This window comes from Coloeus monedula (genome assembly GCF_965178545.1).
Source record: "Coloeus monedula genome assembly, chromosome: 15".
Classification (NCBI taxonomy): Eukaryota; Metazoa; Chordata; class Aves; order Passeriformes; family Corvidae; genus Coloeus; species Coloeus monedula.
Window position 1 is genome coordinate 15,835,922 of NC_138795.1, and position 69,455 is coordinate 15,905,376.

A 69,455-nucleotide genomic window follows, 5' to 3' on the forward strand; every position below is an offset into this window, starting at 1 on the left:
GAGCAGCAGCTTGGGGTGAGCCAAAAATCTGCACGCACTGGGAAAACCCCGGTGTTAATGTGACCCAGGACCAGTGTCCCCCGCCTGGCCATGCACCACAGCATTTGCCTGTCCCTCTGTCCTCGCTGCGGCTTGGGCAACGCTTCGGTCACCCCCAGCAGCAGCCGTAGGCAGCAGGAGCCACGGGAAGGGAAGGGATGGGATGGGAGTGTGCCGACGGGCCCCAGCCCCGCGGCTGCCCGCCCTGCCTGCGCAGGCAGATGGCTTTTGCAGGGCGCTCCGGATGTTGGAGCCAGGCTATTTTGGACCACGTGGGCGTCTGAATTCCAGGCGAATCCCCGGCTCAAAAAAAAAAAAAAAAAAAAAAAAAAATTCCCAACGCCTGCCAGGGTCCCCGGAGGTGGAAACGCTGCAGCTCGAGTGTCCTCGTGGTTCTCCTGCTGCCTGGCACGTAGGCGGGACTCGGGCTACAGCCCACCCGCCCCTGTGGCACAGACCCCCTGTGCCCGCTCTCCCTCCTCCTGGCCAAGGCTGGGACACCCGGATGGCCGAGGTGTCCCTTGGCACGATGTGAGCAGCTCCTCAGCTCCCAGAAGGGCCCGTTTGGGTGGGGGTCTGGCCGCGCTTCCTTCCTGCAGCCTGCGGGGTGCCTGCCGGTCCCCGGGGCTCTCCTCAGCCCGCTCCCCCCTTGCTCCACTGTGCCTGGATGGGAGAGGGCAGAGCGAAACCGGCTTCCTGCCCTTCTCCCAGCCGCCGGCGCGGCGTCTGTTTGCTTTGAGGCCCGGGTCCCTCCTGCCAGGACATTCCCGGGCAGCGGCCACTGCCGTTTGCACAGGAGCCAGGGGGACATCCCGGACCCCCCCGGCCACAAAGGCCGGTGCCTCACGCCTGCCCCGCACCCGCGTCCCCCTCCTCGCGCACCCCAGGAACCCACGCCGGGCTCCCACGAGGCACAGGAACCATGCGGTGACCCGTGGGCAGCGGGGGCTCGCGTCGTCCCCCAGCCCCAGCCCGCTCAGGAAGGGGTGGCCGGTCCCTGCGTGGCTGTGGCTTGTCCCCGGCAAGCGGGGCCAGCGCGCCCAGCGTCCGCCATGTGGGAGACAGCTGGGGTTAAAAATTAACACACCAGAGCTCAGCTCAGGGGCAGCGGGGGCCGGCCGAGGGGTACGTGCTGCCCGGGGGACCCCCGTGCTGGGACTCGGGGTTGTGTAACTGGGAAGGTGGGGACTCCCACGGCCCTCCAGCGGGGGGGCGAGGGGCTGCGGTGTCCCCTGGGCTTGGCTGGACACAGACAGAGCCCTGTGCCACTGCAGCAGCCAGCTGAGCATGATGGCAGGTCACTGCGATCCCCGCTCTAGGAGGTTGGCACCCAAAAAACCACCAGCTGCTCCAGCTCTGCTTTCCAGCACCAGCAGGGCCAAGGGTTTTGTACCAGTCTGACCCCAGCATGCCAGGATGGGGGTGTCTCCCAGCACAGAACCTGGAGGAGCTGGGGTCCCTCATCCAGCCCCCTTCCCAAAATCAGGGCTGTCACCAAGGTCTGGGGCTCCTGACACAGCATCTGGCTGGATTTGGGTCCCCTCCACCAGGAGACACCCAGCACCCAGCACGGAGGAGGTGACAAGACAGTGCCAGCTCTGTAACCCACTTGGATGGCAGGGGCTGGCCTGGGGGAATTTGGGGTTGGGAATTTTGGAGGTGTGTTTGTGCTCTGGAGACTGTTGGGACACGTCTCCCACTCAGGCAGCCTTGGCAGCCCTCCAGCCACTCATGGAGTCCCACTGCCACCCGGGGGAGGGGGGCATGGACCTGCATGACCCCCCCTCACTGCTGCAGGGTCAGGCTGCTCTGTAATACCTCCATGTCCCACCCCCAGTTATTCCTGGCTCTTCTCCTGAAGCTGGACTGAGGTCCTGGATTTGTTCCCCAGCTGGGGAGAGGGCAGTGCAGACCCCACGGCCAGAGCCCAATGCCCAGCATTGGCAGGGGAGATTTTGGCCTTGGCTCCAGCAGGCAGCGAGCAGGGGCAGCGCTGCTGTTTGCTGACAGGTTTCTGCCCTGTCCCCTTGCCATCTGTCCCCATCCCCTGCCCCCTCTGTCCCTGTGCCCTGTGTCCTCCATCCCCGGCACCATCATTCTCCTGTCTCTCTGTCCCTTCATCCCTGTCCCATTTGCCCTTCATCCCTGTCCCTCTTCTGCTCACCCTTCAACCTTGTCCCACTCGCCTCCCAACCATGGCCCTGTCATTCTCCATCCCTGTCCTCTCACCCTTTCTTCCTGTCCCATTTGCTCTTCATCCTCATCCTCATCATCCTCCACCTCTGGCCCACTCACTCTCCACCAGTGTCCCCCTTGCCCTCCATCTCTGTCCCCTCTGCTCTCCATCCTCATCCTCCTGTCCCTCACAGCCCCCAGCATGCCATGGGAAAAGGCTCCAGTAGCAGATTGGAGGCTCAGGGACTGCCCTTGTCACATCCCTGTGCTCTGGGGATCTGCCTGTCTGGGAGCACTGGGGGACCCAAATCCTCTGGATTTGGGGGACTCCCTGTGACTGGAGTGCTGGGTAGTGGGAATGCTGGGGAGCCTGGAGGTTTGCTGGGGGACACTGGGCTGAAGCCGCAGCTTTGCTGCTGTCACTGTCAGCAAGTCCCAACTTGGCTTTGGGCCTCAGTTTCCCTTCTCTTTGAGGATTCCAGACCTCAGAAAAGGTGACTTGCCCACACCTAAGTCTTCCAAACAGGCTGAGAGGTGAAATGTTGCTGCATTTGGGGATCTTCAGTGGGTGGCAAACTCCCGGTGCTACTGCCACAGGCCCTGCCTTGGCAAAGGGGACATCAACACCCCGTGGTTCGTGGTGGCAGCAGGGGGTTGTGTCAGGTCCTTAAAAATAGCCAAAAAGGGGCAAAGAAAACTCCCTTGGTGAAGCCCACGTGGGTGAGATGGTGCTGTATGCTGGGGAGTGTCACCTGGAGTGGTGCTGGTGGGATGCTGTCCCTTCTCCTATGTCACTGGTGCCACCCGCATCCCGTGTGCTGGGCACGAGGCTCCTCTGCTCCTTTTTTGGGGGAGCTGAGAGGCTGAATTGTGGAAGGAGGCAGGTGGGGAACACATTAAGAGGGCCAGCAGAGGAGCTGAAAGGGTGCCCAGGAGGATGGGACCATGCTCCCCCATCACTGTCACCCGGGAGGGAGATTTTTTGGGAAGCTGGAGCATCATCGCAGCACCCGCGGTTGCAAATCCCAGTGGCTAAATCTGCGAGAGGCGCATAATTAACGAGACGTGGATCAAATACAAACAGCGCATCCGCGCCGCTCGCCCCCCCCCGCCCCATCGCAGATTTTTTTGTTTCATTTCGAGGCGGGAGCGGGGTGGGAAGAGATTTCGCATTCCTGTGAAAAAAAAAAAAAAAATCAACGGCAACACAAACCCAGTTTCATTTTTGTCAGGGTTTCTGCTTTTGAGAGGGTTTGGGTATTTTGCTGGCAACCGAAAAGGCTGCGGGAATTGGGGGTGGTGGGTTTTTTTTGGGCTGTTTGTCCCTGGAAAGCTGCTCTCGGCTGAGGAGTGGGGATTTAAGGATTTTTTTTTTTTTTTTTTAAACTTCCAATATTTCAGTGCCCACAACTCAGAGGGGAGAAAAAAAAAAAAAACACACCAAACCCAACAACAACTCTCCCCCTCAGCAGCAAAAAATTCTGGCAAAAAGTTAAGCAGGAAACTTCTGGGCCAAGCGTGTTATTCCCACCCCCCACCCCCCCCCCCCCCCCCGCGGGGCCAAACCTCGGGATTTGTCCCCTCCCTCCGGCTGACTTATCGGACCATCGATTATTTGCTGTTTATTCAGGGGGATTTCAGCGATGTCCCGCTGTGGGACCGTGAGGTCCCTCCCGGTGGCGGCAGCAAGCGCGGGGCTCCGGGATTCTGGGATTGGGGCGATCCTTCCTGTGCGCCCGGGCGTGCTGCTGGGATGGGGGAACTCTGCACCCCTCAGTCCCCCCCGCTGCACCTCGGCTACCTGGGGGTGGCTCTTTCTTCTGGGACCTGCTGGCAGCTGCACCCCACGGGGGGACAGAGAGATGGGAACACTCTGTGGACACTCCATGGAGGGGAGAACAGAGGGACTGGCACCCCACAGGGCGTGCAGAGGGATGGGGTACCTGCAGGGGGACACCCCACACTGGGGACAAGGGATGGAGCACATGCAGGGGAGCATCCCATGGGGGGAATGGACAGAGGGATGTGCACCCCATAGAGGGACAGGCGGGTGAGGAACATTCTGGGGTATGAGGATGCATGTGAGGGTGTCGCCCCTCGGGGAGCAGGGGGGCGGGAGGAGGCACAGTTGGGTGACACCCCAGAGAGAGGATGGTGACGTCTCATTGGGGGTCGGTGGGGATTAGGGGGGCACAGTAAGGTGGATAGGACGTGGGTGGGGGAACATCATGGTGACACCCATGGGTGCGGCTAGGACACGGGGTGCACAGTGAGGGGAAACCTGTGGGGGACAGGTGGGACGTGGAGGGAGTACAAACAGGCTGGCATCCGTGGAGGTGGATGGGACACGGGGGACACACTCCAATCTCCTCCGTGTGGGACATGGAGGGTTGGGACACCACAGTGACACTCGGGGGAGGGGGGGGGGCAGTTGGGACACGGAGGGCGACGCACCACAGCAACACCCGTGTCGGGTGTACAGCCCACGGGCGGCACAGCACAGTGACACCCATGAAGGCGTCTGGGACACGAGGGGACACAGCGCAGTGACACCCATGGGGGTGTCTGGGACACCATGGAGAGGGGTGGGCACACCACGGCGACACCCGTGACGGGGGGGTAGGTAAGACATGGGGGTCACAGCGGGATAAATCCCGTGGGGGGTGGCTGGGACACGAGGGTCACACTCTGTCGCCACCCGCGGGGTCGGCTGGCACGCGGCGCAGCGGGGTGACACCCGTGGGGGCGGCTGGGACACTGGCGATGGGTGTAGCCACACGGCGATGGGGGTCGGGCTGTGCGGGGCGGGGGAGGCTGGCTGTGCGGGCGGCGCGCGCGCGGGGCGGCGGGGGGCGCGCGCGGCGTGTCGTGTCGCGGCGTGTCGCGGTGTCCGGCGGCGCGGGGCGCTCGGCCCGGTCCGGTCCGGGTTTTGCCGGCAGCCGCGGGCAGCGGCGGCGGCGGCGGCAGCGCCGTGCAGCGCGGAGCGGGGGCTGCGCACTCCCAGAGCGAGCGGCGATGTGGAGGTGGGTGTGCGGCGGCGGCGAGGCACCGAGCCCGCCTCGGCTCCCCGGCCCCGGCCCCGGCCCCGGGCAGGTGCTGACCTTCCCCTCCCTACCCCGCTCCTTTCCCCTCCTGCCCCCTCCCCGGCGCCCGGGCAGCCCCCCGCCGCTCCCGGCAGCGCTGCCCGCAGCGCGGCGGCTCCCGGACCGCCGGTCGGTGCCGGCCCCCGGGGCGCTCCGGCGGCGGAGTTGGGGTGGGGGGTGTCGGGGGGCTGTCGGAGAAAGGGGAGGTGGCGGAGAAGAAAAAGTTTGGCGGGGGGGATCCGCGGCTCGCCCCGCTGCCCGGCGCCGTGCCCGGGCTGCCCGCGGCGGCGGCGGGGCCGGAGCTGGCCGCCTGCCCGCCTGCCCGCGTCGGGCCCGGCCAGTGCTGCCTGCGCGGCGCCCGAGCGGCCCCGCCGCTTCCCGGGGATGGGAGGGGAGGGGGGGGGGGGGACGTCGGGGTAACGAGCAAAGTTTTTCTCGGTGCGACTGAACCCCGCTGCCGGTACCCGCAGCCCGGCTGGGATGCGCTGGGAGCCGTGGGGAGGGATGGAGTGAACCCCCCACGTCTCCCCCCGCCGCCCCGGACCGCCGCGGCAGCGCCCGGTGGTTTCCCGGGTGACAATGGTGGCGGCGGGGCCGGGGGGCGGCGGGGGCGGCGGCGCCGGGGGGAGGCGGTGGGCAGCGGGGCAGGCGCTGCCACCCGCGGTGGGGCTCGCGTGGGGGGCGCGGGGGACCCCCACCCCGTGCTGGTGTCCGCGCGTGGGTCGCTCCCGCCTCCCCGGGGTGCGCCGGGCTCCCGCGGCAGTTTGGCTCCGCCGCCGGTGCCCGGGCGCGGGGTGGCCGTGGGAGCGGCGCCGCTCGCCATCGCCCAGCCATGTGCGACAACTCACCCAACTTTATCATCTCCCCCGTTCCCAACGAACCCCCCCGCCCCGCTTTGCCGTCAGACAGGATTCCCAAACCCCCTGCTCCCCCCACCCGCGGCGGGGAGGGTACCCCACGTACCCCACGCACCCCGACACCCACCGAGCCACTGCGATCGCGCCGTGGAACATCCCTCGTTCGCACCGGCGTGGGTGCCACCGGCCCCAGAACCACCGTGGGGGCTGTGGATTGTACCCGAATTTGGGAATTACGGCCTCAAACTCCGCCGAACCGCGGCCCCATGCGCCCCACGGAGGTGTGGGGTATTGGGTTTTGGTTTGGTTTTTTTTCCCTTTATTTAAATTTTATTATTCCTATTTTTTTTTTTTTTTCCACCGCATCCCGCAGCCGGCAGCGTCCTTCCTGCGGGGCCGGGGCTGCTTCGGGTCGGGTTATTCTTTGCTGGGATGATTGATTGGGGAGAGGAGGATGGGGGGGTGGCATGGGGGGTTAGGGGGTGGGATGGGGATGGGGGGGGGGGCATCCCACGCACAAACAAAGCTGCGCACACATCCTGCGGTAACGGCCCCGCGTGTGCGCTGACCCGGCCGGGCAACCTTCACCCCCCGCCGCTCCGTGCCGGGGGGGCTGGGGGAGTGATGGGGGATGCCGTGCTGTGGGAGGGCGGGTGAGGCCGCGTTTGGGGGGGGCGCGGGGGGATGCCCATCCCGGCTACCTGGGGCGCGGAGCCGGGGCCGGCGGAAGTTTTGTTTCTCTGGAAACGGGCCCTGCTGTGTCAGCGGCCCCTTTGTGCCGCTTTGTCCGCGCCCCCCGGCCCCCAGCCCGGCGGCGGGGCCGCACCTGGGGCTGCGGGGGGACGGGGACCCCTCCGCCCCCCCCCCCTCCTCCGCCCCGGCCCCCAGTGCTCCCCGGTCTCCGCTGCTGCCCGCGGGCTGCGCTGCATCCCCCGGCGGGGCCGAGGCGAGGGGGATCGGACGGGAAAGGGGGGGGTGACTCTCCCCGAGGTCCCGCTCAGCGGGAGCGCTGGTAGGCATGGAAACCCTGCTCCGTCCCTCTGTCTGTCCGTCCGTCCTTCGCATTCCCAACGGGAAAAGCTTTGGAGAAACGGCTCCTCCAGCGGCACCCGCGGGGCCGCCGCAGCGCATCCCCATCGGTGGCGGTGTCACCCCAAGTGTACCCCCGGAGATGCCCCCGGCGCTGCGCCCCCCTCCCCGGTGCCGGTACCGGCGTCGCCCCGTCGCGCTGGCAGATGTCGCGCCCTGACCTCGGGGACGCCGCTTGGGGGGGGGCTGTGGGAGGGATGGGGGGGGGGACACGGTGACGGGACGATGGGGACGGGGACGCGCCGGCGTGTGACAACAAAAGCAAAGTAACAAAGGACCCGCCGGTGCCGCTCAGAAGTTGGTCCCGGCGCCGTTCGGGGCTCGGTGGCCCCGGGGGCAGGGTCGGGGGGGCTGTTTGCCTGGCGGGATGTGCAGGCAGGGAGTGGGGGGGTTGTGCTGGGCGTCACGAACGTCCCCGCGTCCTCCCCCCTGCTTCGGTGGGAAGAGGCAGGAGCCGGCCGGGGCGTCCTTGACATGGATTTTGTGGTGGGGATGCGGGCAGCCGGCGCCGCGCTGCCAGGCATCTGCCCGCACCTCCCCGCGCTCCTGCCCGTGACACGAGGTGGGTGGGCAGAGGAGAGGAGCTCTGGGTGCTACACCCCAAAATCCAGCCTGTCCCTCCTCTTTCTCCTCTGTGGCAGAGGTGGATGCCAGGGGAGACGCTGTGGAGGTGTGGGGAGCGTTTTGGGGATCCCCCACCCTGGCGGTCCCTCACCCACCGGCATCCCCTGGTGTCACCAGGGCGTTCCAGGCAGGTGGCAGCAGTGCAGGTGCTGCTTGTCTGCGACCTGAGGATGCTGCAGGGCTTGGGGGTGACATCCTCTCCCCAAAACTGTCCCCTCTGACAAATCTCCTGTGTGGGGCACTGGAGGGAGGGCAGGGTGCTTGGCCCTCACAGCCAGCACCTGGCACCTCCTGGTGTGTCCATGCAAGGCTTGGCCGAGGCTGGATCCGGCCCCAGCTGGTCCTGGACCCTCCACCTCCCCCAGCAGGGACATTCCCCGGGGTGGCCACAGCGGGTGGCACCGTTCCCCTGCCTCCCTGTTTTGTTTTCCCAAATCCCAGCTGTAGGAACAACCTCTTGATTAAGTGTATTAATAGTTAAACTTTCAGCTCATAGCTTAAACTCACCAGACCACGAAAAGCTCCCTCCTTTACTCATGCTCTGGTGCTCAACTAAAATATTACACTCAAAAGGCTTGGTTTTTTTTTTTTTTCTCCTTTCCCCTTCCTTTTCCCCTGACTCGACTTTGACTCCTGGGAGCATGGGGGGTCTTGTGGGACTCCCAGTTGTCACTGCTGCCCGTTGCAGCCACCTCTCTGCACAGAGCCCAGGCATGGAGCCAGGGGGGGCCAGGTGTCCCCAAAGTGATTGGTGCTCTTGAAACTCGTCCAGGCTGTGGAGGAGGATGGGAGCCACTATCCCAGGAAAAGGCTGGCCCTCCACCCAGCTGGGGACATGAGAATGGATGGGCTGTGGTGGCTCAGGAAAGGATGGAGATGCTGGCAGTAGCTGGTGTGTGGCAATAGCTGTTTTCCTGCCAGGCAGGTGATGGGGAAGGAGGAAGGTGGGAGGTTCAACCATGACAAGTGTAAGGTCTTGCACCTGTGTGGGGACAGCCCCCAGTCCTGGCGCAGCCAGGGGGTGGATGGGCTGGGAGCAGCCCTGTGGAAAATGTCTGGGGGTGCTGGTGGGTGACAGATGGGACATCAGCCGGCACTGTGTGCTCAGAGCCCAGAAAGCCGAGTGTATCCTGGGCTGCACCACGGGCAGCAGGGTGAGGAGGGGGTGCTCCCTCTGTTCTGCTTTGTGTGACACCCCCCTGGGGCACCACATCCAGCTCTGGGGTCTCCAGCACAGGCAGATGTGGGGCCTGTTGGAGCAGGTCCAGAGGATGCCACAGAGATGGTCCAAGGGCTGGAACCCCTCTGCTCTGGACACAGGCTGGGGATGTTCAGCCTGGAGCAGAGAATGCTCCAGGGAGACTACAGCTCCTTCCAGTGCCTGAAGGGGTTTCAAGAGAGCTGGAGAGGGACTTTGGACAAGAGCCTGGAGTGACAGGACAAGGGGTGAGTGTTTTAAACTGTAACAGGTCAGGGTTAACTTGTACATAGGAAAGAAATGTTTTACACTGAGGGTGGTGAGGCCCTGGCACAGGGTGCCCAGAGAAGCTGTGGCTGCCCCATCCCTGGAAGTGTCCAAGGTCAGGTTGGACGGGGCTTGGAGCAACCTGAGACAGTGGAAGATGTCCCTGCCCTTGGTAGGGGGTGGAATGAGGTGGGCTTTAAGGTCGCTTCCAACCCAAACCAGTCTGGGATTTGGTGCAGGGAGCAGGGGTGTAGGAGGGGCAGGAGGGAAGAGGCAGGTGGGCAAAGGGGTGGCCGGAGGAGGAACCACCTCCAGCTGTGGCCAGTGAGAAATGCCAGGCCAGAGTGGAGGAAATGTGAGTTTGCTGCTGCTCAGCAGTGGCTCTGCCGTGGGGATCAGCTCTGCAGCTGCCTTTGCCTTCAGCAGAGGGACATGTGCTGGTGGGGAGGCTGTGGCTCCCTGTCCTGGGGGGCCTGTTGGGGGGGCATCAGTGCATGTGGGTGAGGAGCAGCCTGCATCCCTATCTATGTCCTGTGGCCTTTGGGACACCCATGGGGCTGGAACCCCAGGAGAGCTCCAGGGACAGCAGGCAGCAGAACGGTGTGACCCCAGTGAGTGGCTGAGGGCGACCTGTGGGTCCCTTTGCCTTTGGGAAAGTCCAAAGGGCACGTTTACCCTGGCCACAGGCCCTTGGGCACCTGATATATACAGTTTAAAAGCTTTGGGGTCTGTCAACAGCTCAATGCTGGTGGTGTGCCTGCCCTATAGTCTCTCCTTTTGGGGTGCTGAGGGGTGCATCCCTTATATCTTTAGAGTGATTTCATCCCTGCTTGTCTTTTCCCATGGCTTGCAAGCAGGTGGAGTGTGTTGATGGTCCGAGATGACAGCCTGTGCTGCACATGGGTGGCAGCCTGTGATTATGTGGATAAAAGGATTTTTGAGGTCAGGTTTTCCAGTGGCTGCCTTGGTGTCCCTGGTTTCCACCATCCATGGTTATGGCATGGAAACGAGACTGAAATAATGGCTCCCAGGCTGTGGGATCACCTTGGGATGTGTGGGTCTGGCTCGATGTCCTTGTACTGGAACAGTGTCACTTGTATCAAAGCATTTTCCATCGCCTGAGCTGGGGCATCCTTTGTGCTGGGAGGATGAGGATGCATCACCTCCCCACAGTGATGCTGACAGTGTGGTGGCCCGGGCACGGGAGGATGTGTGACCCTGGAAGTGGTGGCAAAGAATGAAAAAAGAAAAGCTGTTCTCTGATTTTCCAAGCAGGATGTGCTTTTCCATCTCCACCCTCCCAGCTCGGAGAGGTGGGAGCTGGAAAAGGGCTCGGGTTACTGGCCCTGCCCTGTGACAGCCCTGGGATATATTCGGTGGGTGAAGGGTGGGACCTGCCCACCGGGTGAGATGTACCCTGTCATTTCTGGGTCACTTCTGAGATGGGCTTCATCCTCAGGGGCTGATTGTCACCTGGGTGGTGGCAGGGCTGGCAACAGGGCTGGCAGTCCTGGCCTTGTGAGTGACTCCAGTGGGTTCTGGTGGCTGCTGCCACCCATGAAACCCGCAGCTGGCCCTGGCACGTGCTGAGCTCCCTGAGGATGGCCCTTGCTGGAATGAGGATTGGGTTTGTGCTCAGGTGTGATGAGATTGGGCATGTTCCCCTCTGGCCTCCTCTGGTGCTGCTGTCCCTGGTCATTCTTGGTTTGTGGGTGCCTGACTGTCGTTGATGGATGTTTTGGTTTTGCCTTTGCAAACCTGCCTTGAGTCCATGCCTGTGCTCCAGCTCTTTGAAGGGATATCTGGGCAATATCTGTCTCCCAGAGTCTTCCTTGTGGAGTCATTGTCTATGCCCAACCAAACAATGCAGCTCCATCCACTCAGCCCCCGGGTTGTCTCTTGGTGTCTCCAAGGGTCTTGGTGTCATTGGCTCTCACTTCTTTTTGCCCTTGTGGGCTTTGTGCCTCTTTCTCTCCCTCAGAGATGGGATTTTGGGGTCCAGATCCAAGCTGAGTCTCTCATTTGAACATCCTGAAGGCTGAGACATTCTCACTTGAACATCTCAACCCTGAAGGGTCCCAAGTGTTTGCAGATCCAGGTGCTCTCACCCTGTAAGAGCTCTTACTCCTCTGCACCCACTTGCTGCTCAGAGGCAGCTTCCTGCTCCCCTGCCACTCCTGGATCTGGAGCAGGGCCAGCAAGGATCATTCATGCCCAAGGAGTGATGCCTTGGGAAGGGCAAGCGAGCTGTGCCCACAGATGATGCTTGGAGGCTCTGTGGGATCTTGCTCCGTCTATAGGCTCCTAGAACAGTTTGGGCAGGCAGGAACCTTAAAGATCATCCAGTTACAACCCCTGCTATGGGCAGGGACACCTTCCACTATCCCAGGGTGCTCCAAGCCCCGTCCAACCTGGCCTTGGACACTGCCAGGGATGGGGCAGCCACAGCTTCTCTGGGCACCCTGCACCAGGGCCTCCCCACCCTCACAGGGAAGAATTTCTTCCTAATATCCAATCCCAAACTTTCCTCTTTCAGTTTAAAACCCTCACCCCTTGTCCTATCATGACAGACCCTGGTGAAAAGTCTCTCTCTGACTTTCCCGTAAGCCCCTGTAAAATGTTGGAATGTTTTTCAGCAGGGCCAGGCCTTGCCTGGGCCATGGGGAGGTGGCAGTGGCTGGTGGCCAGGCCATGGCAGCACGTTGGGTTATCCTTCCCCACCTTTCCCTTGTGCCTGTGCTGGGATCACAGCAGGGAGGCAGATTCCAGCACCCATCACCCCTGGGGTGCCCTGTGCCCCGCTGCCAGCCGGGGACTTTTCCCCCAGTTCCCGCAGCGGGCTGGAGCGGCGGCCGGCCGAGGATCGCTGCCTGGGAGCGCTCCTCTTGCCCTCTGCTTTACCTTCTGCATCTCACTAATCTGATGACCGGAGGTATGCGAAGCATTTCAAATATGGCCTCGTTAGCTGGCTCCGGACAGAGCACGCAAGAGCCGTTTCTTCACACTCTTATTCCAGCCGGCTGTTGCTGTTCCCTCCTCCCACGGGCATCCCGCTGCTGTTTGCCCCGTTCTGGCTGGGATCGGCACAGCCGGCTGAGCCCATCCTGCCTGTCTGGGGAATGAATGTGTCCCGCTGGCCACAGGGTGGGTGTTGGGTTCTTGAACAATTTGGGAGCATCACCGGTGCGTGGGCAAGCGTGTGCCAAGGATTGGGGTGTCCCCTCTGTCCACAGCCTTGGCAGGTGCCCAATGTTCTCACAGTGGACCCAGTGCCCTCCAGGACCTGGAGGGGATCCCATGGCACAGGTGACAGTGGTCATGGGGAGTCTCAGGGAATCTGAAAGGCATCAGGGTGGGAGATGTGGGATGGTGGGTGCTGGCTGGACACCGAACTGTGAGTGCCAGGCTGGGCTGTCCCTCCCCACCTTTCCCTCCTGCATCTGTGGGAAGTACCCGGTGTAGGGAGTGGACTTGGAGGGGTGCAGTGTGAGTATGGGCGCAGGGGAGGGGGGAGCCTGGTATCCCCAGGGGATGGGTGCTGTCCAAGGGGACTGCAGCCCATCTCTGTCTGGCTCTCCAGGGTGGTCCTTGCAGGGGTGCCATGGCACCCATCTCAGGGTCCCATACCTTTTGTCCCTGGGATGGCAAGCAGAGCACCCCATCCCTCTCTGTCCATCCGTGTCTGTCTGTGTGTCCCCATTCCCTCCGTGCCCTGGATTGGCACAATGTGCTGCCCGCTGGAAGGGGCTCCATTGCCGCCCATGCTGCTGGGCTTCTGCCTGCTCCCAGTGCCAGCACTGCTGGGGACCCTCCACTCCTGATGTCCCTAGTGTCCCCTGCCTCACCACAGTGACAGCGTGAGCCTGGCACCCTCTCCCCGTTCCGCTATTTAAAGCTGGGGCTGGGGGGAGAAAAATAAACGCGGAGCATGAAGATGGTGATGGTGGCTCTGGCCGCCCTCGGGGACAGCTGGCCCCGTGTCGGCGTCCCCGGGGAGGGGATGCCCTGGCCTGGCACAGCCGGGCACAGGGCTGGGAGCTGGGCGCCAGGCGTTTGCGCTTTAATGCATCAGGACAGCTTGCAAATTCCAGGCTGGCGCGGCGAGGTGCCGGCCGCGGCGGAGCGTGCGCGGTGTCGCGGCGAGGGCCGCGCTGCCATTCCCGGTTAGCCCGCTCGCCCAGCGCCGCCGGGGTGCGAGGCCCGCGGGGGCCCGGGCAGGGCAGGGCTGCGGGCAGCCCCCGCTTCCCACCGAGCCGGGGGGGTCTGCGCAGCCCCCGCCGCAGCAGAGCTGGGGGGCAGCCCCGGTGGGAGGGGGACACAGCGGGAGGTTGGCGTGGAAAGGGCGGATTTGTAGGGAGCTCTGTCTCCCTTATCTGCAGGGAGACCCTGTCTCGCCATCTGCAGGGATCTCTGTTGCTCCTGTCCCCTACTTCTGCAGGGACCTCTGTCCCCTCCGTCCCTCTGCTGTCTGCAAGACCCTTGTGCCCCCCTCCTTTCTGCAAGGATCTCTGACCTCTCCTCCTGCAGGGACCCCTCTCCTCTGTCCCCCTGAATCTGCCAGGGCCCCTGTCCCCTCCTTCTGCCACCCTTGCCCCCTGTCCCCTTCCACAGAGCCCCCTGTTACCTCATCAATAGGGACCCCTGTCCCCACTTCTTTAGGGACTCCTGTGCCCCCATCTTCGAAGCCCCATGTTCCCTCCCACTTTCAGGCTTCCCTGTCCCCCTGTTCTGCTGAGAACCCCGTCCCTTCATCTTCAAAGCTCTGTGTCCCCTCGTTGTCAGGGACTCCTGTCCCCCCATATGCAGATCCCCTGTCGCCCTTCTCTGTAGAGCCTTCCACGCACAAAGCCCCCTGCTCCCCCTGCCCCCCTTCTGCAGAGCCCTGTGTCCCCCCGTCCACAGGGATGCCAGCACCCCCACATCCACGGGAACTCTTGTCCCCACATCTGCAGCCCCCTAATTCTCCCATCTGCAGGTCCGGGGTGATTCCCAGTCCTGCCCCACCAGGGATGACCTGGAGGTTGTTCAGGGGCAGCTGGTGCCATCTGAATCCCCGGGAGAGGGGGTGACCTTTCATCTCTACACACGGGGAAACTGAGGCAGGGAATGGCACCGAATCCTCTCTATGAAGTGGTTTCTCATCCTTTCCCCGAATATTTTCCCCAAATCCGAGCCTGTCAGTGGAGCCGAGATCCCCAGGCTTTCCCTCTATCTCCCCACTGCCTTGTGATCTCCCTCCCCCCATCACATTCAGATTCCTTAAATAAAAAGAGCCTTTAAAAACATGCCTTGCCACCTCGTTGGGAAAAACTGCAGTCACCTGGAGTGCTAATCCCGAGGCACCCTGGGGCTATGGGTGCTCCCTGGACTTGCTCCCTCGGGGCTGGTGGAGGAGGGGGCCCTTTGCTTTGAGAAGGCGTTGGGGGATTAGTGGGAGGATTGGTAAATCTGACCCCAGGTAAAGATTAAGACCCCCCCCCAAAAAAAAAGGAAAATCGTTGTGTTTTTTCCCGTGCCTGCACCGTGAAGATTAAACTGGGATGAGTCTGTGCGGCAGCCAGTTCGATTAGGGGTGAGGGACAGCAGGGATGGATGTGAGGATGGAGCAGGGATGGGGGCTGTGTCTGGGGGTCTGGAGATGCCAAAGCTGGGGGGGAAATGGGAACCTGGGAGAATGGGGGAACTGGGGGGCCTGTGGCCATTCCCTGGTGGTCCCCAGGCTGCCTGTGGTTGGTGCTTTAGGGGACAACCGTATCCATAACTACTGCCAGCCTAATCCTGGGAATAGCTGGCACTGGGCTGTGTGGGGGCAGCTTCAGCAGCTCATCCCAAAGGCCGATAACTCGATGGATAGGGCTGGAACGCACCCTGGCAGTGGGGAATAAGTTCCCCACAGTCAGCAGCTGCCTCCATTAGAGGTTGGATGTGCTCTCATCCGAGCCAATGTCCCTGGTCTGCATCCCACAAACCATCCCACCATACAGCCACCTCCAAGGATAACCAGGGACCTCGTGCCTAATATTCCTTACCTTTGTCCAGGCCCCTCACCCTCCCTGGCTCAGGGGCCAGGGACACTCCCAGCAGAGCCCCAGGAATCTTGTCTATCCCACTCCCATGGGAAATGAAGGGAAAGGGGACAAGGAGCTCCCTGCATGACGCAGAGTGGGGGACATGTCCCTTCCCACAGCCAGGGTGTTGGGAAGGGACTGGCTTCCCTGCCGTGGTGCTCCTGTGTCCTTTTGGTGATGGAGGGGTGAAAGGAATTGGGGAAACCCCCTCAGGGCTGTCTGGCCTTTCTGAAGGACCATGTGACCAGTATGTGTACTGGGAGGAAACTGGAGTGGCTGTCCTTGGGGTGGACCATGGAATGGCTGACCCTTCCACTGGGGTAAGGCTTTTTGGGGGGCTGAGCACTGGCTTGGGGGTTTGCTGTTTTGGGGGGTTGAGCACCAGCATGAGAGTCAAACAGCATTTTAGGAGACTGAACCAGCTTGGGGCTCAACCACAGTTTTGGGGGCCTGAACCCCAATTTGGGGTCTGGGCAGCATCTCAGTGGCTGAACACTGGTTCAGGGGGCTAAGCACTGTCTTGAGGGTCAGGCACTGTTTTGGGGGGCTGAGCACCCTCTCGGGGGTGAAGCACCTGTCTGGGGTGTTCAGCACCCACTCGGGTTCAGCGCTGGCTTGGGGGGATGAGCACTGGCCTGGGAGCTGAGCACTGTTTTGGGAAGCTGAGAGCCAGTTTGGCCACCAAGCACCAGTTTGGGTGGCCGAGCACTATTTCAGGGGGCTGAGTACCGGCTCAGAGTTTGAGCAGTGGTTTGGGGGTGGTTTAAGCACTGTTCTGGGGCTGAGCCCCAGTTTGAGGGGCTGGATCCTTCCTGGGAGGGCTGGGGGGGCACCTCACTGAGGGTGTGCTCCTGTCTCACGTCCCATACTGGGGTCTGGCAGTGCCAGGGCGGGGGGTTCTTCCTGCTCGGTCTGTGCTCCCTGTCCTCAGCACGGAGTGGCCTCCGGATGGGAAGTATCAGGAAAAGCTGGCTCTAGGTCCCCTTGCTGCACCAAGGATGTGGGCCCGTCCCAGCCCTTCCCTGCTTCAGTTTCCCTCCTGCAGTGGAAGCAGAGCATCCCCCTTCCTCTGCAGGGCTCTCCCTGCTGCCTCCTGCCCACAGTGTTCCAGCTGCTCTCCCACTGGGCTGCCATGGGCATCCCTGCCCAGACAGGTAGGGATGGGAAGGGTCATCTCATCCCCACGTCCAGGGGCTGGGTGCTGGTACCCTGGGCAATGCTGGGGTACCAGGAGCATCCCTGAGTGTTCCTCTGGGAACTCAGGTGTGGTGGGTGTCCTGGCAAACCCTCACCCAGCCAACTCTGTACTGGAGCCTCAGCCTGCTCTCCCAAAGGTCCTGGCAAACAGAAACTCCATCTTGTTTGGGGCAGGGTGGCCCTCAAACTGGTGCCAGTGTGTGTGAGGAAGGGTGTGTCTGGGTGCAGGGGTGCCATCCCCTGCCAGCTGAGCTGCTGCCATCGGAGTGGGGAGAAACACGGTCCCCTTTCCAGGGGTCTGCAGCTCTGGGGAGCTGAACAGGAGCCCAAGATGTCTCCATCCGTGGGGCAAGGAGGGCATATGCCCACTCTGTGCTTTGCAGGTCACCTTGAACCCTGCTGGCCCTGGCTGGCCTGGGGACCCATCTGACACCCTGCCCATGCCTGGGCCAGCAGCAGCTGCACCATCCCCTCTGCTCCAGGTGAGGCCAGAGGATGGGACAGGGCTTGTTCCTTGTGCCAGCACTTCCTCTGGAAGCACCTTTGGGCTCCTTTCTTCCAGGGGTGTGCAGCCCTCCCCCTCCTTGGATGCTCCTCTCCTCCCGATGGGTGGGGGACAGATCCAGATCAGGAGGAAGATGTCTGTGGCTCCATGCCCAGGGTCTGCATCACCCCAATAGGGTCATGCCAGTGCCATGGCCCCCCCAGCCTTCCCAGGATGTGTTGACACTGGGAGCTGGTCGGGGTGTGACGATGGCAGAAGGTCACCTCATAGGAGAGGGACACCCCTGGGGACACTGGTCTCTCCCAGGTTCCATCCTGGGGGACAAAATCATGCTCCTCTATCCCCTGGCTGGCTTTGCCCTGGGATGCTATTCTTGGTTGCACCCCCAGCTGCTTCCCAAAGCTCTCCTGGGGGATGACCATGGGGTGAGGGGTGAAGGGTCTCCCTGTCTCCATCCCAGATCTGCCCAGGAACCCCATCCCAGAGCTGGAGTCAGTGCCCTGTAGTGGGGAGTATCTCCTGAGTCCCTCGGGAGCAGATGCACCACACCCAGCCTTGCTGCTCCTGAGCACCCGCCATCATTTATTGGGTGGAAATGCGGAGGAACTTGGAAATTCAGGGCTGGAGAAAGGCCTGGGGGTGCTGGGGGCTGGGAAGGGACACAGTGCCCTAGGCCAGGATGACGTATCCTGGGTGATGCCGGGATGCTGAGAGCATCCCTCTGAGTATTTGCCCGGGAATGCGGCCACAGGTGTGCGGGGGGGGGGAGGGGGGGGGCGAGGGAGGGGGGCTGGGTGCTCCAAAAGACACAAACCCCCTGTGCCCTCAAGGCTGAGACTGCCACAAACTCATCTCAAGGGTGAAAATAGCTGTGGGGCGAGAAGGGTGCTTGGCCACATCCCTGCGCAGCTTTGCTTCAGCCACATCCTGTCAGGGGCGGGGGGATGCCTCGCTCTGGAGGGACCCTCCGGTGGGCTTTGTGCCGGAGGGGGCCGCGTCGTGTCGGAAATCACGTGGCTCTGGGGCTTGGGGCTTTACGGGAAGCGAGGGTTGAGGCGAGGGGCAGCTCCCATCCCCCCGGGATGCCTTGGCCGGGGTTCAGCTCCGATCGGGCCCCCAAAGCAGCTGCCCCGTGGCGGCGGCGGCCGCTTCCCGGCAGGCGAGGGGTGACGGGGGGGGGGACGAGGAGCCGCCATCGCTCCCCGGAGCAGATGGTCCCTCGGCAGCAAAGCTGCCCCTTCCGCATCGATTACCCGGGCCGGCCGTTTAACGATCGCTTTCCGGGGTTAATTAAACTCTCCTCGCCGAGGGCGGCTGTGCGGCGGGGCCCTACCTGCCTGCAGCCCTGATGCACCCCCCGAAACGGGGGGGACGAGCCTGTGGCTGGAGCTGGGGTTTGCTTCCAAGCCAAACCTTGATATCCATCCTGGAGCGCAGCGGCTGTGCCAGGGGCACCGCCACCAGCGCGGCTGCGCCTCTCCCCGGGGCACCCGGAGCAAGGTCAGCTGCCGAGTGTGGTTCTATCGCACTTTCCAGGCAGCATGGGATGCTGGAGCAGAGGCTGCCCGGTGTTTTTCCCTGACCGCTGGTTTTTTTGGGAACGATCCCCACTATCTCGCTCCGTGGGGCTTGGTCTGCGCCCACCCATGTCTCTATTCACAATGATTTTGGAGGGAGGCGTCGAGAGCTCGGGGCAGACGGTGGCTCCGGAGCAGCACGGGTTGCAGAGCGGGTCGCAGCCTTGGGATTGTCAGGAGTTGCTGCTTTTTGCATATCTAAATGTGCCCTTTCAGCCGGCGCTCTCGGTCGAAACTGCCATCTTTTGCCTCATTGTCAGCCTCGCCGAGGTTACGCATCGTTTGCTGACTCACAGCCTCCTGCTCTAATTACTCGTTCAACTCCCTCCCTGGAGCCACCCGGCCAGTCCCGGCACATCCCTTCCCGCTGCTGTACCGCCGGCCGGAGGGCTGGAGCCGGAGCATCCACGCAGACCGCCCCCCGCAGCCGTCCCTGCCCGCGGGCATCGCTCCGCGGCTCCGGGGGCAGCTGAAAGCTGCTGCACTCGTCCTTTGCTCCAGCATCCCACTGCTCGCACCCCTGGGATGGTTTTGGGGTGCAGTCGGAGACTGCAGCTGGGCCATCCATGCAACCCCAACTCCCTGCACCCATCCCTGCCCGTGGGCATCGCTGCGAGTCTCCAAGAGCTTTTCTCCTGGTTGCCTGCTCCAGCTTCCCATGCCCAACCCCCCCAAAACCCCCCCCATGATGGTTTTGGGGTGCAGCCGGAGGTTGGTGGGGGCTGTCAGGGCAAACACACGGCGCAGCCGGCCCATTATGCAGGCGCCGTGCCTGGGGGGCTCCGGGCTGGCGGCCCCACCGGGCATCCCCCAGGCATCGCCCCGCTGAGGGATGCTCGCTCCCACGCACCCTCCGAGCTTCCCAGGAGCATCCCGGGTGCGCGGCCCCCCCGGGGCCAGCGGAGCCCGGCCCCCCCTGGGTGGCAGCGCCGGCTGGGACGAGCGGCGCGCTAAAGCCGTAAGCTGAGCCTCTTTGATCCCCGTCCGATATGATCAGCCGCCGGCAAGCTCTGAGCCGGGCCCAGCGTGAATTCCAGCGTCGCGGAGATTCGAACAGACGCCCCAATTACCGACGGGATCGGGCTGATCCCGCTCTTGGCCTGCTGCTCCACACTGGCTGGGGTCCTGTCTGCCAGGAACAGGGAAAGCACCAGCTCTGACCTTTCTAATATAATTATTATTTTTGTTATCACCATCATCGTCATCATCTACACCAAGCCATGCCCCATCCCAGGCTTGCCATCACTGTCATGCCAGTGTGAAGAGCCTGCTTTCCCCTCCAGCATCTCCCTTCTCAGATCCTTACACCTTCCAAGGAGAGGGGACCCAAACTCACCCATCCCATCAAGCCAGATGGATGCAGGGTCTCAATTTAGTTTTAATTAACTCGATTTTTTATCTCCCCCTGGTTTTGATCGGTAATATCGAGGCAGAAACAACATCCCTGCAAATCCATCTTGCTAAGGGAGGTGAAACCAAGCCGGGTAATCCGGTGGTAAGGACAGCGCTCCGACGGGTAATGCAGTCGCGCTTGCCTTGGAAGAGGAGATATTTTATATATTTATATATCAAGGAAAAAAAGATCCGTGTATGTGTTTGCACAGGCTTCTGCCTGTCACAGAATGGTCCAACCACGCATCTTATCTTGTAAAGCCATATTTTGGCCCTTTTTTCCCCCCCCAAGAAAGTGAATTTTAAGCGCCAGGAGACAGTGATGGTTTCTTTGGAGCTGTTAGGATCTGCCATGTACAATAAATCTGTCTTAGTTTGTGGATTATTGGCCCAATAGACCGTAACAGCTCTGTCAGCCTCTCCTGGCGCGCTGTGTCCGGCAAGCTCAGCCTTTGGTGGGTTTTCCTGGTTTTTTATTATTTTTCAGCAGGAATTTGCTAAGGATTTTTCTGTGCCATGTGCGTGTACAGCAGCTGATAGGGAATTCACAGGAGCTCGGTAACGTTCTTAGGTTTTGGGTTTTTTTTTGTTTTGTTTTGTTTTTGGTTTTTTTGTTTTTTTTTTTGCTTTTTTAAAATACTTCCCCTCTGGAAAAACCCAAAGGCACAAAGTCCAAACCCCCAAAACAGGATGAAGAGCAGGGCCGAGCCTTCCCTGCCAGAGTGCATAGTGCATCCAGCCAGGGCTGCCTCCCCAAAACTTGTGCTGGTTGAGAATGGGGTTTTACTGAATAGGGTTTTACTGCTTTCCAGTAGGATTTTCCCTGGATGGCCCCGCTCCTGCTGGCCGTTGTTTCCAGTCCACTGTGCTTGATCCAAGCCCGGAAAAACAGGATTTCCCAGGGATGGCGTGGGATGGTGTGCTGGCCCCTCCAGCCTTACTGGGCTGAGTAGTACATACTCCTCTCACCCTCAGCCTGAATTTGAGGGGGTCTGAACTCCCAGAGTGGGGGGGATCTGCAGCTGCTCCTGCCCCAGTGACAGGCCCCCCCTGCTCCTGCTGCTCAGCGCGGCCCTGGGTGATGATGTGGGGTGAGATGTGGGGGTGCACAGTGATGATGGGGTGAGCACCGAAGGAGGGACCAGAGTGGGGTGCAGCTGTGGGGCACAGGTTGCAGGTGCAGGCAGGGAGGTGTGGGTGCCAGGCTGGTGGCATGGCCTGGGGGGATTGGATGTGCTGTAGGGTTGGGGGACACACACGTCCACCTTTGTCCTCGAGGCGAGCAGGAGGAGGCGTGTGGGATTTGGGATGGGGAGAGAGCAGGCTGAGCACTTGGTGCCGTCTGGGACGGGGCTGGCGGGCGGCCCCCGCTGTGCCAGGGACGGCGGGCGGTGCCGCGGGGGGCTGCCAGCCGGGGATGCCTGTAAGTCCCCCCGGGCACTGTGCTGGGGGAGCTGCTCTGGTCCCAGCAGCTCCATAAGCCCATTAAGAGCTCAGGGAGCCTTACACCTCGGGGGGCTGCAGCAGGGACTTGCACTGCTTCAGCTTAAACCCCTTGAGCTGAAGCGGGAGTGCTGCTGCGGGGACACGAGGATGCTCGTGGCCATCGTCTGGAGACACCCATCCTGAATCCCCAGCGTGGGTGCCGCCGGCTTCCCTTGGGATACGGAGGGCTGCAGCCCTGGCACCAGGATTTGGCTTTGTTGCATTGTTAAAATGCATCATCAGGGTGAAAAAGTACATTTTTTGTCTGAAAAATCCTCAGAGGAGGATGTTCCCCCTCCAGGTGCTGTCGTTCAGCATCATGGTGTGCAGGAGAAAAGTACAGGTAGGTCCATCTGGGATGAGGATGGGGAAGCCACACTGGTTGAGGGGAGCCTGGTCAGGAATTGCTTGGGAATTTTTCTACCCTTAACCTAGATGTGCCGTATGTCAAAAGCGCCAGGAGCTATGATAGTAGGAAACCCCCTTCCCCCCCTCAGAGAGGTCTTTGTGAAGCTCATGGGATGAAAACAGCTTTGTCAGAACACTGAGGGAGATGTTGTGGACAGTCCCTAAAATTCCAGCGGCTCATTCCAGACCCAAGGATGGGTTTCTTTTTGTTGAATCCACTACCTACAAGTCCATACCCACTGGTGCTCCAGCTTGTTGAGGGATGGATCCTGTGGGCACTCCCTGACCCAGCTCATCCCACAGCCCCTGCTCATCCCCCAGCCTTGCTCGGGCTTATCCTCCATGGATCACGCCACTGAGGGCAAGGTGTAGGACCCTCTGGCATGGGGAAGAGGGAGGAGGGATGGGATGGAGGAGGCTGAGGAAGCAGCAAGTGGAGGAGGATGTCCGTCATGGAAGCTGAGAGCAGGCAGTGGGAGCCCATTGAGTTGGGAGCTCTGTGCTCTGGAACTTCCCTCCCCTGCCTGGAGCTTGCCAGGCCTGTGGGAAGACCCATCCAGAAATGGGGATATGGATATTGGCTTTCAGAAGAGATGAAAACCCTGATGGGATCAAACCCTTCCCTGGTGAGGGAAGATGGTTCTCTTGCAAGGGGGGTCACCAGTCTGGCAGGCAGGTCCTGAGGGCAGGCTGGGACTCCTGAACCCACCCTGGGCTTGCTGGAGAAGGGATGGGCCACCACATGTCAGGCATCAACTACATCCAACTTGCTCCTTGTCATTCCAGCTTGCCACCTGGGAAGTGAGGGAAGGAAGCATTGACATCTAGCTCCAGTATGAGTGTAGCCCCTCAGAGCTTGGGGCCAGGAAGGAGCAGTGAGCCCAGACAGATGCTCACACCCTGCTATCAGTCCCCTCAGAGCATGTCTCCAGTGCAATAAGTTCTTCCCAGCTCCCACCAAGCAGTGTTTCCTTCATGCTTCAGCTTCCCCAGGCTCGGTCTTGTGGCCCTTCCCTATCTTCCTCAGTGTTGTGACAGCTTGTACATGGGTTTTTCCGTGGTTGCTCTCCTTACAATCATAGAGTGAACCTCTCTGTTTCTTACTGTGAGTCCTGCAGCTCTTTCAACTGAGGGTCCCTCCCATCCTGACCCATGCTGTGACTGGTGGTGGTGATGGTGAGCCCTTCCTCCTTCCCAGGACTTCAGCTCTGCTTTCCAGCTGTCCTGGGGTTGGTTCTTTAAGATCTGCCAGCTTCCCCCACCTCACTTGTGCTTTTTTAAAATTGCCATAGAATCAGAAAATACTTTTGAGTTGGAAAAGACTAATTAAAGACTATCTTGTTCCACCCCTTGCCATGGGTAGGGACACCTTCCACCAGACCAAGATGCTCCAAGCCCTGTCCAACCTGGCCTTGAACACTTCCAGGGATGGGGCAGTCACAGCTGCTCTGGACACCCTGTGCCACCCTCACAGGGAATTTCCCCCTCATACCTTATCTACCCCTGCCCTCTGTCAGTTTAAAACCCTCGTGCCTTGTCCTGTTACAGCAGACCATGGTGAGAAGTCTCTATCCACCGTTCTTCTACGCCCCCTTCATGTACGGAAAGTCCACAGTGGGGTCTCATGGCTGTGCAGGACCCCCAGGGACAATCTGAGTGTTCCACAGCAGTCCCAGTGCTTTCTGCAGCCAGACTGGTATCCAGTCATCAAAGAAGCTGGGCCGGGGTACAACACCTCCCTGCCCTGCCACCCCATCACAGGCCTGACAGGTTTCTGGGAACAGTTTTCCAGGAACAGTTTTCCTAATAACTCCTGCCATCAGGTTGCCCAGGAGTGCTGTTTTTCTATTCTCTACTGCCATGAAAGGCAAGGAAGATGCCTTCCATTTCAGGCTGATTCTTGAAGAAGCGTTAAGAACCAAGAAAGGTACCCAAGAGGAATCTCTGAAGGAGAGCTTGGCTTGGGTCAGTCCCTATGTGCCTCCAGCCTCAGGTGTGTTTGCTCACCCGAGAGCACGCTGTGTGTTGGGTGCAGGACACCCCAGCCGTGGTCCTTGTTGAAGGCAGACCTTGTGTCTGAGGACATTTGGTCACTGCTGGTGCCAGTGTTGCAGTGTCCCCACCATCAGCCAGGACGAGGCACCCCTGGGGCTCCCTGGTCCCCAGGATGTGGTACAAACCCTCCCTGTGGCTCTGCTCTCCTGGAGGATGAGATGCTGGTTGCTCCCTGGGATCCAGCAGGTGCAGAAGGGAGGAGTATCATCTTCCTCTTGATGCCAGGATGCTCCAATTTGCCCGCTTGTTTGGGTGTTGCATTAATGTGGTTTCCTTGACTGCCCTTGCCCTTGAGTGTGCGGATGGCTTGGGAGATCTGGGTCTAGTGATATGACCATCCAACGTGGAAAAGCCCAAGGAGGGGGAAAAGACAGTGAGGGGTGCAGGTGACCCGAGGACGAGTGAAACCAGCGCCTGAGGGCGAACCAAATGGTGGAGGCACCTGCCAAGCATCCCGGTCCTAGAGGTGTCGGCAGCAAGTGTCCCCATCCTCTGGCTCCCAATGGCCTGGGCAGCACCCTCCCCTCTGCCAGGGCTCCAGCACTGTCCTCTTGCTCAGCACCTTCTGGCCTGCTCGCCTGTGCTGCCTGGAGTTGTCCTGGGCTCTCTGGTTCCGTCCCCAGTGCCTCCAGCAGGACCTGGCTTGCAGCAGGGCTCGGCCACCAGTGATGTCTCAGGGAGTGGGAAGCTTGCAGGGTGCACAGGAGCGAGCTCAGGCAAGTGTTTGTGTCTGAGCTAGAGAGCATCAGGGTTTGCTCTGTGTTATTCTGGATCTAAAAGGAAAAAAAAAAAAGGGATTGCTCTTTCCCAGTTCCTGCATTTCCTGAGAGCAGCCTAGCTCCTAGCTTATCTTCAGACAGCCTCAGGGGTATTCCCTTGGAGTTTGGGAGTTTAATCAGGCATTGCTGGGGCATGTGAACTCTGCGGCGAGTCGCCGTTCCCAGGGAGGGGAGCGCCTCTCGCAGATATTTGGGTTGGCGTGCCTGGGCTGGGGGCTGGGCTGGCTGGGAACGAGCTGCTGCTTTTCCTGGGGATGCGACCGGGAATGGCTGGGGGTGATGACCTCCCTCCCTGCCTGGGAGGATTGCGGGCAGGATGCTGCGGGCAGGGTGGGTTCCCCTGGACATCCCCGCAGCGGGGCTGCCTGGGCTTCGCTGTGCTCCTTTGGACCTTTCATCCCCTCCAGCCCTGCCTCTGCCACCTGCCTCTTTCCCTTCCAAACCCATGGATTTTCCTTGTAGCATCCTAGGTGAGAACTTCTGGTTCCCACCAGCCATCCTGATTATGACCTGGCGCCCTTCTTCTGGCCCCTCTGGCCATAACCCGACCCTGCTGCTCGTTTTATTTTGGGTGATTTTGAATTGGGCAGAGAATCAGGATTCCAGTGGCAATGCCCAATGCCGGGCTCTGCTTCACCGGTGGAATCGAGGGCTTTGTTGCTGGCTCTTTTGCAGGCAGTATTTCTTTTTTTGGGGGCTGGATATATTTCTGGCAAGTAAAATGACGGATGCTCTGTTTCGTTTCCAGTGGCAGCGTTTCAGATTCCTTGCTCCAGGGCAGGAGCCGAGCGAACTCCGATTCCAGAGCAGCTCTGGTACCTTGGCAGCTTAAAGGCCACGGGGTTTGCTTGAATGACAAGCGGTGCTGAGCGTGGGGAAAACTAGGGAGAGGCAGTTTTGTGCTCATGCCTTCCATCTCTTGTAGGAGCAAGATCCCACGGAGCAGGGAGGCATCTTTGTATCATCTTCCTGCTCTGCAGGCAACTGGGAGGTGGTGGAAAGACATGGAGAAGGATGGCAAGCCCTGCCTTGGGGGGATACTCCCTGCATCACTGCTGGGGAGATGGGGAGAAGCAAAGTCTTGAGGCATTTCTGTGTGTCTTCTCCCTAGGAACATTCTCTTGGGTGCTCTTACCCCAGCTCTGCCCGTGCCTCCCCTTGTACCTGGCTCAGAAGGATAGAATCAAAGAACCAGGGGATGGTTGGGTTGGAAGGGACCTTAAAGATCAGCCAGTCCAACCCCCTGCCATGGACAGGGGCACCTTCCACTATCCCAGGTTGCTCCAAGCCCCATCCAACCTGGCCTTGGACACTTCCAGGGATCCAGGGGTAGCCACAGCTTCTCTGGGCACTCTGTGCCAGGGCGTCTGTAGTGATCCAGGTGTGGATCCCAGGGGCTGGCTGAGCTGCACCCTGTGGTGCTCGTGGGCCCAAGCCACGAGGGGGGACAGGATCTGCCAGCAGGGCTGGCTGGCTGTTGGGGTGCTGCAGTGCTGGGGGTGAGGTGTGAGGGATGGGTGTCCATAGCCTGGGGGGTCCAGGCAGGTTGGGAATCTGTCTTCCTGAAGCTCCCTAGTTTTTTTTGGCTCATCTGCATAGACCTGAGACACATGTGGGTCTGCAGGCAGGGTTTGCCCATCCCTCACAGAGCTCCCCTGCACTTGGTTTTGGTGTCAGAAAGAACCCTGACTGCTTCCTGCCCCCCAAAACCTGTACCCCAAAACCTCTCAAGCCTCTCTGGCCCACTGGGCTTACGGGAAGCAACTCCCCTGGGCACCAGTGGGGATGGGATGGTGCCAGCCCCATCACTGTGGTGAGTTTTGGCTGTGCTCAGCAAGGCTGTGAGGCTGGGAGGAGACTGACTCGGACTCCCTGAGGGCTGTGGGGTGCCTCACTGTCCCCTCCCAAAGCTGAGCTGGTCTTCCCCCCCACCAAGCCCTGGCCAAGCAGCCTTCCTCCCCGTTCTCCTCTTCCTCCTATTTCCCTCCTGCCAGCGAGGCCAAGCAAAACGCGGTGCTGACCAAAAATAACAACCGCCGGCAGATCCAGACAATGGATAAACCCCCGGTGAGGGCGAGGGCGACCCGAATCCTCCCAGAGGAAGACGGGATTATTCGCCGTCCTCTTAGACATCTGTCAATAGCTGCCGTCTGCGGACCCGCTTTCCGACAAGGCCGGCGGCTTTCCGACAGGGCCGTCCCCTTCCTGCTGGGAAAAGTGGTTCTTCCAAAGCGGTTGCGTTCAGGAGCAGGGATTGTGGGCACTTGGGATCTCATCACCGAGCACCATAAGGTCTCCGCCACCCATTAATGGCCAAACTTGAATGCACTGAGCTGGCCCTGGCGCTCTCAAGTGGTGACAGTGACACGGGGCTGGCATGGGTGCACCAGCCCGTCCCAGTGCCAGCTTTCCTGGGATCTGGAGCAGCCTCTCGGTTTGTGCTCTGCCACCATGGAGCTGCCTGGTGGGATGTGGAGGGATGAGGTTTTGAGAGAGCTGGGAGCACAAGGGGGCCTCTCCAGTCTGGAGCTGGTTTTGGAGATGGCACTGATGGATTTGGGCACTGCTGGAGGTGGCACTTGGTGGTGGCACTAATGGATTTAGGCACAATTGGAGGTGACACTTGGAGGTGGCACGTATAGATTGGAACACCACTGAAGGTGGCACTGATGGCTTTGGGGCTCTTTGCCATCCAGTATTCCCATGCAACTGTGCCCACAACTTTTTCTCTTATTTTTAATTAACTTCCCTTCACTCAGCCCATGCTGATGGGTGTCTCCATGACCTGGTTGTCGGTCAGACCCTGAGTAACTGATGCTGTAATCGCCCCATCTGTTAACGGAGTGATTCACATGTCTTAGCTTGGCCTGTGTGGGTCTCCCCAGGGCAAAGCCATCCTCAGCCCCCCAGCTCTTTGGGGGTCCTGCCGGGATGCCCATTGTTGTTGGCATCTGCCACCGGGCAGCGCCTGCCCCTGCCCACCTGTCCCCGATGCCCTGGGGTCATTCTGCCTGGCCCCCTCACAGCCCTGAATCACCTTGGGGACCTCACTTGGTGGACAAGAACACGGGGAGCTAGCTGGACCAAAGAGCTGGAGTCCCTCCAGGAAGGTCTGGGGGAGTTTTGCAGAGGACAGGAGGGGTTCTGCTGGGCTGGGATTGATGGCGCATCTCCGGGGCGATGCCAAGCCGGTGGGAGTGGGCGAGCGGCAGAGCCGTGCCACGGCGCGTGAATGTCAGATGCTGCTTGGCTGCGAGCTGGGCTCGTGCGAGAGCAGATCTGTTCAATCCCATTTGGAGAGGGGGGAGAGGCGGGGGGGGCTCTTCCCCAGGCTCAATCTGGTAGGTTTTAGTTACAGTCGTTTTAGGATTTGGGCAGCGAATTGGTGCAGCTTTGGCACAGGGGGGGATGTATGAGCACCCAGGCTGCCAAGCCTCCCTCATCCCCCGGAATTGGGGAAGGGGGGGACCATGCAGGTGGGTGCAGCCCCCGGGCTGAGCAGCGTGGTAGTCACCCGGCTCTCTGGGCAGCAGCTGGACGAGCGGAGGAGGGGAGGAGGTGCCTGGCGTTGTCCGCAGGGCACCCGCAGTCCTGCAATGCTCGGGTGGACGCTTCAAATCGCGTTATCTCCATAACCGCCCGGCTCTGGCCGCTCCGAGTGGCAGCGGAGATAAGTGGATTTCCAGGGAGCGCCTGGTCGTCTGACATTTAAGACTCCTTAATCCGTAACCACCACCCCGCGGAGGCAGGACGCAGCCACATTTCCCAGCTGGGGCAGCCCCGGGCACAGGTCGGTCCCTGCGGTGGTGGCTCCAGCTGTGCCAGGGCCACAGGGTGAGGTTCAAGGATGTGCACGGAGGCAGTGGTATCCCTGGGCACTTCCTTGTCCTCTCCACCATGATAACCTCCTTGGAAGTCCAGGCCACATTGGCAGCAGGCTCTGGGGTGTCGCCGGAGTCAGGCATCAGGGTGTGGCTGTGCCGGCAGATCGGGAAGCCTGCAGCAGCCATGGGGTTACATGGAAAAACCCACCAGTGGGGAAAAAATACGCCCTCGCTGGATCCCTGGCATAGGGAGCCCACCTGGGAAGGTGGCGTCACCCCCTGCCTGCTCAGCAGGATGTGGCATGGCCTCACCACTCTGTCCCTGAGGATGTGCCTGGCAGGACACATCCTGGCCCACCCTCTGTGTGTGTCCAGAGTTGCTCCTGGGGGGCATCACCGGGGCCGAGTGGCTGTCTGCAAAGAGGAGACGGGTGAAAGGCACTCTGTGCACCATGATGATTCGCCATCTGCTTCCAGGGCAAACTCCAGATGCTGGATTTAATCTTCCATAGCCTTTTTAATTCAGGAGTTGGCTTCTTAACGTCCCCCAGTGCCACCTCGGCAGCAGAGACAAGCAGAGTGGCTGCCACGACTGGCCCTTCAAAGGATGTTCTGGAGCACGAGAGATGAACTATGTCTGTGTGAGTTGCCCATCTGGCAACCTGTCATACCTCAACCCGTCATACCTCTGGCTCTTTAACCTGCCCAGGGTGAGCCTGAGCATTCACAGCACTGTCCAAACCTCCCCCCAGGCCTGGGTGTCCTCTCCTGATGTCTGGAGAAAAGGTGGTGGGTGATGGTAACTTCCATGGTACATCCAGGAGTGGATCTTCTGGCTGGACCAGTTTTTGGGAGGATGAATGCAGAGAGCAGAGCTTGGGGGCTGTTGGTTTGACAGAGGTGATGGCTTGCAAATAACAGGCTTGTCTTTGCCTTAGGCACCTGGTTATCAGGCACCATGGATGGGTGTCCTGTAGGGATAATCAGCCTTGGGAGATCATGGATTGATTTCTCTCTTGGTTCACCTGCTGCTGGACATCTGGCTGGTGAGGCTGTGATGAGACATCACCGCCTGTTTCAGCTGACCTGTGTCACCTGGTGGAGGGAACAGCAGGTTCGACTGTGCTGTGGAAATGGGCACCTGGTACTGAATCAGCTGTTGTGATGCTGGGGTCAGAGCTGCTGTGAACTTTGTTCTGGTGGGGCTTGTTCTCCTGAGCCTTTGACCTGGGCTGCTGCTGGACCCTCTGGCTTGTGACAGTGCTGCAGGGCCGTGGTCCTGTTCTACCCACTGGGTGTCTCATCCCAGGATGTGTTGTTTCAGACACCAGGATGCCGCCAAGGTGTCTTGTCTCCCCATGCATCACTCCAACCACCCATGGTTCTGTGCTCCTGGCCATCTCAAGGTCCTGTCCACCATTGGCCAGGGCAGCTGAGGAGCACAGGGATTGCCTCCAGCCCCTCTTTGGAGCTGCAAGGGGAAGGTGCGACCGGTTGTGGCCTCCCTTGACCTACATCTTTTCTGGGATGCCTTTGAGAGGGGCACACGCTGGTGGTGTCCATGGCACGGCCGAGTCCGTCCATCCGTCTGTCTGTCCATCCAACACCAGGGAGTGATGGTGGTGGGGAGGAGGTGGGGGCCATGCTGGGCGGGCGGCCACGCGGTGAGGGGGAGGAAGTGGGGACAAAAACGCAGCGGAGGGGACAATTGCAGCCTTTCTCCAGGCTGAAAAGACGCCGGGGTCCCTTCCGGCCTCGTCCTCCGTCTGCTGCGAGAGGACAAAGCCACCGCCCCCAGTGCCCACCCAGCGCCCAGGGATTAGAAAAAAGGCGAATTTTGATTTTCTCCTTTTGTTTCCGGAGCCCGGGAGCAGCTCGGCTTCAGCTTTGCTGCTTTCTTCTCCCTTTACGCCGTGTCTGTGCACGGCTGACCAACCGGCGGCTTTTCTGGGACAAGGGTGATTTATTTAAAATTAAAGGAAAGCAGAAGTTCTTTCTTGAAGAGGAGACTTTTTAGGTCGGCGGGAGCTGATGGCTTTCCAGCCATGCAGTGAAAACACACGGGAGCCAGCTGGAATTTGCAGCTTGTCATTTTTTTTAGGAGAAGCGAGGCTCCTCTCCTGCTCCCCTCTGACAGTGAATGGTGCCTGCAATTGGGGGGACTCTCAGTCCATCGGCTGGCAGGGGTTTTCTGGACCACCCGAGATGATCCTTTTGCAACCTTTATTTATTTTGGCATTGTCAGGACTATTGCAGAGCAGTCCCCTGTGTGCTGGGGTGCAGGGAGCCCTGGGGCAGAGTGAAGGGGGTGAGGGGTGGTGTGGTGCTGAGAGCTGGGGGAAGACCCAGGCAGAGGAGTATCCCATTTTTTCCCCCAGGACCATGGGAGAGCTCAGTTGCCTTGACCCATCTGAGCATTCCAGGCTGCTGGGAGGCAGGTCTTTGGGATGACCTATGGAAATCATAGAATCACAGGACAGTTTGGGTTTGAAGGGTCCTTAAAGATCATCTCATTCCACCCCCAGCCATGGGCAGGGACATGTTCCACTAGACCAGGTTACTCCAAAGCCCGGAGTAACTGGGTAACCCTCCAACCTGGCCTTGAACATTTCCAGGGATGGGGCAGCCACAGTTTCTCTGAGCAACATGTTCCACGGGTGCCATCCCTCACCCTGGGACCCCCTGGCTTTCGGACCCTGGACCTGACAGGGGGTTGGTTGCAGGGGAGGAACAGCAAAGAGTTGGGAACTCCTGGGTGTGGGTCGGGGCCTCCCGACCTTGGTGGTGTCCCCTTGAACCCTGGCGTCCCTCCAGGCTGTTAAGCTGCCCCGTGCAAAGACCCGGGCGAGGGAGCCCATCACGTGCCCCTTAATGCCGTGGCTGGGACTAAGCACCTTCTGACAGGGACCCAGATGACGCTGCCCGGCGCCTTTCCCAAGAGATGGGGGCCGGAAAAGGGGCAGAAACGGGACGGGGGGGAGCCTCGCTGTCTTTACGCGGGTCAATCATAAAGAAGGGATTAAGATCATTAATTCCTCCCCCCGCTGCAATTAACGACGGGGCCGGGCAGCGGCTGGCGAGGAGCAGCGGTATCTGCTGTGCTGGGTGGTCCCGCGGTGTCAGGGCGGGGATCCCCCCTTTAATGCGAACTAGCCAGGCACCCCCAGCAGCCCGGTCTGGGGTCCCTGGCGAGGACAGCGTGGGGACAGACCCGTCCCAGCTGGCACGGCCGCGGTGTCCGGCGCCTGCTGGCGCGGTGGCCCCGGGGGCTGGAGGGCAGCGCCGGGTGGCTGCAGATGGTGGGAGCTGGCGGAGGCAAAGCGGCGGCCGGGACAATGGCGGGATTGTGCGGTGGCGCCGCTGGCACGGCTCGGCACGGCTCGGCACGGCTCGGCGCCGCACCCCGTGCCAACAGCGGGCACTGCCTTGCGCCGCTGGGGCTGAGCGCGGCCACGGCACCGTGCCCGGCGTCTCTGTGGGTGCGGGGAGCTGCCTCGGATGGGCTGGGGTGGCCCTGTCCCGCAGCCGCGGGTGCTCGGGGGGGCTGTGCCAGGCTGTGCAGCCATCGCCCCGGTGGGAGGGGGCTGTGAGCGGGGGCTCCGAGCTGCTGGCACCCGATCCGCGTGGCGTGGTGGGACCAGCCAGGGAGGCCGGCCGGTATGTCTGGCTGCAGAAGAAGATGGGAACTGGTGGAAATGGTGACCACAGCGCGGCTTCAGCTGGTGTCCTCCCCACTTTGGCACACGGACCCCGCTGTGGGGGCTGTGGGGAGACCCGTGCGGGCAGGACCCATGTCTTTGCCAGGGCGATGCAGAGCATCTCCAGCAGTCGTGGCTGGAGACCACCCGTACCTCCCCGGCAGCCCCGCGGCACGGTGGCGCCGATGGCACAGGGCGAGCGGGCAGGGTGGCAAATCCCGGGCCGGTCGGGCCGGGCGCTTGGCTCCCCGCATGGCGCGGGGCGGGCGGAAGAGGCGCAGGGCCGCAGGAAAGGCGGCCGCGGGCAGGCGTGAGATAACACCACCGGGCGCTTTATCTCACATCCTCCCGTCCGGTGCTTTTCCTGCCGCGCTCCCCGCTCCGGCCCCAGCGCCCGTTGCTGTCGGCACTAAGGTGTGACCCGTCCTAAGGTCTCCAGGGACAGGTCCCCCACTTCCCTGGCAGAGGGGACGGGTGATTCAGCTGCATGGCAGCAGCTCGCCCATCCTCCCGGCACCCCGTCACCCCGTTGGGGTGCACCCCACCTCACCGCCGCCCAGCATCCCCCCGACTGGCGTGGAGCGGGATGCTGGGGAAGGGCAGCCCGTCCTGCCGCCGCAGCCCTCCCTCCCCACGTGGCCTGGCGAGCTCCCGGCTGGAGCCCAAGCCCTGCATCGATCTGCGCTGCATCTTAAATCCCGCAGCAGCTGAAGCAAGCGGTTTTCAGCGCCAGGGCGGGGGGGTTTCTCCGTGGGCGAGCCGGCTCTGGCACCGGAGTGAGACACCGGGGCTGCTTCCGCAGCCGGTACCACGGTAGTTGGCACAAGGACCTTGCCCCCATCAGCATTTTAACGGCGATGCCCAAGCTCTGTCCGTGGGAAAGGGTCCTCCTGGGCTGTTGTTGTGGGGTTCCTGGGGTTGCGCTGCAGAAGGGGATCCGAAGGGTGATGGATGAGCAGGAGTCAGTATGGGGGTGCAGGGATGCCCCTTGCTTTGCTGCATCACCCCTGCGCAGGAGGGAGGGTCTCAGCAGAGCTCTCCACACATGGCCACATCCCTGTCTGGGCTCTGGAGAGGAGTGTGCTGGGATAGCCAGGATGGAGGGATGGGGTGGGCGAGGGGCCTCCTCCCAGTGCCACCCTCCCCCAGCTGCCGCCGGGGTGGGGACGTAGGTTCCTGCTCCACTAAGCCCTGCAGCTTTTCTCCTCTAAAGCCTGATTACTTGGCGGTGCCTGTGTGCGTGCGTGCTCGGGAGGGAGGAGGAGGAGGAATTTCACAACAACAAGTGTTTGCAGCCACACTGGGCCCAGCTGCCCCGGAGTCGCCCCAGGGACAGCAGCATAGCATCCACTCCAGGAAGGCTCTTGCTGTCACTGCTGAGCCCATGGCTCTGCTGGAGCAGCTGGGCATGTGTGCTGGGCATGCTGGGCATGGCAGGAGGTCAGCACTGGGGCTTGGAGGTGGATGCTGTGGCTCCCTGTGGGGTTGAAGGTGGGCACTGCAAGCTCGTGATGAGGCTTGGAAGTGGATGCTCTCTGTTTGGTTTGGAGATGGACACTGCAGCCCTTGGTGGGGTTAGGAGGTGGATACCATGGCTGCCCATGGGATTTGGAAATGGATGTTGCCACTCTTACAGGGATTTGGAGGTGAACACCATGGCTGCCCATGGGATTTGGAAGTGGATGCTGGAAGTGCTCAGACTTGGATGCTGCAGCTCCCTATGGGATTTGGGGTGAACACTGCAGCTGTTGGTAGGGTTTGGAGAAGGATGCTGTAGATCCCTGTGGGACTTGAAGGTGGACACTGCCACTCTCCATGTGGCTTCCTTCTCCTGCCCACTGCTGGCTCAGGGACAATGGTCCAAGAGGAGAAAGAGGAGGAGGAGGAGGAGGAAGGGCACAGCCTAGCCTGAGCTGGGTGAGCAACATCCTTGGGATTGTGGGAGTTGGGGTGTTGCCTCCATGGCACTTGGCTTGGGCAACAAGGGTGGGAACCAGGCACCCCTTGCATGAGCCCGGGAGCATCCCGCTGGTGCCTGCCGTCCCATCCGGCATGGGGCCATACGCCGCTGGAGCGGAGCGGGAGATGAGCCCCGTGACTTCCCTGGGGCTGCTGTCCCTGAGGGAGGAGAGCTGGGCACAGAGAGTCTTTAAACATCAGAGTGCCATTGCTACCAGGCCAGGACTTCCCCTGTGACCCCCCACTTCTGTCTGGATGGCGACCCTTTTAGAGAGCAGCGGAACGGATCTCCACTGAGGTCCGTTCCCTGGAGTTCCTTTGTTTGCGGCGCTGAGATTTTCATGGCAGGGGGAGGAAGAGCCGCTTTGAAAAGCCCGTTGGCTCTTGCCAGCACTAACTCTCTTTTCTTTTCTCCTTCCAGAGCCGCGTGGTGTGTCCCAGAGCCGCAGAGTATGTCTGTGCACTGAGAGCACCCTGAGTCCTCCGCAGCCGGCGCGGGAGGAGACGCCCCGTTGATGCGCGGTCCCGTCTGAGCGTCCCCGGTGGCTGGCGGGCCGGTGCTACCAGAACGGCTTTGGGGGGTCTTTTGCTTTGGCATTGGGGGTGGGTTTTTGGGGTTGGTCTTTTTTTGGTTTTTCGTCTTTTTTTTTTTTTCTTAAATTTTGGGGCTGGTTTTGTTGTTGTGCTCGGGGCACCATGTCAAATTCGGGCTCCCATCAAGACACTGGGAACAAGCCAGAGACGGAAAAAAATAACCAAGATGACTCTCAACCCCCCGTCAACTCCGAGAGGAGGAACAAAAGTGGAATAATAAGTGAACCTTTGAACAAAAGTCTTAAGAAGTCCCGTCCACTCTCCCACTATTCCACCTTTGGTAGCAGCAGCTCGGTAAGCGAACATTCAGAGAAAGGCAACCCCTTAGCTAATGGCAACGATGCGACTGTGGATAAAAGTCATTCTACCTCAAAGCACAAAAACATCTCTAGTATGCTGAGCAAATTAGACCGGATGTCGGAGCTCTCCTCAGAAGGACAGACCGCCCTCCAACAGTTTGCTCAGTCGACAGAAATGCTCAAAAGAGTGGTACAGGAGCATCTTCCTCTAACGAGCGAGCACGGGACTGGTATCTCTGACATGGAGGCAGTCTCAGCTGCAGAGACAATGAACGGCCCCTCTGATTTTCCTTACCTGGGGGCTTTTCCCATCAACCCAGGCCTTTTCATTATGACCCCTGCCGGCGTGTTTCTGGCAGAGAGCGCGCTCCATATGGCTGGCTTGGCAGAGTATCCCATGCAGAATGAGTTGGCATCTGCCATCAATTCGGGGAAAAAGAAACGGAAAAGATGCGGCATGTGCCCGCCCTGCCGAAGACGGATAAACTGCGAGCAGTGCAGCAGTTGTAGGAATCGCAAAACTGGCCACCAGATTTGCAAATTCCGAAAATGTGAAGAACTCAAAAAGAAGCCTTCTGCAGCACTGGAGGTAACCGGCCCCTCTCAGGCACCCTAACCCCTCCTCGGGCTGCGCTCCTGGGTTTGGATCTTGCCCTAGATAATAAAACACCTGGTACTTCTTACTTTTTTTTATTTTTCCCTTTTCCATTAACAGCTCTCACCCTGAGATGTGTGCTCTGCCCAGTGCCCCCAGTCCCCACCCCCCGCTATGTATTGGGGTTGATTGGTGTGGGGAGGAGGTCTGGGGTCTCATCCTGGGGTCCCTGGGCATGCTGGACTTCACTGTCCCCTTTGCAAGCACAAGCAGCAGTGGGGCTCTGCTGGGGTTTTGGTGACAGCATCCCCTGTCCTCAGCGGGTGGCAGCTCCCTGAGCTGGGGAGCAGCATCTAACCCCAGAGGAGGGGGATGACTTTTTGGGGCAGAGCTTGGGGTAATTGGTGATGATGAAACCCGTGACCACAGTGCAGCCAAAGCCCAGCCCCTCAGCTCACGCTGCTCTGAGCAGGAGCACAGCAGTCCCTGGTTTTGGGAGCAAACTGCTGTAGTGGAGTGCAGCATCCCCAGTGGAGTGGCTGTGCTGGGTGTCCCTGGGCCAGCATCCCTCTGGGGTGGTCAGGATGAGTCCATAAGGCAGCAGCCGGACTTCCCATGGCAGCAGTGCTGCAGTCCCCACTGGCAGTGCTCCTGTTTCAGTACCCAATAGAGCCAGGAGCACCCCTGCTCCTGCTAGGGATGCCCAGGTGCCCTGGTGTGAGCCTCTGGATGGTGCTCAGGCTGTCACTGCCCTCCATGGCCTGCTTGTGAATATCCTTGGCTTTGGAGGAGAGCCACTGGGGAGGTGTGACATTCATGTGGGGACTACAGGGAAAGTCTGGTGACTTGGGTTGTGTGGGCCTGAAACTCATTAGGGGCCGTGGGCAGCTGCTGGTGGCGTGGTGTGGGTGGGGCTGGGTGCCAGCAGGGCAGGGGTGTCCTATGGACACTCTGGTCTGGCAGAGCCTCCCTCTTCTGCACGCCCACGTGTTGTGCTGAAGCCAGGTTTGATTTTTCCGTGAGCTGATCCCACTGTCAGCCATGCCAGTGTGCTTCCTCCTTCTGGTGAGCACATCCCCATGGAGAGACAGCGGAGGCTAAAAAGTCACCTGGACATCAGCTGGATCGTGCATCCTGCCACGAGAGCTTTGCCCATCCTCTGGTGGTCCCAGTGCAACCAAAGCCTGCCGCTCCCTTAGCTACATTCTACGTTTTTCAATTAGCATCAGCTCTGAATGAATACTGAAGGGGAAAAAAAATCTATTTGGGCGGTGGGGATGAGGAGAGGGGGACTGTGTCTTTCAAAAACCGCTGTATTGCTAAATTATATTCTTGTTCTAATTTGCTGAGTCAGTGATCTGGAAAAAGGGAGAAAGGGAAAAAAAAAGTTCATTTCTTCCAAAGAGTCCTAAAGCGGGTCAATAGACTCGGAGCTCGCAGCAGCCGGAGGAGTTGCTCCCTTCTCCCAGCGCTGGGTCTGGGGGTGATAAATAGCACGAGGAGCCCATGGAATGGTCACTCCTGTGATGGGTTTCTCCATCTCATGACTGGCTGGGAAACTGGGGCCTCTGAAATAGGGTTCTGCATCTGGTAGAGTTGGGCCCCACCAGAGATGAGTCCCCATCCCCCCTGGGCATGACCATAGGTGTGCTGAGGCCCAAGAGAGAGGCCACTGTGCTGGTGGGATGGACGCCTGGGCAGGTGTGGGTCACTCCAGGGCATCGCCATCCCCTTTTCATGACAGACCCTCCCCTCTCTCAGACCATCCGCTTGCCCCCTGTATTGACCTTGGTAGGGTTTTACAAGATCGTGGCTGGGACAGGGACACCGTGACCCCGACTGATGTCCCAGGTCACCTGGGTCAAAGTTGGGTTGTTAAACCTAACCCTGTGTCAACCAGCCTTGGCCAGACATTGGGCTGTCTGTAGGGCAAGCACCAGCACCTATGCTGTGCTGGAGACCTGTCTGCAGAGGGCCAGGATGCAGAGTTCCATGGACTGCTGGTCCTGCTGGGGTGCCATCACACCGCTGTACTTGATACTGGGACAGAAGGGGCCATGCAGTGGCCCTTCATATGGGGCTGAAACATTCACGGGGCTTTGTGAAGCATCGTCCCTGTCTGTGGGGGGCAGTGCCATTGCCTGGGAGAAGGACAGTGACTGTCCTGCTACCCCTGTGCATCCAGAGGAACGTCCTCGGAGAGCCCTGACAGGGGCCGCAGCTGTGATTAAATGTTGATCTAAAATCAAGCAGTAAAAAAAAAATAGAATTAAACCTTTATGGCAGCATAAAAAACGGGCTAAATCCCTGAGCCGCCGTTAAGCTTTATCTGCACATCTACAGAGCCTGAAGAACCGGTCGCCGCTGGTGTCCCGCTGTGGTGGGGCTGCCTGGGGCTCCAAGACTGGTGAGGTTGGGTGTTGGGAGCAGGCAGCAGCACGTCCCTGCACTGACCAGGCTCCTCTGGGCTCTGCCAGCCCCAGCAACCCCGGCTGATGCCGTGGGGGCTGCTGGCCAACCCTGCACAGGTCACCCTGGGCTTGTCTGCAGAGCTGTAGGTCACATGGAGGCCATGACTAGTTGGGGTTTGATTCATCAGAGCTGTTCTTTATCCAGAGAAGCTGTACTGAAGAGCCTTGGTGCCCCAGATAGTGCCGGTGAGGGTCACTGTCACCCTCACATCAGCCTCACAGAGAGACTCTCGCCATGGAGAACAAGGGGTGAGAGATTTAAACTGAAAGAGGATAGATTTAGGTTGGACATAAGGTAGAAGTGTTTATGATGAGGGTGGTGAGGCCCTGGCACAGGGTGCCCAGAGAAGCTGTGGCTGCCCCATCCCTGGAAGTGGCTAAGGCCAGGTTGGATGGGGCTTGGAGCAACTTGGGATAATGGAAGATGTCCCTGCCCGTGGCAGGGGGTGGAATGAGATGATCTTTAAGGTCTTCTCTAAACCATCCTGTGAGTCTGTGATTGTGGGGATGAGGGGGATCTCTCCTGGGCATCCACGTTAGAGCTGGCTGTCCATCTTCCTTGAATAATAAAGGAGCAGAAGTATTTGTCAGACATCTCCTTCCAAACCCATGAGGAGCCTGCTCTCCCCTCGTTCTCCCTTGGGATGATGGATCTGGGTAGGTGGCCCTTGCTGGAGAGTCCACCTTGCTCTGCCCTACTTGTTCTGCATTCAGTGCCTTGAGTGGGATCCAGTGGTCAGTGTGGTGTGCCCCAGGCCTGTGCATCGCTGGGCACAGGCACTTGTGCCTTCCCAGATGCCTGGTTACGTGTCACAGATGCCTTGGGGAAGGGGTGATGCCTGCAGCTTGTGACGGCCCCAGCTCAATTTGCTCCCCGCCATGGGCTGTGAGCAGGAGCAGATGGGATCTGCCAGCAGCCTGGTGGGCACCACCAGCTCTTGCTCATTCTGGCCTTTCGCCCCCCTCCCCTTGCCCAAGCCCCGTGTTTGGGTTCTGCCTGTGGCAGGGAACATCCTCCTCTGGGGATGGGGGTGATGCTGCCCTGGTTTTTCATTGAGGCGTGGTAGGTGTCTTGATCCAAGAGAAGGACCCAATGAGATGTGGCTGAGTCCTGCATGGAGTCAGGGACTGGAATATGTCTGGTTTGACTCTGAGGATGCTACATGAAGTGTCCCAGGCCTGCACAAGGGCTCAGTACTGTGCTTCCCCTTGCCCCATGGCAGCCAGTCTGCTGGCCCATGCCTGTCACTGCAGCCTGTGGCCTCTTTCCCATTGGTGTCCCCTGCTTGTTTGGAGATGTGGGGCCTGAAGGGTCCTCTGAGGTGATTGTGTGGTGATCCTGTGGTGATCGTGTGTCTGGCTGGCACAGCTCAGCCTTGCTTGGGGACTGTTGGCACTGACAGATGTTGTGGTCCTTGCATGCTCCACCCGTGTTCTCATGAATATTGCACAGGCTTTCCACCTCACCCAGCTGGGAAATGCCCCTGGTTCTCCTTCCGGAGGACCACAGTGCTACTGGGGCATGGCCCCACACCATCTTTCCTGGAGGTGGCTTCAAAGAGATCTTGTCCATTGTTGGGCCTGTTGTTGGTTGTGGGGTTGAGCCTCTTCCCTGTGAAGCGCTGAGAGGTACCTGGTGGTGCCCAGGGTTGCTCTGTTGGGGTCAAGATTGTTCCTTGAGGCCGGGGGTGATGTTTCCCATGTCCTGAGCAGCTCCTGCTCTGGTGTCCCCAAGCCTGTCCAGCTCATTCCCTGCCCCAGTCTCCATCCAAATGTGCTCCTAAACCCATGTGGTGGCTGGGCTCCTGTCCTCTGGGTGTCCGTCTGTCTGTCCGTGGCAGGGACTGTGGGAGCTGGCAGTGAGGGGGCTGTGCCAGGCTGTGCCAGGCCATGCCCACTGCCCACTGCCCAGCCATTGTGCTCACTGCTGGACAGAGGGGAAGCTGGGGGCTGTGCCATTGTGCCAGCTGCAGCACGGGGACATGGGGACATGAGGACATGGGGACATGGGGACATGGGGACACAGGGATGTGGGAACAATGGCCGAGCGCTGCTGTGCTGGTGCCCGACCAGGGAGGGGGCCTGGCAGCAGGGGGACCCCGGTCTTCCTCCTGCTGGCATTGTGGAAGTCTTGGGATGTACAGCTGCATCCAAGGGTGCTGAGCCTGGGCTGGATCCATCCCAAGGCTGGGGAGCGGGGTGCCAGGGTGGGGGCGAGGGGTGGGTGCCCAGCCCTGGTGCTGCACGCCTGTGCTGGACCCGACCTAACGCCTTGTCCCTTCTTCTTCTGTCCCCCTCCCTGTCTCTCTTCCTTTCCAGAAGGTGATGCTTCCTACAGGAGCCGCGTTCAGATGGTTCCAGTAGGAACGGGAATCCCAAAGCTCTGTCATCCAAGTGCAATGTCACTGCTTGCTTGTGTTGTCTCAGGCAAGGGATTTTTGGCTGAAATGAATGGATGCACCTGTGTCTCTTTAGAACCAAAAATATTTTCTCGCAAATCTCATTCCTGTTTTTATAATTTTTTTCTTTTTTTTTTTTTTTTGCGTTCGTTTTAACATCTTCGAGTCCTAGTCAGACATTTAACTGCTTTTCAAATAAAAAACAAAAAATAATTAAAAGAAAAAAACAATGGATCTGTAAAGTACCAAGACTTAATAGACAGAGTATGGACAATCAGTTTCTTTCTGTGTTTTGGTGTTGATGTTGTTTATGTGTGAAAGATGCAGTACTTGTGTAGGGAATGTAAATTTACAGTAACCTTTTAAAATCTAGTTACTAATAAGCACTACTGTAATTTAGCACAGTTGTTTAATTGCACCCTCATTTATACTTTTTATTTGATTCTTTCCCATCATACAATAGAGTGGATAGTTTCTAGAATGCCTCAACTTCATGTTTATAAATGAGAATATGTTTAAAGCGATGTAGTATCCCTTCTCCTCGCCATTCACCTCTGGAAGTTTAACCCACAAGAGGGTTGGTATAAAAGGTGGAAGAAAACAATTGCTACACAACTGGCGGAATTCAAAAAAAGGAAAAAAAAGAGTAAAAAAAAGGCAAAAAAAAAGTCGTTGTTAGTTTATTAATATAGAACAAGAAACGCTGCGTACAGAAAATCCTCCTAATTGCAACGGTTTACTCCTAGAAGTAACTTTTGTAAACTTACAGAAGTTAAAATCAAAATAAAACAAATATTGCAGGACCTGTGCTGAAGCAGTTACGCAAAGTGATATTTCTCTTCTGTTCACCCCCCGTCTCTCCAGCTCTCTCTCCATCATTAAATTGAAATGCTGTTTGTAATGTTTTAGCGATCCAGGCTGTTTTTGTGAATAAAATGAATGCATGTTTTGTGTCATGATTTCCAGCTTGGTTATTTCTCTCCCACCCCTCTGTCCAGCCCTCTAGGCCCCCCAGCAGCAGTGGTGGCCCACGTGCCGTGGTCCTGCCGGCTGTGGGGGACCTCACCAGTGACGATGCCGGAGCGTGGTGGGACCGTGTGATGAGCTGAGCTGGAGTCGCCCTGGCTGTTAAATCCCCATGGTTAATCCTGGCATTGACTGGGCTGAGCCAGCCTCGGCTCCTCCCGGGGATATTTCCCGGCTTGACCTGCCTGGAGTTTTACCCAGCAGTGCCAACACCATTTGTTTTGGTGACATAATATTAACGTGCCACGGAGAACTGCGGTGAGGCTCGTGTTGTTGGGACAAGTCCAAAATGAGCTCCCAAAGGTGAGTGGCTTCTGGATGGCTTTCCAGCCTGGCCTCATGTTGGTACTGGATCAGCAGGATGGGATGGAGGGGATGTTGGATGGGCTCAGCCATGGACAAGCCATCAGGTTGCTGCCAGTGCTTGGGGTGCTGTGCTGGGAATCATGCCAGGCACATGGGCTGGGAACATCCTACCAGTCCCCTGGAGGTTCTCCAGGTCATCCCAGCCTGGCAAGAGGTGGATCTAGCTGGACCCGGCAGTGCTGGCTCTGCCTTGCTGGGAGGAGGTAGCGAGAGCCTTTGTCCCCAGCTCCAGCCAGCATTTGGGCCAGCATCTGTTGGCCAGATGTGCACCCGGAGGAGGGGGGTGACGGCGGTGCGTGGGCTCTCTGTGCCCGGCAGTGACCTGCTGGGATGGAGCAGAGTGTCCTTGGGGAAAGCTGCCCCAAATGCCCTCTCCAGCAGCTTTCCCCCGGGTGCCCCTGCAGCTCCGGGTGGTTTGGAGTCCAGACCCAGGCACCCCGGTCACACTAGTGCCTGAACCCAGGGCTGTGTGTGGGAACGGCTGCAGCACATGGTGACAGTGGTGGAGCTGGGCCAGCATGGCAAGGGACACAGCTCAAGGCCTGCAGGGACAGACAGACCCTGGTTGTGCCCCAGCAGGGCTCTGGTCCGTGGCATGCCTGGCTCTGCTCCGACCAGGCACTGGCAAGGGGCTGCTGGGAGCCGGTTCCCGATCCATGTTGCTCAAACAGCCGAAATCACTTAGCAGGAATGTGGTGGGGGTGTGCTGGGAAAAAGGAGCCTGGCTGGTTTCTTTACAACTGTGGCTAAGGGTTGGGGCTGTGTGAAGGCACAGTCCTGGCACCCAGAGGGAGCCAGCCCCTACCCCATGCTGGGAGAGCATCCTGGGGAGCAGCACACAGAGCCCCCTCCCCAGCCCTGATCCCCTGGGGAGCTGCAAGGGGGGTGCTGCTTCATCCCACCCACAGCTGGGGCTGGGGACTGCTGGGAATGTCACCCTGGTCTAGCTGTGTGACCCACAACAGGGCTGGCACGGGAAATGCCATCATGGCACAGCAAAGCCCGCTGTGCCACGCACTGGCAGGGACCATGGGCGTTAGCAGGGGAGACGGGCACAGGCAGGGGAGGAGAGTGACAGCAGGCGTGTGGAGCTGCCAGGGAGGACACAGACATTAGCACGGAACAAAGAGAGCAGGGGCTTCCCCATGCGGGAAAACAGGTTTGGGAGAAAAGAATCAGATGTGGGATTCAAACCCTGCCTGTGAGTGGGATGGGGTGGTGTGGAGGTGGGATATGGGGTGCTGGGTGCCCTCCACTCCACTTCCAGCTCACCTCCGCGCGGGGCTGCATCCCTGCCTCCCAGGTGTGTGTGTGGGAGGATGGCCCTGTGCTGGCCCGGAGCCTTGCCTAACGAGCAGGACCTCAGGCATCCCCCGAGGGTGAACCCATCCGCCCCTCCACGCTCACCCTCCGTCAGGCACAGCCCCTGTGCTGGGCTGTCCCCACAGCTGCTGCTGGGGAAGTGGCACCCAGGGCTGCTGTCCCCAGGGTGCCCGCTGGCAGCCAGGTGACACAGGGCGCATGGGATGATGATAACGAGCTCGGCACGGCACTGAGGGACAACCCTGGGCGCTACCACGAGGGCTGGCCTCGAGTCTCTCTTAATTAACATCCTCATTAAACAGAGTTAGCAGAAGGGCAACCAAACCTGCCTGTGGCGCTAGGGCGTGCTGTCACAGGGGCCACAGCCGTGTCCCCATCCCTGCTTGGCCTTGGTGGCGTGGGAAGGTGCCGGCAAGCGATGCCAGGTGAGGCCAGACCCTGGTGTGGGGCTGGTCCAGCGGCGATGCCGGTGGTGTTTTCCATGTGGAGCGGCCTGGCTTGGAGAGGATGGATTCTGGGCTGAGGTGCAGCAGGAGATGGAGCCTCCACAGTGGTCCCAGAGACACATCCTGTCCTGTTGCAGGGCCACCCCAGCACATCGCGGGGTGCCGGCCTCGGCTGCAGGGTGCCACCATTCCGTGTCCCCTGTGCTGGCTCTCAGCCTGGCGTGGTGGGCTGGTGGCCGCTCCGTCCCGCCGTCCCCCGGGCTGCAATTAGCAGGCTGACCCCGGGCTGACCTGCCCCCCCGGCGTGGGGATGGGGCAGGATGCAGGAAGCGCCGAACAAAATGTGCTTCAGCTGAGCCGGATGGCGGGTTCGCCGCGAGTGCCGCCGGCCAGGCGTGACCTGCCGGCCGCCAGCCTGCTCCCACTGCCAGGCTGGCCAGGACAGCGAGGGGACGGGGGCTTGGCAGGGGCGGCTGTGAGGACCTTGGTGGTGGGGTGGGAACCTCCATGAGCACCGAATCCTGGTTGCTGGGAGGGGACCCAGTTCACACTCACTGCTCCAAGGGGAGGTTGGGATGGTGGGATCTGCTCAGGTTTCCTTGGTAGGGACACATCACAGCCCAGGGGGCTGTGGGGACAAGCCAGCCCCGGTGCCAGGTGTTAGAGCCATCCAGCATCTCTGGCATGGCTGGGCCATCGGTGGGTGCTTCCCAGCGTGTCCTGGGCTGAGCTGGGGTTTTGGCAGCCCCACAGCAGCCAGATGGGATCGATGCAGGTCTCCCAGGGGTCCCCAGGCATGGGCAGCTGTGGGGGATGCTCACTGTCACACACCTGCCTTGGCTCCGGCTGGAGCCTAGGGCTGCTGGGACAGCTCGGTTGGGACCATTAATCTAAATAAGCCTCCCAAGTTCTGCTCCCTGCAGCTGGCCAGGTGACCTTCCCTGTGTCCCATATCATGGCAGCTGTCCAGGCCGATTTCCAGCCTTGGCTGAAGTTCTTCCAAAAGGCTGTGGAGTTTTCGAATTCAAGCAAAGGATGCCTCGTCTCTTTGCGCATTCTCCACTGGGAATGAGCTCTCTGTTGGCTTCTTCCCCATGAACTTCCCCTGCCGAAGTGTGGGACGGGGAGGAGGGTCCCACAAGGTCTGTGGGAGGCTGTGTTGTCTCTGCACCAGAGCAAGAATGAAAGAGGCTTTTCTCAGGGAAGAGGAACCATGGGAGATCCTTTATCCATGATAAAGGCTTGACATCCACATCACTTCACCTCTGGGAATTTCAGAATTCCTGACCTACCCCCACATGCTGAGATCTCCCCATGCCTGAGCTGGAGCTGGATGATGTTTACCCAGCAGCATCCTTGGAAGGGACTCCATAGGTGGAAGCTGACACCCATTCCTGCATCCCGCCAGCCCACCCTGGGATGAGCTGTGTCCCCAGCAAGGCAAAGCTGCGGCTCCAGCTGGCTGAGGGCCCTGGCTGGCCGCCCTGCTGCGGCTCTGCAGGAGGCTGGGGATGGCGCTGCAGCCGTCACAGGGTGGCTTCTGCACAGAAACTGCCTGAGGTCCTCCTGCCCTGGGGACCGGAGCACCACCAGACCTGGCAACCTGCCTGCTGCCACCATGGAGAAGCTGTCTTGGTGTGTGGTCTCAGGTGCCCCCCTGCACCCCGCAGGGTGGATGACTGCTTGGGGTGTGCCAGCTGTGCTCGCATGAAGGAGGAGATCTCTTCCATGCCCAACTCCTTCAGCCCCAGCAGAGAACGCAACACCCAGCACCCCATGGTTGCAGGCAGCAAGGGCCATTTAGCCTGGAGGAGCCCTGGTATTCCTCTTTTTGATCAGGATCAATGCCTGATTATTTCTGATGAGCACGTCGGTGCTCCCTGAGCCATGCTGCTCTCCCAGCCAGCGTCTGCTCGCTGCAAAGCCCACGCCAAGCCACGGCAACTCCCGCTTATTCGGGGGCTGGCTGCTGTGCCAAGGCCGGTTTCAGCACTGCGTCAAGATGTTTTAAGGCCAGAGCAGTCAGGATTTGCGAGAAATAGGTCGGCCTGTGACAGCAGAAGGAGGCTACTCAGTGCAAGACGCGGTGTTATCGGGCAGGGGAGGCAGCGGCTGGCGCGGCGCGAGCCTTCAGCCCTTGGGTGACGATGGGTGGATGACAGCGGCCGAGCAGGGGCTTAGCAGAGGTGACAGGTACCACCAGCCCGAGCTGGGGGTTTGCAGCCTGCAGCCTGCCTCGCTTTTGGCCAGCCATTGGTGCTGACAGCCCTGGTGAAGCATCGGACTGGAGAGCTGTGTCTCTCCCCACCAAGGTGCTGTGAGTGGATGTAATGCTGGTGGGGGTGTCCAGATGGTACCACAGGTAGTGGGGACACAGGACCAGGCTGCCCTGTCCTTGTCCCCTCAGCCCGTCCTGCAGCCCCCCTTGCACCTCTGATCCAGGGCTGGAGGATGAGACGCCCATGGGGAAGGAAGGATGCCTTGCCCTCTCCTGCCTTGCCTCTGAGCCCCCTGGGCTGGCTTCTCCTGCAGCTGGCTTCTCCTGCAGCCCCTCTCCGTGAGCCCAAGCAAGCCTGGGGCAGCCCTATCAGGGATGGAGGAGCTGCTGGTCTGTGTCTTGTTGGCAAACCCCTGAGCCAACAATGATTAGAGCAGGTTATACTAAACCCAGGAAGGGGACAGGAACAGGGCAAGCATGGATGAGACCTCCCAAGCCGTTAAGATGGTCCTTCTGGTCCCACCTGCTTTTTGGCTTTACCTGTTCTCCTCCTTCTAGTTGAAGAGGAACAGTGACCAGGGTGTTCCACAAGGCCACCTCCTGCCATGAGGATTCCCTGTGGACAAGAAGACAACAGCAGGACAACCTCCCCCTCTCATCCCTGCACGTGACAGATCACATCTACATGTTCCCCTGGCAGAGCCCTGGGTGACCCTGGGTTTCTCCATCTCCTCACCCACCCCTGCCACTGAGGTGTGACCATCTTGTCTTGGGGGGTTTGGGAGTGGGCAGAGCGGTGATGCCAGCGCCCACCTGCCTTCTGTCCTTGCAGGCTGGAGCTGCAGCAGAGTCAGCCAAGCCCACCCCCAGGAGCCAAGGGCTGACGCCTCCATCGGTACATCCCGCTTGACCTTTACAGTCATTAATTTCTGCATTTCACCTCACATGCTGGCCCTGTGCTTCCTAAAGCTCCATCTGCTGTGGGCAGCGATACCTCCAGCAGCGGCACGGCCATGACCCTCCCCACCTCCAGCAGAGTTCATTTTCCAGCTCTAGGAGTGCTCTAGGCAGGAGACTGATGCCTGTGAAGACCTTGCAGGTCCTGCACCTCTCTCTGGCAGAGCTGGACCCCAGCAGTGAGCAGGAGTGCTTGGCACAGCTCAGCACCTCTCAGCTGTGCCCTGTCACCCTCTGGGTGCTCATGCGCTGGTGGCATCACTGCAACTGGCATCCTTCCACCTTGCCATCGTGCACACAGGTCTCCCACTGCCAGGTGACCTGGGCACCAGCCAGGTGGGAGAGGCTCCCCCAGCAAGACTCTGAGTCCCTGAGCAAGACACCCTTCTCCTCGCTCCAGGTTTTTTCTGGTGCTTTTAACCTGAATCAGGTGGGGTGAAACCAGCCTGGGGCAGATCCCACTTGTGATCCCACAGATCCTGCAGTGAGGGACGGGGTGCAGGCCCCGGGCTCGCACTGAGCCCCAGCTCCTTCATCTCTGCTGGGCTGAGGAGGCTCCCACCAGCAGCACGGTTCGCTGCCTTGCCGTGAGTCCTGACATTTCTCTGTCGAGACAGCCGCAGGGGGAGGTATAAACTGGCTTTGCTGCAAGGGTGTGTGTGATGGGGGCTCCCTGCCCCCCCCAGCTCCAGCCCATGGCCCCATCACCTCTGCTGGAGCAGGCTTTGGCCGTGGTGCCTTCCAGAAGAAGCAGGAGTGTGGCAGGGGGTGATGCTGCAGGGCAGCCGAGGTAGGCAGAGCCACTCCTGGGAGCTTAGGGCCGATCTGGGGGAAGGGGCCAGGGCAGGGCAAGACATGAGGGGATAGGGAGTGCACAGGGAAAGAGAGAACACTCTTCCTTTAGGCGGAGGAACAAGAGAAAAGGGCAGGAGAAGAGGCAGGAAGTGGGGGTGGGAAGGGGACACGGCAGACATGGGAATCCTTGGAGAAAACACAATCTGTTGGGTGGGGGGAATGGTGGAGGTCTCGGTGCTCCCACATCCTACCAGTCCCCCCGTGAGCTGGGCCATCAGGGACCCACATTTAAGCCCCAAGAGGCAAGACGGGCAGCAGGTCAGAGCTGGGCCTCCAGAGTGAGCAGTGCCAAGGGCTGCGGGACGCCCACAGGCATCCCAGGGGCGGGTGCTGGCCTGCTCGCACCCTGGGGACACTCTGAGCCCCGGGCCACCTCCCCAGCACAGTGCGGAGCTGCCGCCTTCATCCCCACACCTCCATTTTCTCACGTCTCCAGACAAAGTGACCGCTTATCCGCTTGGATTTCAAGCTGTGTGCACAGCCCCGCGCTCACCCCTTCGGCTGGACACGGGCAGGAAGAGGAATGCGACCAGGCAGGTTTGTGCAAACACAGGCACTGCGTGGTCCCCTTCGGTCTTTAGTCTGGTAAGCAAAATCAGCATCTAATCCAGATCAAACAGGACTTTAGCTCCTGTCAAAGGACTGATCCCCTCTTCTGCCCAGGCTGTGGTATTTAAAGGGACACAGCCAGGTTAAGTACAGCTGGAAACAAAGGGTTTGTGAAAATCATCATAATAAAAATAACAACAACAAAAGCTGGGAAAGATTAGCGGGAAGAGAGACTATAATGAAATATAACTGCCAAAGAAAACTGTGGTTAATGGAGACATCTCCCTAGAGCATTTGAAACCTCAGGTAGTGGAGGAGGAAAGAGATAAGTGAAACCACTCAGAAATCAGCAGTAAAACAAACCAGGCTGTTCCTGGACCAGGGCAAGGTCCTCTCCTCTCCTCTCCTCTCCTCTCCTCTCCTCTCCTCTCCTCTCCTCTCCTCTCCTCTCCTCTCCTCTCCTCTCCTCTCCTCTCCTCTCCTCTCCTCTCCTCTCCTCTCCTCTCCTCTCCTCTCCTCTCCTCTCCTCTCCTCTCCTCTCCTCTCCTCTCCTCTCCTCTCCTCTCCTCTCCTCTCCTCTCCTCTCCTCTCCTCTCCTCTCCTCTCCTCTCCTCTCCTCTCCTCTCCTCTCCTCTCCTCTCGATGCAATAATGGATAATTCATTTATTTGACTTCCAGGCTGCGATGGGAGCACTCCCAGGCTGCTCTGAGTTTTGGGGAGTGGTGCCAGGGGGCACAGCCCCCCGGAGCACCAGGATGGCTCCGCAGACCAGCACAGCCCCGTGCCACAGCCCCAGATAGGATTTAGCCACCCGACTTCTCCTGACCTTAATAACTGGCACTGACTTAACTGGAGTCTGGTGGCTAAATCCCGCGTGAATCTGGAAGTGTAGGAGTCAGTGTCACAAGTAATTTATTCCACGCATCCCTCAGCCTCCTAAACTTGGGGAAGCTGGTTCTTAACACAGATCCCAGTGCTGCCACAGCCCTGGTCAGGCAGATCTGCAGCAGCATTTCTTTCTGCTCTTCCCTTTTTCCCTCACAGCTGCTGGCTTGCCCAGGCTGGAGAGCAAAGCCCTGCTCAGGCCCTTCTCCCAGCCCAGGAATAGACACCTAGACCCAGGCAAAGCCTCTGCTGCCCACAGAACCTTGGAGCATCCTGCCAGCCATGGACACATCCCAGGTCAGCCATCTCCAAAGTGGGGCAAGATGCCCCCCAAAATGTGACTGGAATAGGTACAGTCCCTACAAGCAAGGTCTGGCTCACACATGGGCACTGCCCATGGATGCTGCACCCTGGGGACCCCAGTCTTGCTCCGTGGATGCTGACAGTCCAATGTGGCCCTTCTGCCTCATCCCAAACCTCTGCTCTGGTGTGCTGAGGCTGGAAAACCAGAGGCAACACTTCAGCTGGGCTCTGTGAGGCTGGAGCTGGGTGAGTGTGGGGGTAATGCCCATGGAAAGGGAAGGCCAGGCAGTTCTGCTCCACTGCATATGGAGCAGCCTTTTCTGAGGTTTCTAGCCCTTTTCAGTGCCAGAGTGCTGGAGGCAGGTGCAGCCCCACTGAACACAGCCCTCAGGCAGGGGTTTCCAGGCCTGGCACCCCCTCACTGCCCGGGGGTGCAGCCCCTGTGCTGAGAGCTGGTGGATTTCTCACATCCCTGACTCTGCTCTCCATCGTGACCAAACCCAGTGGCCTGGATCTTTCCCAGGCACGACCACATGTGGGTTACTCCCTCTCCTCAGCATCTGCTCTGACACTGCCAGCAACCTCTGCTGTGCCATGGGGATGCCAAGGACTGCAGGCTGCGGCACAGGCAGGCAGGAGAGCTCCGTGGGCACGCAAAGGGGTGCGGGCAGGCCCCAGCAGGAGAGCTGGGGCTGGAGAGAGGGTTTTTCAGCTGGGCTGGCCTCGTCCCTGCTGCCTGCAGCTCGGGATGGACTTCTGTGGCTGGGGAGTTCAAGCTGGGTTACAGCCACTGCCACAGCCTGAACATCACATTCATATTCCAGTCACAGTTTTTGGGCATCTTTTCTTTTCCTGGCGGTGTCAGAGCTCCAGGACAGCAGGGAAAAGAGGGAAATGGACCTCACTTGCCATGTCTCTGCTGCTCCAGCTGTCTCAGAGGAGTTTGCTGGTTGTCTTGAGTCATGTCTGAGCTGAGCAGAGCTGAGCTGACACCCAGCACAACCTGGGCTGGTGCATTTGCTGCCTGGGAGCCTTTCTGTTCCTCCCACAATCAGGTCACAGCCTGTCCCGTCTTGGCGAGGCAAGTGCTGTGGGCACAGGCAGGGGTGGACGTGCCTCTGCTACCCAGCACAGATGTTTGTCAGCCCAGCAGTAGCTGCAGGAAGCTGGGGACCTGTCCTGGGGCTTTCCCTCTGCAGCCCTCCTGAAGGGCAGGCACAGGGCTGGCACCTCGCCCGGTGCCCAGGTGCTCCTGGGCGGGTGCTGCCCAAGGCATGTGGGACAGTTTGGGAATATGGCTCAGAAAACGCGGCCAGGTTGAGACATGAGCACTCTCGAGCTTGTCAGCCTTGTCCTGCTCCTCCTTCAGGGTCCTGTGGATTCGTTTGCTCTCAGTGAGCCATTGCTTGCTTTCACTGGGTGTCCCCTGCCTCCTTCTGCAGCTGCCTCTGGAGCTCTGCTGGGAAATGAAACCCTTCTGATGGTGTGAGGTCCTGGAGGAAGCCGTTCCCTCCTCACCATCCGTGGCATCATCACCTCTCTTTGCCCCCAGGTGGGATCCAGGAGGCTGTACCCTCACGGGCGAGGTGTGAAGCAGGTGAGTTCACACCAGAGTTGGAACTGTCCTGCAGGTGCAGCTTTCAAACCTGGCAGAGAGAGATTAGGGCAAAAAAAATAAAAGCCAGAAAGAAGAGAAAACACAAACATGCCACCTCCACCTTGCAAAGTCCTTGAGTCTCATCACCAGGGCTGGGAGCATCTCATCCCTATGGACCCTGGCTGTGCCCTTTCCCTGGGTATCAGCTGCTGGGCACAGTGATGCTCCACCATGTCCCTCCTCCTGGCTGCCCTCTGCTCCCTGGAAGATCCCAGTTTTCCAGAGGCTGAGCAAATTCTTGTGGCATTGCCAGTCTAAAAGCTACTCTGCAAACAACCATTCCCAGAGGCTGATAATTCCCCTGAATGCGTGTGCAGCTCCTTGGGAAATGGAGCAAGGCCCAGCACAGCCATCTCATTCCTGATTCCAGGCAAGGCAGTGGGAAAGCTTCATGGTCCTGCTTGGTGGGCAAAGCTCTCTTCTCAGAAATGAGTTTTTGCTTAAATTTTGGAGAGAAAAATGTAGTCTGACTCAGCCACAAAGCATGGAAAATTTCAAGCAGGCAGTTCATGTGTGGCAAAAAGTATCCTTGGGCTGGGAGAATGAGTGGGGTTGTATTGTTTGGGCTGTTAAATCAAAAACCCAGGGGAAAGAAATAACTTTGGGTCAACCCAAAATGAACTGTTCTAGATATTCTTTCTGAAACAAAAAAGTGTTGCTTTGAACAGCAGGAGGCCCTTGGTTTTATCCACTAGTGATATAAATGACTTTTCTAGGTGGCAAGTGAAAAGTTGCAAAGTTCCTCTAATACCAGAGAAATGAAAAATAAGCACTTTGCTTATCCCAAGGTAACAGATGCTCCTTGTCCATTCAGATGGAGCCCAAATTCACAGATCATAGAATCATAGAATCATGGAATATCCTGACCTGGAAGGGATCCATAAGAATCATAGACTCGAACTCCCAGCCCTGCACAGGACACCCCAACAATCCCAACAAACTCTGGCAGCCTTGGGGCCATGACCACTTCCTTGGGGAGCCTGCTCAGTGCCCAACCACCCTCTGGATGAAGAACCTTTTCCAAAATTCCAACCTGACCCTCCCCTGACACAGATTCCGCCATTCTCCAGGTCCTACTGCTGATCACCAGAGAGAAATAATTAGAGCCCCTCTGGAATGAGAGATTTTGGTGATGAACTATCAGTGTGAACAATTCCAGCCTGCTTGGGAAGTTGTGGATGGATCCGTGTCAGGATCTGCCCTTCCTGCATCATCACCCAGGGGATGCAGTGTGCTGAGCAACCTTTGTTGGGTGTGCTGCTCCCGTCCTGCTGGGCTGTGCAGCATGGCCACCAGGATGGGCCTTGACCTGCTTACATCAGGTAGTCCTCTCTCCTGGCTTTGCCCATGGATCCAGCTCTGCAGCTGGGAAGTGGAGGCAGGGTGTGTGGGAAGTGCAGCACTGGCTGTGCCTCTGGGTGAGGCAGGGAAGGACACAAGACCCTCACTGGGAAAATGTCAGGGTATTCACTTTGTGATTTTCCTGCTTGTGCTATCTGGAATGTGTCTCTCCACCATGACAAAGGTCACAGCAGAGACACCTTGTGCCTCTGCATGCCCTGTGCTTCTGCTCCTTGCTGAGGCAACCTGCAAGAAGGCAAGGAATTGGAGCAAGTCACCCCCTCAGGAGACCACAAACACCCCCACTCCTCCTGGAGCAGGCTTTCCAGCCCAAAATCTGTGCCTGTTTTGAGAGGGTGTGGTTCTGGGCTCCCATGGAGCTCTCATCCAGGCAGGATCTGGCTCACTGGGGAGAAAATCCTGCCCTCCACCTCCCTGTCCTCCTGGCTCAGCTTCACAGTGGGGTTGGCCAGGGAGACACATTAGTCCTTTTAGATGCCTCCTCTCACCCTTCCTTAGGCAGGACTGAAGCACCAGAGCCTCTTGGGGTGTCCTCTGGGTTGGGACAGCCTCTCACCCCATCCCCTGCTCGGGGGAGCTCCCGTAGCTGCCCTGCTTTGTGCTCTGCTTCCTCAGCACCGGTTACGCAAGAGGCTTTGGAAGCAAGACAAAATAGCAGCGGGAAGAAATCATCGCACGGCTCTGGTGGGAAAAGATATTATCCTGCGTTGCCGGCGAGACTGGCCGTCGGCAGGTAGGGCCCGGAGGAGCGCTGCGTGGCAGGATGATCGCTGATAAGATGCCGGGTCCTGCTCCGATGGCCTCGGGAGAGGGAAGCGCTGTGCTGTGAAGCTATGGAAACGGCCAGGCTGGGTGCGGAGCGGTAATTGGGCCACTCGCATCACCGCAGGTACGCCGGCTCTTTGTGTGCACCACGCCGGAAAGAGCGCGGCTGCGGGGACGGCCATGGAAAAGTTGCTCCATTGGAAGCGCCGGCTCTGCCGGCAGCTGCCCCCGGCCGATCCCCCCCTCCCCGGCCCCCCGCTCTGCCTTTGAGTCACCTCGGCGGCGTGACGGCCGCATCCGCCCCGCGCGAAGGTCACGCTTAAAAGCATTGGACATGGCTGGGCGCGGAGGTGGGAGAGGCGCTGCACAAGTCGCATCGCGTTTGAAGGAGTTGCGGCCAGGGCAAACCTCCCCAACGTGCCCTTCGAGGAAGGGGGCTCCCACCGCCTTTCATTATTTGCCAAGAAACGTAAGCCCAGAGGTCCGTGAAATTGTCAGGATGTGTGAAATCAGGCACCGCCGGGCAGCTCTCCTGCACGACCATTTTAAATATTTAACACGTTGATTATACAACATTTGTATTGAAACGCTGGTGTGGGCCCAGACCCGGGGTTTGGGGAGGGGCGGGTGGTGGTGGTGGGGGGGGATTTGGGATTTGGCCACCCTGCCCTGGGCTCCTGGCAGCCGCCGCAGCGCCGGCGGGAGGGGGCGGCGGGGGGGGCAGCGGGGAGGCTGTGCGGGAGGCACTCAGGCGGCGAGGCGCTCCTGCTCGGGAGCCTCCGAGTGACAAACGCGCTCAGGAGCAGGAATTCATTCCTGTAAATATGTTTGCATTATTTATTTTAAGCATTTTTATAAATCATAATAGGAGAGACATCTGCTGTTAAAACTGCAAACTGCATTCATGCCTAGGGCAAGGCGGGAAGAGGCTTTTCCCCGGGAAAGCTTGGGAAAGTTTGGGGAGCACCGCTGATTTTGGGGGTGGGGACAGGGAGAAAATGTGCGGGGGCATTTTCTCGGTGGGAGTTAAATATACCCATCCCTCCCGGGGGCTTTGTTTCAGTCCTTCCCTCCTCCTCCACCCCTCTGGCTTTTGACACCTTTTTTATATGGGCTTTATCATGAGGACGGCATCTCCCTCTCGCCTTCCTGATGGCCAGAGAAGCTGGGAATAAAGCACCCCACTCCTCTGCAGAGACAGGCGGGCACATGTGGCTATCAGTGGGTCTTGTTTGCCTTGGGCGCAGCGGAGAGGTCCGGAGGGGGATCCGGCACCTCTCAATGATGGCACAGCACGAAAAAAATTCCCTCTCCCCAACCAGGTGGCATCTGCAGGTCCCTGGAGCCGAGAGCTTCTGGAGACGGCGGTGGCTGGCTCTGGGTGAGGGGAGGAAGCTCCGGGTGACTCTGACTCACCGCTCCGCAAGATTAATTGCCGGGCGTTGCAGGAGGTTTATCACTGCCACCCGCGCTCGCCGCGTCGCGCCGCGGCTGCGGCTCCTTCTGCCCGGGGAACCGGGGAGAGGAGAGGCCTGCTGGCAGCCGGGCTGTGTCGGTGGAGCCGGCGTGTCCGTGCGAGGGGGAGGCGATGGTGGATATCTCCCCTCAGCAGCTCCAAGCGTCAGCTCAAGCGCCCCAGGGCGCAGGGGGTCCTGGGTCTGCTTCCTGAACGGGTCGCGCTGTCCTCTGCCTCAGTTCCCTGCCCCTCAGGGCAGCTGGGTTTGAGTTGGGATCTCGCTGCCGCGCTTGACTCCTGTTTTGGAGCTGTTCTACCTCGCGGAGAGGCCCCACCATGGGAAACGGGTGGCAAATCCACTCATTCTCCAGGGCCCACCCAGACTTCCTCTCCATCCCGATGTCCTCAGCCATCCTGTCCCACAGCACTGACAAGCTCAGCAACTGTGATGAACAAAATCTTTTGCATAATCAATAATTAATGTCTGGGGTTTCCAAGCAGCTAATTAATCTCCTGGCGAATCGTGAAAAAAATATTTAGGATAAATGTAGGTGTTTTCAAGCCAGGTGAGCAGAGGTTCACACTCGGCCCAGGCTCTTCTGTTAACCCACATCCATCCCTGGAGAGCTTCTTGCTCCAAGTGATGCTGTTCATTGCCAGAGAGTGGACAATATTGATCATAAATATTTGCCTAATGAGATAATATCTGCTTTCCAGCATATGCAGTGAGTGACCTCAAAAGGCCTGGTGTCCTTTGGGTGAGCTCCCAACGAGCGTAATTTTCTATCTGAGTCTTGCAGCTCTGGAGGTGACCTGCGCTGGGGTGTGTGGAGGGGTCAGGTCAGTCCCAGTGACACTGGGATTGCTGGAGGCAGGGAACAGACCTTTGCTGGGGCACATCAGAGCCTCCCACCCCAGTGGTCCCACCCAAAAGCTGGGAAATACAGCACATAAACAATCCAGGTTCCAGCCTTAGGCAAAGATTTGAGAGGATTACTCTGGTCACTGGTTGCAGATTCGGGGGATACCATGGGCTCCATCCAGCCCATCCCCAATAAATTCCAACTTGGGAAATCGCTGCTAGGTTCTCTAGAAGATTCAGCAGCAGTTGTACTCTGGCATGGCTGCCCTGGGCAAAGGCTTTGACCCAGTTTCAGGCAACTTGAAGGGTCGAAAAGCCCTCGAGGCAGTGATTTCTCTCTGTGACTTTCGGGGAGCCTGTGTGGCTCTCCCCTGCTGGAGACCTGTGAGGTCTGGTGGATCAATCCCAAGGCAGAGCTGCAGCCGTGGCTCCTCGCTGGTGACCAGGGGCGGAGCTTTGCACTCTCCCATCAGGTCCCTGATGAACGTGCCTGGGCGTTGCTCAGGTCCAGGCTTGCTGCAGTCCATTTCTGTGTGAGCAGGCTATGAATTCGTTCTCCCCAGCTCTGGCTCTTCAGCTCATCCCAGAATAGCCAAGTCAGTGACTCGTGGCTCATTTTGAACAATTGCCAAGCAGCTGCAGCTGTCCTTGACTTTATCTCTGCTCCAGTGTGGCTTTGCCCAGCTCCACAAGTTCACACTAGGAGACTCCACTCCCCCTTCCCAGAATAGAAGACATCCAGGGCCCAGTGTCAGCAAGTTTAGCAGCTGTGGGAAGTGTTATCCTTTGAGCAATCAGTAATTAGTCTGGTTGAAAGGCCAGAGTCCTTGTGGCTAATGAGTAGCTCAAGATGAAACCTACAATCTCCTGACCCTCTTTAAGTCTTGCTGGTGGCTTCCAAAGGCTTCCTGGATTGCTCTCACCTTCATGCCAGCTCCCAATGGCCTCCTGTCATGGGAGTTGGTCCTCTCCAGCAGACCCAAAACTCATGGTCACTCCTGCCTGGTCACCTCTGGTTATGTCCTGTTCCTCCTCACACCCCCTGCCCTCCCCACTGCTCTCAGCCACCTGTTTCCATCACACCTTCTACGTCCCTGCTCGCTTCCAGTCTCCAGCCTACCTGTCCACAGCTGCCACATCTGGAGCTGCTGGCTCTGTGACCAGGGCTGGCCTCGCTCAGTGCTGGTTGAGGAGACATTGTAGGGACACTGTTGGAGGCAGGGGGAAGATGGTTGATGATGGTTGATGCTGGTGATAGCCAGATCTGCTTCTGATGGATGGAGCTAACTCCTGTGCCTCCAGCCCCTCTTAATCTTGTCATCAACCTGGAAAAAGATATAGCTCGCCTTCTGGAGAGCTCACCTTGGTGAATGTGAGCACTGATTGCTGGGTTTGGCTCACGCTGAGGGACTGTGAAATCAGCACAGGGCAGAAGACTCAGCCAGGACAAGAGGATCAGGCAGCAATTGCTTCTCTGTGCAGATACTTTGTGCATTCAGCCACTGGTTCCTCAGGAAAAGCAGGGAAAATGAAGGCATGGTGGGATTAACGGATTTACCTGAGACCTCTGGAGCCTCCTTTCCCCTTGTTTTACCTATTAAGTATCTCTGCTTCCCTGCCTTGCCGACAGTAGCTTCTTTTCCTTCAGAGGTGTTCCAGGTTGGGAATATTCACAGCCATGTGTTATCTGGTGTCAGCAAAGACTTGGGAACATCTTGGACTGAAGTCAGTTGATTTATTGTTCCTGATTCTTAGAGCAGCCCAGAGTATGATGTGATGGGATCCTCTCATTGGCCTTCACTTTTAGTGGGGTTGGAGTAAAGAGGGTCACAAGAGTTTGGAGTAGTTCTCTTTCTTTTATTTAATCTTTTTTTTTTCCCTTTGGTTTTTTCTTTTGTTGTTTTTTTTTTTCTTTTCTTCCTGAAGGTAGTTCCTCCACTTTCCAGGATGATGAGAACAGCAGTGGGAGATTTATCCTTGAGAAGGGAAGGATTCAGAGGGATCTAAAGCAGCCATGCAGTACCTATGAGGAGGTGTTTGAGAAGACAGCCAGACTCTTCAGAGCAGTTCATGGTGAGAGGAAGAGAGACAACAGGTGTAAGGTAAGAGAAGCTCAGACTGGTGATAAAGACACACTTTTTTCCATGAAGGCAGCCAAGCATCATCAGCTTGCCCAGGAAAGCTGGACTGTCTCCATCCTGTGAGGTTTTCAAGCTCCTCTGGGCAATGAGGTCTTGCAGTTGACCTTACTTTGAGCAGAAGGTTGAACTAGAGACCTCCTGAGGTCCCCTCTGAGCTGGAAAAGTCTGCCACTCTATGCTGAGGTCAACGTGGATGGGCTCGTAGGAAGGATGACTTTCCAGGACTGCTCCACCTCCTCACACAATGAACTCCAGAGCAGTTTTTGGGGTCCTGAAGGTTGGAAGTATGTTGGCTGAACCATATCTAAGGCCATGGATCACCATGCACTGGCTTCATAGAACCATAGAATAAAATCTGAGAGTGGTTTGGGTTGGAAGGGACCTTAAAGTTCTTCTCATTCCAACCCCTTGCCACGGGCAGGGCCATCCTCCCTCCACTAGAGCGGGTTGCTCAGAGCTCCCCCTCTTCTGCACTAGGACATCGGACTTGATAGAGGCCATACCCCATCCATGGCATCTCCTGGCCACGTGTCCCATCCCAGGACCGTCCCAGGTACCAGAGTGAAGCAGAAGGAGAATCACAAGGTCTGGCAGCTGCCCAGCTGTGCCTGAGCCAAAGGGACCCAGCGGGATGCCCAGAGATGCACTCCTGCCATCCCCTGCTGTGCTGCAGGCCAGTCTGGGGCACTCGGGGCCTTGGGGGACCAGAGGGAGGCTGCAGTGGTTGAGTCAGTGTCTCTGAGCTCAGACTCATAAAAACCTGCGGACCACAGTGGCTGGGAAGGCTGTGCTGATGTGCAGCACTGCCACGGTTCCTCCCTCCGTGTTTTCTGTGACCTCTTTGCAAGGCAGCTTTTGGCGCTGAGGTTCACATCCTCTCCAGATCTGCTGGCTATGGCAAAACGAAATTGGCTCTGCACAAGCTCCCCAGCTCCACATGCACCTCCCTGCAGAGGAGACGGAGAGGGCTGAAATTGCTGAGTGCTGGTTGTTCCTGTCAGCAAGGCAAACCTCACCTGGGGGATGCTCAGGGTTCCTTCAGCTTGTGCAGCTCCCCCCTCCCAGCTCCGATCCCCCCTTCCTGCTCAGCTCCCCCCTCCCAGCTCAGCTCTCCTTCGGGATGCGCGCTGCTTTGAGTGGGGAGTGCCAGTTCTTTAGCAACTCGACGTCCAGAAAAACCTGCAGTCACAAAACTAAATATAGCCCAAGAGAGGCCGTGAATATGGTGACGCAGTCTGGAAGTGGTTCCTGGCTGTTCTCCAGCAGCTGGGAGCAAGGCATGTGGCTTTGGCTTTTTAGGGGCAGTGGTGTGCAGGGAAGTGGGGGCCAGGGCTCGGCAGCATGGTGGGCTCCAGGGGGGACTTCATCCTCCTGTGGCCCCAAGCACAGGCTGGTGGGGTGAGGCAGCAGACAGAGTGCCACTCATGGACTTTGGGGCTGGGAAGGGGTTTCAGTGGTGCAGAGACCTGGTCCAGGACTCACTCAGCTGGAGCTCCTTGGTAGATGGGACTCGGAGAAGTCCTGATGTGGAGACTTGTGACATTTCCCACTGTGTGGCTCAGGACCTCCTTTAGCCCTTAAACAACAGTGCTGGCACTCCTGAGAGGGTCACAGGCAAGGCTCTGGTCTCACGGCCTGGTTCCCTCCAGCCTGAGGACTGTAGGGTCTCCTGGGCTGCGAGACCTCGTCAGAAGGGATGCACAAACCATCACCACCACTCGTGGCTCCATCAGGGCCAAACCAGGAGGAGCAGAGCACAGCAAGGAGCCAGGTAACCTCAGCCCCTCACCCTACACACTGCTGGGAAGGCAGCTGGCAGACCTCGGGCTGGACACCAGGCTCAGCCAGGGTCTCCCTCCTGCACTGGGAGGCAAAGCTGGCTCTGGCTGGGAGCTGGGATGGACTCACTGGGGACTGACACCTTGCTGGGTGCCACACTTGTGCTGAAACATGGTGGGGGTCAGGCTTGGCCACCTCTGCCTCACTGGCAGCTGCTGGGAGCAGCCCCAGGTGTCCTTCCTCTTATCCTGGTGGCAAGAAGAGCTCCCCAAAGAGGAAACAAGGTGCAGGGACATCTCCAATCTGGCCTCCAAACTGGCCCGCAGAACCTCCCTGCTGCAGGGACTGGGCCCCATGCTGGAGGGGATCTCTGTGCCTGTAGTTCTGGAATGGCTCTTCCTCACTCAGCCAGATGCCCCCCCAAGCCCAGGAAGCTCCCAGGGCTGGGCACAGCATGTGGGACAGGGTAGTCTGCTGGCCAGTGGGAAATGCAGGGCTCTAGCCAGGACGTGCTGTGGCCCTGCTCATGACCCAGAGCCACACTCAGTGCCTGGCTGCCAAGTGGGAACCTCAGGAGCCATTTCCAGGAGGAACTGTAGGTTGATTTGACAAGATTCTGCCCACTCAGCCTTTTGGGGTGTGCCTGAGGGTGCTCACCCTGGTCAGACCCTCAGTGTGCTCCCCAAAGAGGGAAATCTGCCCTTGACCCTTGCTGCAACCTGTCCTCATGGGGGGGATCCTGCAGAGAGCCAGGTCCTGTGCTGAGGGAAAGGCAGGAGAGTGGCAGAGCCGGCCCTCACATCCAGAGGGTGCTGGGAGCTGCAGTCATCACCCCGTCACGTCTGGGTGCACAACCTTGTCTGCAGTTTCTGCTTTTCCTTGGACTGTCTTTGCCACAATAACAGCTGGATTTTAACTCTGGGACCTACTGATGGGAACCAGAATCAGCTTCTGATCAGCCCCACTATTTCTCTGAATGATACTCATGCCCAAAAATCCTGGACAAGGCTGGGGAGGGCAGCAGGAAACATGTGCCATTGTCCTGGGTGGTTCATTTTGTGGACAACTCTGGAAAGCAAGGCATGAGGCTGGATTTAATGCACCCCATAGAGCTTGCCACATCCCATTCCCTGTCTGCAGGAACAGTCATGGTCCCCCTCACTGATGTTGGGATGTTTATGGTGAACATTATGGGGAAAAGCATGGGAGAGGTGGGTGACCTGCACCCTGCTGTGGTGACAGAACTGCTCACCCTGTCCCAAACTGTCCCAGGTGCCCTCTCTGCCCATGCTGAGATGCAGAGCCAGCATCCTGTACATCAAAATATTAATCTGTCGGTTTCAGAGAGCTGAAGGAGCAGAGAGAGCCACAGCGGGAGCGCTCGGAAGCAGACGGCGCTGCTGCACGGAAATCTATGCCCAAATGCTCCATATCATATCATACAGCATATGTCTAGAGACAGGCCAACAAATTCAGACCTGAAAATGTGTATAATTGCCAGGCAGGACTTTGAGACTGAAAGAGATTCAAAGAAAACACAGTTTATGTGTTGAGAGCAGCGTGGTGGTTCTCTGGGAGTTAAGTTTAGTGGGACGGACCCTCCCCTTGCACGTTACTTTAGTCCTAGCAGAGCCTGAAGGTCAAACCTGGCTCACTCACTTGCACCACTTCAGTATTTGCTGGTTTGGCTCAAACCCAGAGCTTGCTGGTCTTAGCACAATACACAGTAACGCAGAATCATGGACTATCCTGAACTGGAAGGGACCCATAAGGACTATTGAGTCCATCTCCCGGCCCTGCACAGGGCAGCCCCATGAACCACACCATGATTCTCATACATTTCCATCTATTTTTCCATATAGCTCTTTTTGCCTTTTCCTACTCTTTCTGCAGCTTAGTTTTCCCAATCATTGCCCAGAAACTGCCCTGGAACAGTGGAAAATGCTGTCGCTGTCAGATTTTACTGTGGTCAATGGCACATCCCAGTCCCCCCAGTCACAGAGACTGATTCCCTGGTGAGCCAGTGCTCTGCCCTCCCAGCTTCCCAGCACAGGTCCTCAGGCAGCAATGCCACCACCCTCTGCTGCCACACCCCCTGTCTCCACGGTGGGAACCACCTTGAGGGCAGCCAAGCCTGCGAGCAGCTTGGGGGTACCATTTGGTGGCCTGAATGGCTTGTGTGGGCTTCAGAAGTGACCCAAATTGTGGTGTGACCTGCCCAGGGGGTGCTGGCTGGGTGCTGTCCCTCTGGTAACACAGGTGCCCTCCCAGGGCTCCCGCCAGCACCTGGGCTTGCACCAGCAGAGCGATGCCCCAGGCTGGGAGTCACGTCCATCTGAGGGCAGGTCGGTCCCAGTGGGAGTGGGAAACCTCATCCCAGCTTCCCTGCACAGCTCCCACCCCCTTTTCTCTGTGGGATCTCCTCTCACATCCCGCCCTAAGCCCCCTGGCAGTACCACCAGTCACATCCCTGCAGCATCACCTCCCCAGTCCCAGTCTCCCATCCCTCACTTCCAGCACAGCGGGGAGCCTTGGGGCTCTCCCTTGCTCTCCTTCTCTCTCAGGAACCAGGTGAAACCCAGTAGTTTTTAGGATCTGTGTTGGCAGAGAAGAGCGAGCAGATGGTGCCCTAAAATCCCCGTGCCCCGAAGAGAGAGCTAGTGATCATTTGTGGAGCTCTCGAGATCTATTTTTTTCCCAGACCCTGCTGAGCCTGGCGAGGATTGTAATTACAGCCTGGACTGGCTGGAGAGGGCAATACCCGGATGGGCTCCTCGCCTTTCAGGCTGTAATTGGGCCCTGGCGATACAAAGCACAAAGCTCCTTTCCTTCCCGTTTGCCGGGCTCCCTCCGTGAAACCTTCCCCTGCCTGTGCTGGAAAATATGTAAATACCAGGGCACGGGAGAATTACTCCCTCGTGCCTGCGTCACGTCTGAAATACCCATTAAAAATATATGTTCCAAAAAGAGCACCTCTGCACCGAGCACAAACTCTCCTGGCAGTGGGGGGCTGTTTGAAGGGAGCGGGAGGGAGCGGATCAAAGGGAGGAGGGACGGCGCGGCTGTCCCGGCTAAATTAGCAGCAGGGATGGGGGTTTTGGAGGCTCCACAGGATCAATAGGACTATCTGGAAATGCCTGGCAGTCACGCAGGAGGCTGGGATTCAGCAGCGGGGTCCGCAGTGCTGTGCTGCGGCTCGGCTGGCTGTGCCAAGCCTGGGGAGGGATGCAGGGAGCCAGGGAAGGGGGATGAGAGGAGGGGGGAAAAGGGCTGCTGGGCCACGGGCTCATGCAGCAATGAGCAGGTTTAATGAAGAGCCTTGAGGACATCCATGTCCCCCAGCATCAGTGGGATGGGGCTCTGGTGGCATCACCTCCCTGCCCCTGTCTGTGGGGTCCTGTCCCAGTTCGGGGTATGGTGTGACTGGTGGGGAGAGCAGGGAGTCCACACACATCCTCCTGGCTCCTCCTCTGCCTCATGGCCTTGGGGCCTGGGAAGATAATTACACATAAATTTTCTTGCAAAATCTCCCCTTCAGCGAGGCAGGGGACAATAATTTGTCCCAGAGACCCCATGTGATGAAGGAGCACAAACTGGCATTTTTGGGCAACCTGACAGGGCTTGGAGGGTCTGGGAGGCGAGGGCTGGTGATGCCTCTAGTCCTGGTCTCCTCCAGGAACACCCCTGGGGATGTGCCTGGGGCTGGGGGAGCCACAGGGCTCTCAGGCTGGGCACTGGGATCTCTCACAACTCCAGCCGGTGAGAAAGGGCAACCCACAGAGACATTTTCTTCTTCTTCAAAGGAATTCAGTGTTTGGCTGGAGCGTTCAAAGGAGATTTAAAAAGAGAAGATAAAAAAGAAAGTTAAAAGCTGCCCAGTGAGGGGTGGAAGCAGGAACGTGGGGAGAGATCATGGGCAGCGCCGGCAGCAAAGCAATGGCAGGACACTGAGAGAAGATGAGGAGAGCCTTCATCCCACAACTGCCCAGCCAGGACACTGATTCCCATCCTCCAGCATCTGCATCTGTTGTGGCCATCTGCAAGCTGAGTCCTGGCATTTCCAGAGCCCTGGAGAGCCCTGACTCTGCGGGAGGAGTGGGGCTGGAGGCAGCGGCGCTGGGTGACCCCGGTGGGAGCAGGGAGCCGTGCCTGGGGGAGTGGGACCGGCAGCCTGGGAAGGGTGGGATGAAGCAGGGACACAGAGCAAGACACCGGGAGGGAAAATGTTAATCAACTGCAGTGCCTCCCTGAAAGGAGCCAAATGTAAATGAGATAATTAAGCTATTATTTAAAGCCGGGAGACGGTGGGGACAGGCCCGGGGTGGCCGGACTGCATTTTAATCAGCTGCCTGGCTGGGGCTGGGGAGCCCGTGCTGGTGATGCCCCTGCCTCTGCATCCCTGCCTCTGCATCCCTGCCTCTGATTCCCTGCCTCTGATTCCCTGCCTCTGCATCCCTGCCTTGGCTGCCGGGATCCTGGGTTACCGAACAGCCCCTCTGTGAGCCACTGCCAACCGCTGTCCCCTCTGCCCAGCCACTGCCATCCCGTGTCCCCAGGTATCCTGCCAGGTCAGGGGGCAAGGGGTTCAGGTGTGGGGGTATCTACATCTGTGTTACCACCTTTCTGTGGGGTTTTGTTTAGGCTGCAGGAGCCCCTCTGGTGCCTCAGTTTACCTGTTCTTGCTGGTTTGGATGCTAAAAGCTTGTAACGAGAATAAGCAGTGCTGGTGAGGATAAATCCACCCAAGGAAAAGCAGAATTTAATTGCTCCAGTGGTGTTGGCCAGACTGGGTTTTGGGAGCCTTTTTTAACTGTCTTGTGTGGAGTTACCAGGTGACCAGAAGAAGTCTAAGTAATTGCCCTGTGGCTCCGTTTCCCCACCTCTGGGAGCAGCGCTGAGGTTTGGAGCCGCTCTCAGCACAGTGGGGAGCTCCAAGGTCACTTGTGAACTGCTGTGAGCCAAAAAATGGGGCAGAACTGGACTTTCTTCCTGTGTTTCTTTGTTTTGGTCAGGGATGGAAAAGAAAACTGCCCAAAGCCATCCACAACAAGGAGAGTGAAGTCATTTTGTTCCCATGCCATCGGGACCATCCTTGCTGGTGGTGGAAGATCTGGCTCCTGGAAGCAGAGACCTCTGAGCAGAAGGGGGAAGACGGATGGTTGTTCACTCCTTTTCTCATATATCAACCAGGATCTAGGTGAAGCACAGTTAGTAGGGGCCAGGTTCAAAGGAAACCCGAGGAGATGTCTGTTCCATGGAGCATCCTTAAGGAGAGCTCCATGCTGCAGGGGGAGCGGGTGCTCCCACTTCGCATGGGAGGTGTGAGAGTTCAAAGACACAAGGAAAAAGCCCATGAAGAGCTCTTAAGGAGAAAGGCAGCACCTCTCCAGCTCAGAAAACCCTGCTCCATGGATGTCTGGAGATCAGGGGAGCAAGCAAACGTTTCACATGCCAACCACATTTGTAATCACTTCCCCAGGCACCTGGCACTGGCCCCGATGGAAAAGGGGGACCAGGTTAGGCAGATGCCTCCTGCCTCTTTACAACACAGCCCTTATCTTTCAAGAGGCTTTCTTACTGTATGGTTAAATGGTAAATTAAAAGCCTGATCCAGAGTGGCTTTCAAGTGCCTTGCTCTTATTTAGGTACCTCATTCCTGCAATTTCCATTCCTTCACAGAGCTGGGCCCTTAAATCCTGAAGACACTTCAGAAAATGCTATCCAGCATTCCATCTTAGCAAAGGATTATTCCAGCTAGTCCACGGACCTCTGAGCATCCTGCCAGTGATGGCAACTGACTCCTGGCCATGTGTGGGCTGGTCCTGTGCCATGTCCCTCCTGGGGCTGCCAGTGGTGGTGGCAGGGACACTGTGGAGGGGGTTGGTTTTCCCAAAGCACGCTGACCCACCCGAGTGTGAACCCAGCCTCCCACTGCTTTATTTGCCCAAAGCAGCAGGGTTTTTCTCCCTTCTCTCCACCCAGGCAGCCAGGCTGCAGCTGCCTCCCCTCTCCTGGGCCTGGGGAGGGACTTCAGGTGCCATCGGGCTATAAATGCTTGGCACCAGCCCCGCTGTGGGGGTGCTGCAGTTTTATTTGTGCGCTCAGGGTGTGCACGGGCAGGTATGGCCTTTGCCGACTGAGGAATGGGTTTGCACCCTTGTGTCTCCATCTCCCTCCCCCCCAGCTCTCAGGTGGGGTGAGTGCCATCAGCTCTGCCAGAGGGATGTGATCACAGAGTGTGTCCAGGCCTCCGATCGATCACTGAGTGTCCCCAGGGCTCAGATCTCAGTGGCCCTGGGCAAGATCACACAGGTTGAGCTTGGAAGCTGGGCTGGAAGTCCTTTATAGCTCCAAAATAATTTGAGGAATGAAGAAAGCAAATTCCCTGTGATTTATCCAACCAATCCCAGAGTGATGAGGAGGAGTTTGGGGTCACACGTGGCACAGGGGCTGCAATGCCTTGGTCTGAACTCACCATTGGACGATGTGAGAAGAGAACACAGGAGGTGAAATGTGTGGTTCTTGGGGGTTTATTTGCCATAGGAAACAATTCGCATTTCTGTTTCCTTCTGCCTGGTATTCACAGGCAAGACAAAATTAGCCAAACAATCTTTCTCTGAGCTCTGAGGTTTACTGCCCTGTGACTCAACTTCCCCAACTGTGTTCTAGGGAGAACAATCCTTTCTTCCCAGTCAGCAGTGTGGGAAGCTTTGTGCACCTCCTCCTTCAGGCAAAGCTCTGTCCAGAGCATCCAGATGGGAAGAAACTCTGCACTTGTGTGTCTTTAATCCCAGTTCCAGGACTGAGAGTTTGCAAACAGCCGGTGTGTGTGCCACAGGACCGTGCACGTGCTGGGGACAAGAGGAGATGCTGATGGCACAGCCCCTCCGGAGAGCACAAGCACAGCCTGGTGCCTTCATTCCTTGGGGCCAGCAAGGGTCCAAGCAGTGAACTCATGGATTCATTGAGGTTGGAAAAGCCCTCTAGGATCATCCAGTCTGACCATTCACCCAGCACTGTCAAGGCCACCACCAAACCGTGTCCCCAGGTGCTGCATCTCTGCATTTTTAACACTTCCAGGGATGGTGACTCCACCATTTCCCAGGGCAGCTGGTTCCAGTGCCTGGCAACCCTTTCAGTGGATCCCAGGGTATGATGGGATGTTGAAGGACATGTTGCAGATCTCAGGGGAAGCTTGGCAGGGCCTTGGTCTCTCTGTCTGTGCAGGAGCAACCCAGGGTGGGCAACCTTCATTTCTAGAGGTCCACATGAAGATATCTTGGGGTGGCAGAGGTGGCTCCTCACCTCTGCCTGTACTGAGCAGAGAAGGGAGGTCACCTGTCCTGAAGCTCAACACAAGCCTGGAGAGCTTTTTCACATCATCTCTGGGGTGGAAGTGTGGCTGTGAGGTGGCCAGGGCTGAGTGGGACTTGGTGGCATTGCCAGGCTGGATTCGTGCCTGGAGGGGCAAAGCTTGGTGCCACAGCCTGCAGTGCTGGCACAGCTTAACAGGCTCCCAGCAAAGCTACTGGCACGAGTGGCCCCTGGTCTGGGCAGTGTGCTGGGGGGCTGGGGGGGCTTTCACAGCCTGCACAGCGATTCCGGGCAAATCCGTCTCAGGATGAGGCAAAATTAAATAAAAAACCGACTCAGTGCCCCAAGCACGTGTGAAGTTGTTTTCTCAAGGGTTTGTCCAAACGCTGAAGTTCCCATTCTCCCAGCAGGAAGAGGAGAGAAAAAAAGCCAGGCACAAAAGCCTTAGGAGCAGTCACTGGCTGGCGTGGGTGGGAAGGGGGCCAGGCTGGGCTCCGTGCGGTGGCAGTAATTTTCCACACGCGGTGGATTAGGTGAGACTCTCGGTCAGGAGTGAATTCTGGTTTTTTTCCCCTTCTTCCCCACCTCCTGAGACTGGTGTTGGATGGGAACCTGGGAGAGGCGAGATAAAGGTTTTCTCTATCAGACAGCTGTTGAAAGATCTCAAATGAAGAGGCAGGCATCACTCAGGAGCCATCCAAGGCAGCAAATGTGAAGGGTAAACTGCAAAACAGGTACTGCTTGTTGCCTTGAGAGGCCTTTGAAGATACATCCTCTCGTGGCTGGGCAGCTCCCCTGACCCCGGTCTGCCTGGGGCTCTCCAAGGCTCGGTGAGCCGCTGCCCTGGTGGGCTGGCTGTGCAACTGCCTTGCCAGCTAGAGCCGGGAGAGCATCATTTCGCATCCATCAGGAGGTGGGAAAGGGGTAATCATCCACAGGGGCGAGGAAACCTTCAATTCTCCCGGTCCTCAGGTAGGGATGGGGTAACCATCAGCCTGGATGAGGGAATCTTGCACCCTCCCTCCATCCCTCCCACAGTCCCCAGGGCTGGTGGCTGCCCTGGGGGATGTGCAGCAGAGCCCAGCTCATCGCCCAAGCTCACTGACAGCCAGCCCTGACCCTGTCCCACATCTCAGGCTGGACACATCCTGAAGCATGCTCGACTGCCCCCTCCCCAAGCTGTTCCTGCCCCTCCTGCTGTGCCCGGGTGGCACGCGGGTCAGGTGCGGGGCACGCACCGTGGTCCCGGCCATGGTGCTGTTGCCACGTGTGTCACGAATCTAATCAGATCTCACGCTCCAGGGAGCAATTTGCTTCACCATGGGAAAGCGGGAGACGCCTGTGCCGGGCCTCGCACGTGGCTCCCCGCCCGCGGCGTGGTGCCCAGCGGGGCACCGAGGGCATGGCTGGGGATGCTGGGCAAGCACATGCTGCGCTGGGCTCTGCCCCAAGCCGGGAGGCACTGCTGGCCCACCCCAGTGTGGCCGCAGGGAGAGGGCTCCCAGGAGGATTTCTTGTCTCCTTCACCCCGTCCATCCTGTCACTGGTTCATCCCATCCCCACCCCATCCCATCCCATCCCACCCCATCCCATCCCATCCCACCCCATCCCATCCCATCCCATCCCATCCCATCCCATCCCATCCCATCCCACCCCATCCCATCCCATCCCATCCCATCCCATCCCATCCCATCCCATCCCATCCCTATCCCCATCCCATCCCATCCCTATCCCCATCCCATCCCACCCCTATCCCCATCCCATCCCTATCCCCATCCCCATCCCATCCCATCCCATCCCATCCCATCCCATCCCATCCCATCCCATCCCATCCCATCCCTATCCCCATCCCATCCCATCCCACCCCATCCCATCCCCATCCCATCCCCATCCCATCCCCATCCCATCCCCATCCCATCCCCATCCCATCCCCATCCCATCCCATCCCTATCCCCATCCCATCCCATCCCTATCCCCATCCCATCCCTATCCCCATCCCCATCCCATCCCATCCCATCCCATCCCATCCCCATCCCATCCCATCCCATCCCATCCCATCCCATCCCATCCCACCCCATCCCATCCCATCCCATCCCATCCCATCCCTATCCCCATCCCATCCCACCCCATCCCATCCCCATCCCATCCCCATCCCATCCCCATCCCATCCCCATCCCATCCCCATCCCATCCCCATCCCATCCCATCCCTATCCCCATCCCATCCCTATCCCCATCCCCATCCCATCCCATCCCATCCCATCCCATCCCATCCCATCCCATCCCACCCCATCCCATCCCCATCCCATCCCCATCCCATCCCCATCCCATCCCATCCCATCCCATCCCATCCCATCCCATCCCATCCCATCCCTTCTGTTTTATTCTGTCCCATCCTTCCCCCTCTGTTTTATCCCTTCTGGTCCCATCCCAGCCAACCCCATTCTCTTTGCTGTCCGATCCTGTTCAGTCCCTCTCCCATGCCACCCCATTCCATCATCTCCTGGCCATATCATGCTTGTCCTGTCCAGTCCTATCCTCCCTCCAGAACAGCT

General features: G+C 58.7%; 1 protein-coding gene across 1 annotated transcript; it reads left to right on the plus strand.

Moving 5' to 3' along the window:
- Positions 1-5,165: 5,165 nt before the first annotated feature.
- On the plus strand, positions 5,166-41,571 carry CXXC5 (CXXC finger protein 5). Its single transcript, XM_082291276.1, has 3 exons — positions 5,166-5,237; positions 34,701-35,761; positions 40,558-41,571. The coding sequence occupies exons 2-3, from the start codon at positions 34,976-34,978 to the stop codon at positions 40,600-40,602; spliced, it is 831 nt and encodes a 276-aa protein (XP_082147402.1). The 5' UTR covers positions 5,166-5,237; positions 34,701-34,975; the 3' UTR covers positions 40,603-41,571.
- Positions 41,572-69,455: the final 27,884 nt, after the last annotated feature.

Excerpts from the sequence above, each read along its gene's own strand:
- CXXC5 (XM_082291276.1), top strand. The coding sequence starts at position 34,976 with ATGTCAAATTCGGGCTCCCATCAAGACACTGGGAACAAGCCAGAGACG. Across the intron at positions 35,762-40,557 it reads AGCCTTCTGCAGCACTGGAG|AAGGTGATGCTTCCTACAGG; the intron begins GTAACCGGCCCC and ends CTTCCTTTCCAG.